Source organism: Oxyura jamaicensis, chromosome 3, assembly GCF_011077185.1.
Source record: "Oxyura jamaicensis isolate SHBP4307 breed ruddy duck chromosome 3, BPBGC_Ojam_1.0, whole genome shotgun sequence".
In the NCBI taxonomy this organism is placed as follows: Eukaryota; Metazoa; Chordata; class Aves; order Anseriformes; family Anatidae; genus Oxyura; species Oxyura jamaicensis.
In genome coordinates this window covers 108,339,273-108,408,924 of record NC_048895.1, presented here as the reverse complement: position 1 = coordinate 108,408,924, position 69,652 = coordinate 108,339,273, and the positions used below count along the sequence as shown (strand labels likewise).

At 43.6% G+C, this 69,652-nt stretch overlaps 2 protein-coding genes across 4 annotated transcripts in view; both read left to right on the top strand.

Moving 5' to 3' along the window:
• Positions 1-24,183: 24,183 nt before the first annotated feature.
• LOC118164770 (protein LYRIC-like) lies at positions 24,184-55,292 on the top strand. Of its 3 annotated transcripts, none has more exons than XM_035322504.1 (12): positions 24,184-25,126; positions 31,685-31,771; positions 34,406-34,465; positions 35,438-35,528; positions 37,000-37,068; positions 41,362-41,580; positions 42,341-42,415; positions 44,099-44,221; positions 50,270-50,376; positions 50,965-51,084; positions 52,524-52,653; positions 53,099-55,292. In XM_035322504.1, the coding sequence occupies exons 1-12, from the start codon at positions 24,899-24,901 to the stop codon at positions 53,149-53,151; spliced, it is 1,362 nt and encodes a 453-aa protein (XP_035178395.1). In that variant the 5' UTR covers positions 24,184-24,898; the 3' UTR covers positions 53,152-55,292. The 3 variants fall into 3 exon arrangements, with proteins under 3 accessions (XP_035178395.1, XP_035178399.1, XP_035178398.1); XM_035322508.1 differs by having other exon boundaries at positions 24,187-25,126; positions 52,530-52,653; positions 52,975-53,108; XM_035322507.1 differs by having other exon boundaries at positions 24,196-25,126; positions 52,530-52,653.
• Positions 55,293-62,483: 7,191 nt separating this feature from the next.
• The window catches only part of LAPTM4A (lysosomal protein transmembrane 4 alpha), a 12,850-nt gene continuing 5,681 nt past the window's right edge, over positions 62,484-69,652 (top strand). The window contains exons 1-2 of the mRNA XM_035321998.1: positions 62,484-62,690; positions 68,916-69,036. Of these exons, the coding sequence (XP_035177889.1) occupies positions 62,592-62,690; positions 68,916-69,036 (220 nt within the window). The 5' untranslated portion in view covers positions 62,484-62,591. The remainder of the gene's footprint in view (positions 62,691-68,915; positions 69,037-69,652) is intronic.

Genomic DNA, 69,652 nt, shown 5'->3' with positions numbered 1-69,652 from the left:
ATAAAAAAAAAAAAAAAAAAAAAAAAAAAAAAAAAAAAAAAAAACCTTCATAATGCTGGCTTAGCCACGTAGACTACACTTGCCTTTGGGACGAATGAGATACTTTCTGCCTATCAAGCTGAAATCCTTGCAGTAGTTCTCAGATTTTAATGAGCATAAAATCTTTGTTGGAAAGACAGGTTAGACTTGATTTATTTTTTTTTTCAAGATGAGAAAATACCGTCAGCAGCAGTAGGAAGGAGGCAACATGTGTTCACTGGTTACAGCAGTTACAAGATCTTGTGTATGAGAAAAGGATTAGAGCACCAAGGATTTTACCTTCTGTAGACGTGGAAAATCTAGTTATAGGTTCATATGGGGGAAGAAATGTTACAAGCTGATCCAACTCCTATTAGCATTAGAGGCAGTTTTGTCATTCATTCTATAGGAACAGCTTTTATTCTATTTTTTTCATTCCATGCCCAAGAATCTCACCTGAGCAGCTCAAGGATTAAACTTTGCAACATGCTCCTAGGACATTATAACACAGGCAGTGCAGAAAACCTGATTTTTAAGATATGTCTTAGTACAGCCAGCCCTGTAGGATGAGGGAATGGAGCCTGCTTTGTAGCTAGCATGTCACCCTGGAAATAACGACTGAAGACTGGATTTAAGGGCTGCAACATGAGCTCCTAGTGTAAAGCGAAAGGGGATAATGTGATTCATGGATGTATAAACAAGGAAGCAGTGAGTAGGAGTGGGGAACTGATCTTATCTCTCCCCACTGCTCTGGTAAGTCTAATATTGGCTTAGCGCAAAAAGTTCTGGTGCCTGTATTTTAAATGGGGAAAGTTGGAGACAGGTCAGAGAGAGGATGAGAGAAAATGTCTCTCTCTAGTGAAAGCCTGGAAGGGATCTCTCTGCTTAGCTTATCAAAAAGATGGAGACGTGACTTGATTAAAGTGTACAAGTACCACCACAACAAGATAATACCGTATGCAAAAGATCTCCTTCATCTGGTGGAGAAAGCATAGCAGGAATCAACGGCTAGAAGCTGAAGCCAAACAAATTCATACAAAGAAACCCAGGCATGCATTATTAATAGTAAGAGCAATTAATCCTGGGAACTACTTACCAAAAGAAGGGTTGGATTCTCTGTCTCTTGATGTTTTCAGATCAAGATTGGATGTCTTCCTAGTAGAGATGCTCTAGGCAAACCCCTATGAAAGGGAAGCAAGGTGAGACATAATAGCCCATGATAGACCATCAGATCAGTTGACTGGATGATCCTCTTGTTACTACTCACTGACTCTAGCTCTGCAATAAATTAGTGTCAGGAACCAGGCCCAGACTCCAGAACATGATCACCTACACTTAAATTCATAGGGTAGTCCCTTGCATGCTGTTTGCCTGGGTCAGCTAGCCCTCTCCCAGACACTTAGCACAGCTTGGAAATGAGCATAGTCCAGGGCTACAGGCACTTTGGGCATGGGCACCCAATTTTGGAGAGGAAGGGGGTGTAAATTATGTGCGAACCAGACAATGCCAGAAGGCCTCAAGGCCTCCAGGCCCTGGGACTGTTTTGGTCTTCGAAGCAAAGTAGCCCTTGAGCCTCTGGATATGCTGAAATGGCCTCCATGCTTCACGTCTCCTCCCACAGTTGGCAGGGCTGTCTGGCACTGAATGTTGTGCCGTGCTTAGCAGGATGTGAAAGGCAGCAAAACAGCCCAGGCCTTGTTACCTGCATAGGCTTTGGCAGAGGTCCGGAGGGGGGTTCTGGCTGCTCCTGTCACATGCAGGTTTGGTGGTCACTACTGAAAGCAGCAGCAGCAATTGTGGCCTCTAACCCTGTGTTCCACTGGAAGACACCAACCTTCTTCCACTGTCAGGGCTGCCTACTCACCCTTTCATTGGCAAAATCCATTTTTGCCTGAATTACTTGCAAAAGCCCCAGTCAGCTTTGGCTGCATAAGATTCAATGCCAAACAAGTGAAACGCCTGTGAATCAGATATTCCTGAGCACCTCCGAGTAGGTGGAATGATGTTGACACACTCACACCTTTGATGAGCCCTAAAAGGGAAAAGGGAAGAATGTTTTGACATATTTTGAATATTCAGAAAGGATAATTGTTTCCTCCAGTAACTGACATTCCACAGGGGTAGTGTATTCCTGCTGGTCGTGTCCGTACTAGACAGAGACACAGTGCTTCCCACACAGCCCTCGCAATTAGGCAACACGGAACCTAATAACTGGGATCTTTCAAATGTCAACATAGCTTCCTATTCCCGTGCTCACTCAGTGCTCATTAGCAACATGGAGTTAATCAGTTTTGTTGCTGATGGTGGTGATGTACAGGGACCCAACTACTACCCTCAACGTCTGCTGCAATAGGAAAATGAGGAGTGCAAGTCCGTTGCAAGATTTAGTATCTCATCTCAGGTATCCCAAAAGGGTGCTCTTTGCTGTTTCCAGGTGCTGGAAGCTTTTCTTGCCTCCTGAATGTTAAACAGATACTAACCCTCGGGCTCTTTATATCAGGAAAAAATCTAATATACTCTGACTAAGGCTTTAGCATTCTCTATACAATTTCTACAGTGAAACTGCATCTACATCGTTTGTTTTCCAGCACAGCTGAACCTGGGAGCACACTAAATATTGTACAGGTCATAAAGACAGATGGGAGCTGGACTACCACTATGTGCATCAGATGTCCCTAATGCATAATTATGTTTCTTGGGAGATATGGGACAAGAGACTGACATGAGAGGAAGCCTCTACCTAAACAGTTCCAGACTTCATCACCATTAATAAATCAACCAACACAGAATCCCCAAGAGAAAACAAAATAATATTATCTTATTATTATTATTATTATTATTATTATTATTATTATTATTATTGTAGTTGAAGAAATCAACACAAAAAGGCTAAGTGGTTTTGCTTCATGAGACGTCCAAAGGAAACAGCGAGCCAAAATGCAGGTCTCTGTTGCTGATCGCTGTGGACAGACACCATGTAGCTTTACAAGCTCTGCATACCTCAGAAGCAGATATTTTCCTCCACACTGAGTACCACAGTGTCAGGACTAATTTAGCAAAAAGGATCTGGATTGGGGAGTTCAACATAAATTCACATACCTCCACAAAACACCCAAGCTTGCCTTGTACTCTAAATTGTATATCACAAGACTCTTTTGCCCAGGGAGGCAAAAGATTTTGCTGAGGGATTCCCAGAGTCTGGCAAAAGAGCTCTACAGCTGCAGCAAGGCAATGCAAAAAGACCCTTTCCAGTCCTCTTCCGCAAGTCTAAAGATCATCCGCTGACAACAAGGTCATCTATCTCAGATTAAGGTTTATTATTTTTGTGAAACTCAGATCACTCAACACCTGGAGGCAATTTCCTAAGCATCTGCATTTTTACAATGTGAAGCCAAGGTGGGATGAAAGGGCAAAACCTAGTCAGCTCTCAGAAAACCTGGCACTCCTGGGCTTTGCGAGCTTGCTTTAGCAGAGTAATGTAATGTTGTCCTTTACGTGGTATCCATGAATAATTTCTCGTTTAAATGAAGCAACTCTGGGGTTGTGATTTTCCCCTCACTACACAGAACACATATATTTTAGAAATTTTCAGTCACATTTTATCCTGGCCTTTGAAATTCCTGTTGTCATAAAAAGTGGATGTAATACCGAGAAGCAGCAGTATGAACAGTGGATGCAATTATAATAGCAAAGTGTACAGAGCCCCACAGGCTGGCCATCGCTCATTCCTGACCTGGGCCCACTTACAGTTTTTTTTTTCCTTTAAATTCTACAAGTAACATGTAATTGGATTTTCCTTCCTCCCTACCACATCCCCACAGGTTACAGCAAGTTAAATGTCCTTGAAGAAATAAAAGCATTTCCTGAATTTAAATTTGCATTTCACAAATGTTTTAAATTTAAAACGACAGACAAAGAAAATGACACCCTAGAAAATGATATATGGGTTTTAATTAAGATGATTATAAAGGAACAATTAGAGTACTGCTCTGATTTGTTCTATTCAAAGCAGACAGAGTTACCAATATCAAGGGCTGCCACTGTTGATTTCCATGCTTTGTATTATTCTTCATTGTATCATTCTGGATGCTGAGACTCTGTCTGTGTGAGATGGTATGGCATTTTTAGGGATGGCCATGGATGGCTCATATCTACAAATAGGGACAGTGCTGGTCTCTAGTGTTTTTATTTGTTTTATAGAGCATAGAAAGCAAAGGTGGTAACAAAGCCCTGGGTCCTATTTGCCCTGTTACCAGCCCCTGCAGAGCAGTGACCATGAGATGGACGTGCCATGATGTGAGCACTTCCAGCAGAAGAAAGGAAGAGGCAACAGTGAGAAGAGACAAAGGCTTGGCAAGCAACTGGGGAAGAGATTTTACTGGGTGTATTCAGCTTGCCAAATGGAGCCCAAACACCTCACCTGGCATCTGCCAGGACATGTCTGTGCCCACTCTGTGCTCAGTCTCTCAAGGGATGTGTCAGGCAGGGGAGCCTGAATCAGATACCTCTCCTCTACCCTGCTGTGGACCACCTTCCTGATTCTGGGAGCAATCTTCACCACTTTGAACCTCTGCTGGCTTTTGTCCCATTTTTTGGTCTAATTTTGGTGCTATATGTATTACTTTTGATGTGTGCTGCTAAGCTGTGTCCAGTTTTGAGCTATGCCTCCTGAAAATGGGAGCAGCCCAGTCTCAGCCTCCCATTCAGAAACCTGGGAAGTTACATGGCACTGTTTGCATGCTCCGCTTTGAGCAGTGCTTTCCTGGTCACAGCAGCAAGCTTTAACAACGTGCTTGGGATGAGCAGAACTTTATTAGAGGGAAGGGCGTGAAACTAAAGGAAGCATTAGCCTGGGAAAGCTGAATTAACAGCCAGCGAGCCTCATCTGTGCTCCTCAGCGCGGTTATTAAGGATTTACCCTGGAGCCAGCCCTCTGCCCACAGCAGTGATGGTACCAAAGAGATGGCTGCCACCCTCCTCCTGGGTCAGGACCCCTTGCAGCATGCCCACCCTTGGGGTGCTTCCTTGGGGTGGCCAGCCAGGCTGCTTCCAGGGCTGTCCCATGGACTGACTATCCCATGGACAACAATCCCAGCTTCACTCTTGGCAAAGGAGGTCCCCACAGAGTCCCCAGGCTAGGCAGATGGTCTTGGTTGCCCCAGGACAGTGTCCAGCAACCCTCTCGTGTGCATCAGTTCTCAAACTACGTGCTTCCACTTCAGCAGGACCTAAAAAGTGTAAAGCTTCTAGCTGTTACTGGTGTAATTAACAATGGTGATGGCTTCAATACAATGCTGCATGGTTCCTGCACCATGGGACTGTACCTCTACCAAATGTCCAAAAGTGAATGGTGTGCAAACAGGAGGATGAGCTAAAAGAATCCTGTAGGTAGTGAACCCCCATGAAGGTGATGGAAAGGGGTGGTGGTGCAGCCCAAACTGGATGTTTAGATGTCTGAAATGTGGGCAGAGTTGCTCCCGTGAGTCTCTGATGCCTAAGAAAAGGGATATGTGCTGAGATACAGAGGGAGTCACGATACAGAAGAAGAAGATGGAAAGGAAACACAAAGAACAAGTGTTAAAAAGGATGAGAAGAGCACATGGCATGAGATCTCAGGTGCATTGCATTAGAGATGATGGATTTTAAAAAACAAAACAAAGCGAACACAAAAATCCCACCCTGGGTGTGTGGGTGACAAGGCCTCCCTCCTCCCTCAGGTGGGAATGAGGTTCTGGGACTTTGCAATATCAGGCTGGGTGTTTCAATGGAGCTTTGTGTAGGTTCTTCATAAAGTCCTCCTATTTAAATCTGTTTCTTTATCACCAGAGGAACCATTCTGGGCAAATCCTCTGCTGCTTCCTTGTGTAAATGAGTGTGATGAGCTCACTCGTGTGCATGGGTCCTGTATTGCTTAAAGATGAACAATGTAGGGGAATAAAAGTAGCACTCCAGCCCTATCTTTCTCAGATTCTCATTTCCTGATTTCTCTTTGCTATCTACGTGGGAGGAAAGCAAGTGAGAGCTTCATCCTTTCTGGCTGTGAGGCAACTAGTTCCTCCTTTTAACTGTGATGGTGTTTTTTTGTTGTTGTTTGTTTGTTTGTTTGTTTGTTTTTGCCATGAATGGTTTAACCCAGGTTGTCTTCAGCATCTCCCATGGCTTCTCAAAATCTTTGAGAAATGCAATGAATGTGTTAGTGCTGCAGTGGCTCCAGATCTCCCACACTGTGCTACCTCTGGAGAATACTCCCGTGGGATAACTGTGATATCAAGGGGTTTTGAAAATCACAGAGACTCTAGGCAAGCATGTTTGCTGCCAGTCCCCACCATGAGGACGGACAGAGACAGCCTGTTGCCCCTGCCAAAACTTTCCCATGGGATAAAGGTGTCAGTCCCCACTGCCCCAGCATGGCAGCTTTGTGGGAGCAGCTGATTCATTCACCACCTATGGGGCTGCTTCTTTCCTTGGTGGAATGTGAAAGAAAAAGAAATCACGCCCCACACCCTCACAGCGATTAGGGAGGGTTAAATGTTTCCCCCCAAAATCTTCTTTATCTGAAGATTTCAGTTAATCTGCACCAAAATGACTTGCTACAACATGTCTTTTGGCAGGGAAAAAAGGGGGAGATTTTTGCTTAATTTAGGAAATATTTATTCTGCCAAGGTAGCTTAGTAGGTCAGGGACAGGGACCTTGGACTAGAACAGAATTAACATAACATTTCCACAAAGAGCTGGACATCAGGACAGAGGCTCGACCTTTAGTCTGCCTTGTGGTGCTGAGTATAAAAAAAAAACATTTCCTGTTAGTTTGTGGTTGAATGAATAATTAGAGGGAAAATTTTTGGCTTGGGTTGAACCAGAAAAAGAGAAATTTGGGGTTTTCTGGAGAAATACTTTTATCAACATCTAAAATATATTTGATCTAAACCAAAATGTTTTAAGACTCTTGCAGGAGATAGAGCTTAACTATCTAAAAAGCTTTCTTTTGTAAGTTAAGGACAATTTCAAAATTCAAGATGCCTTTTTGTAATGAAATTGGAGAAGTTATGTTTAGAAAATGCCAGGAAGAAATACCAAAGTAAAATTAAAATTTAAAAATAAATTAAATCCTCCGATTTGAGGGCCAAGATTTTTGGCCAAACTCAACTCAAATCTGTAAATAGATTTGTTTTTTGTTTGTTTGTTTGTTTTTCCAAAGCTTTCTAAAAACAAACAAACAAACAAACAAAAAAAAACGGTAAAATGCTGCCATAAGGGAAAAAAAAAATACTATTTACAAAATTAATAGGAATGGTGCCACATTCCATTTCCACATCTGGATTTGGGACCTGGACTCTTTGGCTATCCCGGAGTAGGTAAGGGGATTCTCCCTCACTTTTTTTCCGTCTCTAAAATTTGTGTTTCCCTCCTGTGATGAAAGAAGAAATCAGTTTTTCAGTCAGAGCTCTAGCCAGCTGTGCCCTCTCTCCCAGGAGGAGTGAACTCGATTGCAAACCTGATTTGCCACTAAATTAATCTGACCAAGGCGAAGGAGCAGTTTATGAAGGGGAACACTGCCAGCAAACCCATGAGCACTTCCCAGTCCTCTGGCATCTCACCAGGTTGCTGAAAATGCCAATCTAAGACATGTGGCATGGTCTCTTGTGGACTAATTCCTGGGGAATTAAAGCCAAAATTATCTTCCAGATTTCAGTTTCTTGCTGTCCAAGTGAGAGAAAGAAAGAAAAAATAATAACAAAGAGAAGACTTTGGGTGAGCTAAACACCAGGGGAGGTACCTGTAGGCAAACATGTATTTAATTTCTTGAGCTGGAGATCAGTTACACTATCGTGAGTAATATCAACAGGTTTATTGCTGTTTCACCACTTCTGCAGACTCAGGACAGCAAGCCAAAATCATTGCCTTTATCTGTTCTGCCTGTTTGCTCTTCTGAAAAGCGAGGGACAGGTTTTCAAGTGGGACAGGTTTTTGAGGGCTCGTTGTCAAGAGCTGCAACTGCTTTCGGCACAGCTCACACCCAAAGGCAGGTCAGCGAACATTATTCTCATCTCCCTTGGAAATGTGCTGAGAAGCGATGGAGATGGGATTTTATGTAATGCAGAGATCTGGTACAGTGTTCTGCAGGCAATTTACTGGGTCTTGTGACTTAGACCTGCATGAAGAAGCAAGGTTACTTTATTAAAAGCATGCTCCTGCCTCTGCAGAATCACTGAAACAAAAAGTTTTGCATGACCTCTGCATCAGACACGCTGTTTTCAGTGGCAGCACAATGCACTGATACACATGGGAACCCAAGTTTCACAGCCAGTGCGTCTGTCATAAATTTAGACAAAAATCGGCTTTCCCTATGCTTACAGCTCTTACCATGCATAAGGTCATATTTTCAGGTTTTCTAATAATTCCTTTCTGTGGGCAGAAGCTTTATTGCCCACAAAATAAATACTATGAAACTGAAATAAATGTCAAGGGAACGCTGGCCTCAATACAAAGTACCTACGTTCTGGCTCCTTAGCTGGTACCTTGCTTGTATAATGACGACTGAGTCAGAGTGTGACCCCGAATGCTCGGTCATTACCTCCCGGGTGTCGTGGGGGAAGCTGAGGCTCGTCTCCCCAGCCGCTAATTCTCCCAAGTGCGTAGCGAAGTGTAGCACACAAAGGGCAGGACTAGGCTTTACATCATTTTTTTAATTCAACGACTCATTCATTCAAATAAGATTTACGAAGACATTATGCAACTTGGCTGCACGCAGTCATCAGGGGTGTGTAACAAATATCTCATTTGCAGGCGGAGAGATGTAATTGGATGTAGATCATCTTATGACCGTGGCCAGAAAGCAAACAGGGACTGTGCACCAAATGAGCTCGTAACAAAATGCGTTGAAGTTTCTGACTCAGTTGTTGTCTTATATAAAAGAGAAATGCTAGAGAATTATGAAACCTTGTGAATTATGCAACCAGAGATTTTAATTACTTTTATTGAATTTATAGATATATTTTTTTTTGCACTGCTAGTAGCTTCTAATTACTCATTATATTTTGAACACTTGAAAATCAGAAATAAGAACTACAGGTAAATTTGACCTTGATACTGCTTTAAGAATAATGGAAAATTGCACTTATCTGTACAGCTTATTTTACAGTGTTATTTTAATTAATATGTAACCTAATAAAGGAGAAAAACAGAAAAAAAATAGATAATCTCATTCTCTCATTTCTCCCTGAAAATTTGCCAAAGAGGTTAAATCGACATTTCTCAGCAATCACATAGCAGCATTTCTACTTTCACTGGAAAGGGTCTCCTATTCTGAGAAGCCCTAAACGCATGTGTTTATGTTAATAAAGAGCATTTCAGAAAGTTGTAACACACAGACACACGCTATTTTCCAGTCTGCAGTGTACTGAAAATGTGACATAGTTTATTGCAAATAGAGGATGGGGAAAAGAATGTATAAAAATCTAATAACGAAATTGACACATGGATTAAGAAAGAATCCATGAAAGAAAAACAAAAGAAAACAAAACTATTTTTTTCACATTTAAGAATTCTAAATGTATCATCAAGAGGGAAAAACAGAAACTTAAGTATGCCTCATTATCTTCCAAAGCTGTTGAGTGCTAATGGAGTGAAAGGCATGGTGATCTGAATTTTTCTACATGGGCATCTGCAGCCATTCATTTTATGGAAAATACCAGAAGAAAAACAAGTGAAAATGCAATTGATAATGACTCACACTTCCATTTGTAAACATAGCATAAACACTTGCCACAAGGAAATGAAAGTCAGATCTGGAGAGTTATGGGACGAAACAGAATGTGTTTTAGCCCATAAAATTGCTGATTGTCATTTCTGGTAACGCTGACCCCAGTCTATCAAGTTCCTTAATATAGTCACCTTGCTCATGGCAAAGACAGTCACCAGACTTAAGTGAATTCTTAATTACACTTGGGTAGCTCTAATTGGTTTTAATCTATTTATTCGGTTTATTGATTAATTAGTTGGCTGAAACTAAGAGTAGAATTCAGGCACCTGTGATTATCAGTAACGGTATTGTGCAATATTTGGGATTGCATCTCCATTGATTTTATTGATCAGCAGGGAACAAAGTTGGAATTGTTGTAACAGGGAAAAACATATTTGTGCTCCTGTATTGTCAGTGTTATCAATTTCCTCTTAATCTGCACGCTGCATATCACAGCTTTCAGTTTAGTAATTTTATTTCCCCAGTTCTCATACAGACACATACAAAGAAAGCATGACAATTTGATCTGAGTATTTTGACATCTCCTCTAAAAGCTTTACAGCATAAACACAACAATAAAAAAATCACTATCCTTATTTATTATTTCCTCCCAAAAGCCTTGACCATGATCAGGAGATGACTGTAGTAACTTCTTTCTGCATAAAAGGGATGGTTGGCTCTCTGCCTCAGAGGTGCAAGATGACTGAAAACATAATTAGAGAAACTTCAAGGCTCACTCCTTTATACTTATACAATTACTTACACCAAGAATCCTCTTTCATTAAAAAATAAAGAAATTAATATATACGTGAACGTATTAAAGATCATTTAGTTTTGCTGAAAGATGATGAAACAGTAATTAGTGCAGCTCTGCTCACCCATTTCAGCTGCTTTAATTGCAAGTACCACACACAATTTTGTACTGCTATAATTTCTGAGCTCAAGCTTCCCCTGGAATGGAAAAGACAAGGAAATAAAGAGTGAGAGCCTCCACACCTGAGGAGGCCAAGCTTTCTGTTCCGGGTACTCACCCCTGGTAGTTTACAGACTAAAGCCCAAATAGTGCAAAGCTCACTCATCCCCCTGCCGCATATTTGTACGGTCTGGACGCTCTTGAGCAAAGTTTTCAGCTGGGAAGACTTGGATGCTAAACACTGAAACAAAAGGGGAAAAAAAAAGGTACGGGCCAGTGGTGAAGAGCCACAAACCCTTGCAGTCTGCTGGGCCTCCTGCTCATCTGCCCCCTAGTTTTGGGTTGCCCCGTGGGTGACTCAGCCAGGGAGAGAAAGCCCCGGGAGGGACCAGAGATAAATACGTCGGGGGGAAGGAACCTGATGGAAGAAAAGTGTTTTCTGTAGTGGAATAGAAAGTTATTTAGGGCTGCATGGTAGAAATCTGATGTGAGCCTTGTGGAAGCCTAACTGCTCTGATCTCTAAAGACTGTCTGATCATTCCTTGTGGATTCAGCCAAGCCCAGCATCTAAGTTTGGGCTTTATTTTGTGCTGTTGTTAAGCACTTTGCTGAACAGGGACTTACAGCATCAATCTCATTGCATGAGATTTATCCCACCTGATTTTAGGCGTTTGCAGTGCAGGTATCTACACCAGAGCCAGTGACCCTAGGCTGCCCTTGTTACCACTGGGGAGACACAAGAATTTCCAGGGTGCTGTTCAACAGGGCTATTCTATGTTAGGATAAGAAATGCCACACAGTACAAGTGTTAAAAAGCAGAGCTAAAAGCAGACGAATCAGATGTAAACATCTACAATCCACATACCTACCTCCATACACCCAAACCACGACAGCCTCTGATGACAGATAAGTAGGAAAAAATCAGGAAGGGATCAGGCCAATGCAAACTGCATTTGCACAGAGTCAGATGGGTACATGAAGACATGAAATTGTCTTGAAGACATGGGGAATTTCTTTCTATTTGAGAAAGTTGCAGTTTTAATTGTTTTTAAGACAAACAGTGGAAGGAAAGAATGGGCCATTATGATTCCTGTTGAAGGCATTGTTTCTTTCATACTTTCCTTGTCTGAAATTGCCTCTCTGCCTCCGTCGGGTTCAAGATGTTTTTTCAGTGCCAGTCAGCTCAGCACTGGTGTTTCTCTGGGCGTTGTAGACCACTGCTCTTCCCATGCAGGGAGCTGGGAAGTAAACTTCTGGGAATGACTGCAAATACGGGAATGCCTGGAATCCTTGTGGAAAATAACTACAAGACCTTTAATCCTTGTTATCTCTGAGTACACATATTTTTGTTTGGTTGATTAGCAGTGGGGGAGGATGACGGATGAGCCGGACAGTCGAGCATCACACTGGCTCTCTGCAGGCCCTGGTGTGCCTCTGGGAAGGTGCTGGCTCCTGGAGAACCACTGCTGAACAGAGGAGCAACAGCAGTCCTCGGTGTGAGGTGGTGGAGGGGTCTGGGAACATGCAAAAACATCAGCAGCAAATGCGGTTTTTGAAAGCACAGCACAGTGCAAACACACTCCTGTTATACTTAACAAGTTGGTGCTTAATGGGGTCTAGCACCTAGGGCAGGAGTCAGGGATGCAGAGGAGCAATGTAGGAGCGTGGCATTGATTCACCATCCCCATTCAGGCACTGAACTGGGGCTATTCCTTGATATTTACATGTCTTGACGTTTCCTTTTACAAACAGTGGGGACAGATAGGCAGCTCCAGAAAATTATTCACCCTATCCCAAGAAAAAGATTTCAAGTCAGTATTTTAAATTGCCCCCTGAATACAGCAGCCTCCTTTAACTGCAAGGACTCACCCAGATTCTTAGCCAAGGGGGATAGTCCAGTCCTTAAGTGTTACTGATATAAAGGATGTGCTTCTCAGAACTGCAAAAGTCTTTTTCTCTGCACTTCTGCAAAGCTTACTGAAAGGTGGACCATGCTGAGATGGCTGCTTCTATGGGCAGCCACAGGGTAACTGGTAGCAGAGCTCTGGACTCTGTGAAACCCACAGGGGGACAAAATTCATGTGCAGGACCACAACCCAACTCTCTCTGTCGATGTTTAAAGCTCTCCAGCTCTAACACAAATTAGAGTTTCTACTGCAAGCAGGAGCCTGGGAGCTGGATGGGGATTAAATCTGGTAAAGGGTTTATTTTACTTGGGGACAGATTCTGTCTGGGTGTTTTGTGGGACCTGCAGAAGAGGAAATGATTCACTGACAAAGTGGGGAACAGACGCCTTGACTCATAGTTTCCTGATCTAACCACTAGACAGTTCCTCTAGCAATTCCTCAGCATATCACAAGAATGGATTAGCTTCTTCTTAAGTCCTTAAACCTCAAGAAATGGTTGTCCTGAATTACACATCCAGACTTCCCATACTGCCAATTAAGGGAAGATCTCTAGGTTTTATTCCACAAGTTTGTAGAATAAGTACTAAAATAAAAGCAGTTGCCCAACAATCTTGGTGATGCTACTGGAACCAAAATGCCAACTCTGCTGCACTCGTATGTACAGGGCTAGGGGCTAGGGGGCTGATATACTCCGTTCTCACTTAGGTCCTAAAATCCAAACATAAGGAACATTTTGTTCATGCCTAATTCTGTAAGATGCTGGATGATGGCTAAGAAACACAAAAGGATTAGCTCTGCACGGAAGCAAATTAAGTGTTCAGTTAAATAGTCCTGGAGCTTCACTTCCCTTCCATTAAATTGAATTTCTTTGTATCTATAACAACTATAAATTGTTTCTACATCATATAATGACAATTAAAAGAGTGTCCTATGGGGCATGCATGCACTTTTTTTTTTTTAATTGTAATTACATTTAAACTGACAGCTGTACTTGAAAGTCTTAAAATAAACTCAGCTTCTACTAAGTTGTCTCAAAAATGCGGCTTCTTTTATAAATTATTTCCCTTAGAGAGAAAATACACTATTTTCAGAATCAGTTTGCTTACTCTGACAAATCAGTAAACTTACTCCGTAGGATCCTTTCCAGGAGCTTTCGGATTTGTAGCTCAGGCAGTGTTTCCCCATGGCTGCACTGGAGGCTGATTTTAGTTTTAGGACTGTGCCATCTGCTGTTGGAATTGCAAATTTCCCTGAGTCTGCACTATGTGCAAGCCCTGTCTCCGACAGTGTGGCTGAGCAGTGACTGCAAGTTGTTCCCAAGTGAGAGACAGATGCTGTAGGGTGACTGTGCCTGCCATTCCCATCGGAGGCTTGAACCTTCCCAGGACCATTTAGTTCACTGTTTTCAAGGGTTCCACTTTGTCACAGACATTTAAAGGCCTCCATTTGTCCATCTTGCTCAGAAGTAATTTTATCAAATGCAGTAACATGCCAGACTGTGTTCTTCATTATCAATTTTTGTCAGAAGATTGCTCTTCGTGCATTCACAGGGGATCATGCTTTGAATGCATCATGTGCCTGATCCCTAAGGCCCATGCACCCTATGGTCAGCTGGTGGCTTCACATAGCACAAGGTACCTCTTTGGACTGTCCAGTGCAGAGGTCTCCATGCTAGCACCAAACAAACCATGTCTTGATCTGGAAACAGCACAGGGACATCATTACAGTACTACAGCCAAGCTAATTAGTCCTGCTGGGAGGCAGTCAGTCGGCGTGTGCAGAGCTGGCGCGGTCACACTACGGAGCAGCAGTGCACCATCTCTGGGCAGCATTTCGTCCTGCTACATAGACACCACATTTGTGCATCCGGAGCAAGCTGTGATAGCTTTATCATGGCAATTAATCATGTGGCAGGGACATAAACTGAATATTCTCCACTAGGAACTGGTGTTTTTATCAGGGCTGGGACACAGTGAGCATACAGCAGGATGGGACCATCAGGGCAAGTTGAATTCCTAGTCAAAAAGCATTAACGAAGTACAAAATACCATCAGCTTTCTGAAAAATTAGATCTTGGGATAAACACCCTGCTGGGGTGAGTATTACCTGAATTGGGGCTTAAGTGGTGCCATCACCACCTCATCCAAGCGCCCTCTCCTAAGTGCTAGCCTGGCAGTGGTGCTTTGGTCAGCAGCATGATAAACAAGCCTAAAACTTAAATGCTGGTGATCAAAATAAATAAAGTACTAGTTCCTGTTCCTGGAGCCTGATGCAGACTTGTGTCATTTGTAGATCAGTGTCCTAGAGGGGCTGCTCGTGTGTGAGAACACGAGGATCGAGAACGAACTCCCACCACTGGCTTATATTGTACTTCACTTCCCATTCTTTATAAGCTATGGGGACTACAGAGCTCCAAAATTGGTCTGAAGAACAGAGATATTTATTATTGAAAATACATTACACTCAACCACAAAACTCTCTTATCTGAAAACATGAAAGCCATGCCACTTCACTGGGGAAACAGAAAATGTGCAGTTGGGTAGCTGGCTTCCTCACAGGGGTAACCCACAGCCTCTGCAGGAGCATTTCTGAGCTCAGAAGGAGGACTGGCCGGGGAAATCATCCCAAACATACTTTCAATTTTAGAATTTCAATGAAAGAACAGAACAGAAGTGCTGCAGGCAGCTCAGGAAGTCAGGTGGCTGGTATACAGCCGAGCTCTTTAGAGGGCGAAAGTCGTATTTCAAGAGACACAACTGACCCGAAGCTTTTAAATCCCACCTTTGGTTCCTATTGTAATTACCTCTGAGTGCCTCGCATCACTAGCATATTTATCTGCTGACACTATCAGGAAATGAAATGTCTCGCATCTTACTCAGACACAGAATTACACTAATAGTTAATGTGAGGATTTAGTTACTGAGATTGTAGGACCTGGCATCCAGACTATGTAAGGAGGAGGTATAAATCTAGGCATCAAACCAAGAAAGGCCAGCACACCGTGCAAAAAGCTGTTTAAACAAGCTGGTTAGAAAACTAACAGATATATCCCTTCAGCCCTGGCCTGCTTCAGGACTTAGGCAGTTTTTAAGGCACGTTTTTCCCTCCACAGCATGAAGGACTCCCAGATCAATAAGCATTATTAGTACTCACAGTTGGCATGACACCCATGCTCATCCAAGTACCAGGACCCAAGGTTTTAGGGTCCAATCCTCGCATCAACACCTCCTGCAATGGTACGTCACTTTGCTGGGCACACTGTCCCCTGCCTCGGACTGAACAGTAAAGACATCTATTATTATAAATAATAATGATCACTACTGTTGGGAGCTTGCTCCGATCCTGCTCACAGGCACGGCAAGTTCAGAAATTAACACTGAGGCTCAAAGGAAGAACAAAGCTGGGTGCTGCCTGGAAAACTTGTTGTCTCTTGGCATTCATGGGCTGGTGGGGCTGGGGGAATGCTGACCTGAGGAGACGAGCAAATGAAGGGTGTGAAATCAAAACTATTAACTCCCGAGCCAAAATGGCTTGGCTGGAGTTGTCTGCCAGAACAAGGAGCACAGCCCTTGAGTGGCACATAAAACCAAGTGTCATGTTTTCTAGTTGATAAGGAAATGGAAAATATGAAGAACACACAACAAAAATTCCTTGTGCAGGCCGAAAAAGTGTTCAATACTGCTGTCCTTACTATGCTTCATTTAATCATCCTAGGACACGCTTATAACAACAAATTATTCATTTTCAGATAGAAACATGATTGTGTGCCAGCAGAGACCTGTGACACAATGATGGCCAGCATTTCCTCCAGTAATTTTGGTTTTCCCATAGGATAAAGCCCCTTTTTCTATGTGATATGCCTTCTTCCTTGCTGCCTGCAACCTGAGCCTAATTAGAAGAGAGCCAGTAAGAGATTATGTGATGCTGAAGATCTTTCCCAATTTCCCTGACTTCAGGAGGTTTCATAGCAGGTCTTGGATCAACGATGGGTCTACAAATGAAAGAGGAGAGTTGAAAATATGAGACAAAATTGGCTGTGACTTTTCGACTGTAAGGGCTCCAGTAAGAACAAGCTGTGATGGGAGGTGGGCTCCTGCTGGAGAGGGACCCCCCCAGTGAAAGGTAAAGGTGCTTAGAGACCAAGCCGAACTGGAGAATAGATTTTAAATAAAATCTATTTTATTTGGGCAAATTCCTGTTTTGCATGCATTGAATTTCATGTTTTGCATGGTATCTAATGACCAGAGTAAGTTATGGGCAACACAGTTACCGATGGTGAGAAAAGAGCCTTCCCATATCTGGAGATGCCTTGTACAGTGAATTGAAGCTAAATATTATAAGTTTAGGAAAATGTTAAGTGAGAGGAACCAGGGGTGTAGGGAATAGCTAAAGGACTTGAGCTTTGCTTGAACACACTCTCCTGCAGGGCTCGGAAAATTACAGATTATTTCCTCCTGAAAAATACCTTCCAAACTCAGCTCTCCCTTTTAAAATGTTCCATTAGCATGAATGGGAACAAAGGAGGAGGAACAAGTAACTCCACGCAGAGGAGACTCCAATGGTGCTGCTGCTACAACCCCTTGTTGTGTGGTGTGGCTGACAGGGTGGCATAAGAATCGGGTGGTGGGATGGCTTTGGATGCTAAATGCTAAATTCTGTCGTGTTTGAAGACAGACAAGCCCTGAAATTAAATGTTGCCAGTCTAAGTTCCAATATAGTTGCCATGGCAATTAGAAAATGAGAAACCATTGCTGTCATTGCTTGCATTGTCACATGCCCCAGGCCTGAGGTGGGTGTGCAGGAGAAGGGTAAGCCGGGAAAGCAGCGGCGTCAGAGCCTGCCCCAGTGGATGAATCCTGCAGGTCAAATCCTTAGAGCACAGCTCAAGACTCAGGAACATAAGCTTGGATCTACACAAGACAGCAGACTGCAAAACCTGAGGGGTTAGGATGAATGCAGTCATTCATTGAGGTTTCTTCTGCAGAGACAGATCCAGAAACTTCTCCATGATGACTCCAGGTCTTCAGCCTGGCTGTTCACAAAGCAGGGCCTGCTGTAAAACAAACCTGTGTGCTACCACTGCCACACAGACAAGTGCGGAGCACAGAGGACACCCGTTCCTTTGCTGTGATGTTTCCCCTGAAGGAACCAGGTCATGCATTTTGTCTTACACAAAGGCCACCAGGCTATGTGGGCATACAGGATTTGGTTATAAGACACTTAGGAACTTGACACTCATTTCTAGGGTCCAAGAGATCACAACTGTCTGTAACATCCGAATTTTTAGGGTTTGTCTTAACAGCTACACCCACAAAGAATGATCGCCATCAGGTATACATAGGCCTGAGATAAAAGGGTGAGAAGACAAAGCAATAAGCCATCTATGGCCACATTTCATGGCCACGGATTTGCCATGAAGAAGGAATTGTGCCCACTTTTTAATTCTTGCTGACTTCCAGCTCTGTCATGGGCAGCAGCTCTTTCACTGCCATCATGGGGACATGGGCTTGTGAATGGGAAACCCATCAGATGAGTTGAGGATGAGCAGGGTGGGTCAGGCCAACACAGCAAGGCAGGGTGAGAAAGACATTCACAGATGACAGACTCCCCAGACCACTGTTAACTTAACCTGTGCCTTCCCTCATGTGGCTCCTATCCCTGGCCTGGGATTTAACCTCATGGAAAGTCAGCACAGAGAGACCACAGGGGTTATAATTTATGAAAACAGCAAGATTTGTGAGCTTTCAAGTAGAAAAATCATTAGTGTTTGGGTAATGATGCTGAGCTCTCCTGGGGACAACCCAGACTGCTGCCATCTATGCTGCTGACAGTCCAGCTCTGGGTACTTTGCTGTGTTTTTGTTGTTGTTGTTGTTGTTGTTTGTTTGCCTTTTTTTTTTCTTTCTTTCTTTTTTTCTTTTTTTTTTTTTAGGCAAACTCATGATTTCTTTGCCTCCAATGTGAAAATACTGAACATAAGCCAGGTCTGATCAGCCAGCTGCAGGTAGAACAAATAGGCATGTACCTACAGAGCACCGTGCAAAGACAGACTCCATAAGCCACTTTTATTCTCAGGAGGTATGCCAAGAACACAAGAACTCAAATACATTTATAATAGTTCTTTTCACTGAATCTTTCATTACTGCTAATAGTACAGAAGCAGATTTTAACCTAGTGACCACACCTGATATATACATATACAATACCTGGAAGCAATGCTAGCAGATCACTGATTTTTCTGCTAATGTCACACTGACATGCCACCAGTCTATCCATAAATCTCCTCAGTAAATAATCATAAATAGTAATCATAAATCATAAACAGTAAATAGATCATAAATCTAACCATAAATCTCCTCAGTATCCTCAAAAAGATGGATCTTTAAGTGCTCCAGATCCTCTGTTAAACATGAAAATATCAAACAACTTCTCTCCAATGTTGTGATGAGATTTGTCCAAAGGGACTGGACAAAGGGCTGCAGAAACACCAATTCTCCTTTGTGGAGGAAGACAGCATGTCCTGCTGGTTGTGTATGTCATTTACTTCAGTAACCCAACAATTACTGAATTGAAATTAGTAAACTGACTAGGAAGCAGGAAAAACATGAGCTGGCAGCTCCACTGGAGCTTCTAATGTGTTGGTGTAGAAAAGAGAGCTGAAAAGATCCCAGAATGTGTATGCTAGGAACAAGTAAATAGGTTCAAGAAGCCGAGTATACATCTCCATACGATGATATAGAAAAGGATGTTTGGGAGATGTGCAAAATAAGAGCTTCCAAAACCAGCATGAGACCTGGTGGAAAGGCCTTTTGGGAAGAAGTATAAACAGATTAATATCCTTTGCTTATCAGAAGTGATTTGAAGAGGTAATGTACTTATGATATGGAAGCATGCTGTCAAGAAGAGTACAGCAACTACGAGAAGGGTACCTAATCTGTCAGTGAAAGTCACAGAAATTGTTAATAGGGAACTGAAATGAGGTAATATTGAGTTACCAACAAGATGTAGGGTTTTTCATGTCAAGGATGACTAAACACGAGAACAAAGTACAAAGATATGGTGGATGTGGTACCTTTTTCAGACCTGCATGTTTTCAGATCTAAAGAGCACTGTGGAAGATCCTCTCCAGATGCAGAGGTTATGTGAGCAGATCTAGATAAAACTTGGTGGCATCTGCTACCCAAATCACACAAGAATATGACTGCATTGTCTGAACACCGAAACATAAGCAACACGCTTAGCAGTGGCCATTAATTCATACATTTTTGACACTAAAGCCTTCCCGAGGATAGCAGTTACTTCCCTCCAGTGTACCAGTCACATCTCTCCAAGTGCTGCGTGTGATAGCAGTAAACTGTATGCCATCACTAATTTACTGTGCTCACTATGTCATATGTCAGTTTGGAATAAAGCAAGGACTGACACTTATCTTGATTTTAGGAGACTCCCTTGTCGTCACCATTATCTTGAAGAAACGCATACATGCTGCTGATCTCAGATTAAGGGATTCAGGAAGTTCCTAAAGCAAGAGCTTGAACTGCCCATCAAAGAAACAGAAAATTACCAGCTGGTTTGTCAGACAGCTGGATCAGAGACACAGACAGAACAGCAGTGAGACCAAAAATGCATGCAAAGAACATAATAACAGTCCTGTCTTCTGCTGCTAAACAAATCCATTTTTTAAATTGTATAAAATATTTATAATGATATGTGGTAGGTTGCACTCAGCTTCTTTTTTTCTTTTTTTTTTTTCTTTTTTTTTTTTAAGGGGAGGGGTATAAATTCTACTGCCCAATTCTCCAATCTCCTCCGCTGATGGGATGTAGAGGGAAGCCACCAGTACTGCTGCACGCTGCTGCAGGCTTTCAGCCAGGGGAAAACTGGATGCTAAGGGGGCAAGAGTGACCTGGGTCATGCAGCAGCTTCTTTCTGCATCATTTCACAGGGATGCAAACCTCCTCACCCTCAGGAAAGCCAGCCGTGCATATTTTTATGTCTACTTCTGCTTTGCTCTCAAGGCCTTTGATTTTATCTTTAAACCAGCAGTGTTTATAGTTCTCAAGATGATCGTGTTCTGCTAAACAAGTTCCTTTGTCCCATACTGTTGCTGACAAATCAACCAGTGAAACAATTTTATTATTCAGTAATTTCAGTTTTGCCTACAAGTTTTTCACTGTACCCTTTGAACTGAAATCATTGCATTAATCCTACTATGATTTTGCCTGCCACACATGTCATTGCTACATCCTATTAAAAGCAGTTGCAGCCGTGCTTACTGCTGGCTTCCTTCTCCCTTTTGAAGCCGTTTTCTTTGACTGGTCTTAATTAACGAATAAGCTGGGAAAATGCCTTCTTTCCGCCTTTTAAGATGTTTTTGTTCCTTTGTTTCAATTTCACTTGTATGGCTAAAGAGATGTTTCCAGTGTGTTCCTTATGAAACTGAAAGGGAAATGGAAGGTTATGCAATTTTTTATTGGTGAAAGAAACCCAGATCATGGTTCTGCTTTGACTGCATTACTACTGCACGCTTATTCGACTCCATTTCTTCTCTGTATTCCATATATTAACACGATGAAAGTCCTCTTCCAACTCAAAGACATTGACAGCCAACAAAGATGGATCACTTACCAGCTGAGGGAATCATGTAGAGGAAACCAAGGCGAGCGTTGAACAAATTTACCTGGGGAATTGGCTAAGAACAGTATGCTGAAGACCTGTAATTAATTAACTCCAGTTCCACGTACTAAAAAAAGAGGTTGAAAACCTATTAGATAATTAGTATAAATCTTAAAAGCTGCAATCCTCAGAGCAGCCTCAGATATCAAGAGGCTAGATAGCAACTTGTCAAGGGATTAATCATTGTATTTAATGGCTGTGTGGGCAGTACGCCAAAGGGAGCAGCTGGTGGGGAACACTTTGGTCATGTGCAGCCAGCACGTGCCTCAGTTTCCTCACCTAGAAGCTCAGCAAGCTTGGTGGTTCTTCAGCTTCACACGTGTCCACAGAAAGCTTCTAGTGTACCATGCCTTCAGAGAGGTGAAAAAACGGGGAAAAGTTGGTGATTCTGCTGGAAAACACAAAAATGTTATGAATTTTTCTCCTGCACGTTGGCAGGTGAACCTTACAATCTGGAGCCCCTTCGAGCCTATAAATAAGCCACAGGGTGCAAAATCATCTCAGCCTGTAAATGAGCTTCATTACAGAAGATCAGGGTGACAGCACAGATCGGGCCCCTGCTGCATGACTTGCTGCCCAGAGACACATCCTTGCTCTGCACTACATTACCCCAAAATGCCTGAAACGCAGACCTGAGCTTTGATCTCGGCCACATCACAACGTGCCCCAGGAAAACCTCCTGGCATGGAGCTCTGAAACAGCTATGGAAAGGAGAGCTGCTCCACATTGCTCAACATTGGTGCCAAACCCGCTGTTGTCCGTGAAGTTACTCGACATTCCCCCAGTCTCAGAGCAGGGAGGATGTGGAGGACAACTTTATGAGAACAGTCTGTTCTGAACAACCCAGCCACTGCTGGGGCTTTCTAACAATGAGGGAAAAACTCATTCTCTCCCTTTACTCAAGGCCTTCAGAGCAGCTGTTACAAATAAAATTGCCTGTCTTGCCACAGCTGCAGTTTTCTAAACTCTCAGCTCAGGGAAGCTGATAAAAATGTATTAAGTACTGCAAAGAGGTCTTCTTGCTGCCCCTCAGAAGGTGTTTTTGCTGAGTCAGTTTAAAAGCTTCCTCTGTACATCTCTGCCTTGTTTGAAATCACTCATTTTTCCATCTCATCTGGTGCTGTTGATTAAACATGAGCAAGGCTGCAGATGCTCAGGACACTTCTCTCAGCTACAATCCTTAAGACTATTGCAAATACACTAAAACCAACATCTTACAATTTCTGTGAAATGTTATTAAAATATTTTTCAGTTTTTTCATATTTTTTCATTTTTTTCAATATTCAATAAAAATTAAAAATAGAAGTAAGAGTATATGCTTTAATTTCAGCTAGAAAACTGCTTTAGTTGTAGAATGAAAACTCTTGCTCGAAACAACATTTTTGCTTCTTTTTTTTTTTTAGTGCAATTTCTTTTATCAAAATCAAACTGCTTTCATCAAACATTTAACCACCATAAGACTAGATAGACCCAGAAAAAATCCCAAAGCCTGCCTTCATCATTTCAACACCTCAAAAGACTAACTCCCCATGCACAACCAGGCAGATTCAAATGTGGTCCGTCAGGCACTGAGGAGTGCATCTATGTTACCGGTGTACGGAAGTGCTGTTTGATTTGTGACAAATAGGTGGTTCCAGCTCCTGATTATTGGGCTGCCTTTCTGAACCTGACAGGAGAACAACTTCCCATCAGACTTTTACCATTAGTTTCTGTCATGCCTAAATAAAAATATATTTTCTCAGGCTTGCAATAAAATTTCAGGCTTTCCATATAATGTGGCATCATGATAATTTGTGCTATTTTCATAGACCAATGCTGTAAGGGAGATGCTGTCAAATAAGCCCATATTAATATTTGAAAAAGATCTAATATGGTGATGGTTTTCTTTGAGGATAAATGCAATTGCAGGCCAGTCACAGTAATTGTCTTTATTTTGTTTATTTTTGGGAAAAAAAAAAAAATAAACAGTGCAAGGCAGTAATCTCACAGTCAATTAAGCAATGCTGAGTCCTGAAATGGTCTTTCAGCTTACGTTTCCCTGCCAAAAAGAAAAAATAATTACTTTACATGCACTGAAAGTAATGATATTTATTTATGATCTGAACTATAGATTATATGCTTTGTAATGGTTCAGATCTGAAGAGATACAGATTCATTTTAGGAACAGAAAGATCAAGACAGGGAAAAGTTAAGAAATAAATATCAGAATAAAATGTCATAAAAGTAATCATTTAATTCCCAGCTTTTCACTTCAGAGGAAGCCCTCATCTCGGGCAGCTTTGCACAGGACTGCTCTGCCATCATTTTATGGCTCCAGACAGGTACAAGACAGATATATTCCTGTAAGAAATCAGTATTGGGGCTAGAAATAGAAAAACTGACATTTTGGAGGCTTCAGATTTCAAGATCAGTCAGTGCTGAACACCAGACTTGAGATCAGCAGGACGAGAGAGGCAGACAGAGGACAGATAATCTGGGGGATCCGTGTTTAAACGGGGCCTTCCAATCCAACAGTAGTGCTCCAAGTACCACCATACCCCTGCGGTTCTTTCCTATGTATTTAGTATTTCTCCTTCCTTTCCAAAGCCTCCCTCTTACCGTAAAGCATTCTCCACCTTACAGTGGGAAGTGTCCCTGCCCATGGCAGGGGAGTTGGAACAGAAGATCTTTAAGGTCCCTTCCAACTCGAAGCATTGTATGATGCACTTTTAAAACCTAAACCTGCCCAGAACCAACAAGAATTAGACCCAGGACATGCAAATATTTAGACTTTATTTCCTGAAGCATCAATAATTCAATGGAAGGATCACTAATGAGCCTTCCCCTCTTGCTCCCTTGCACTGGTACGCGTCGGGCTGAGTGTTTGCCAGGATCTGAGTCTGAGCACATGGAGCAGCGCTCAGGTGACAGAAATCTGTGAAAAAACAAACAAACAAAAAAAAAAAAAAGTGAAATAAAGCTATGACAGATAAAAGCCATTCCTTTATCAACTGCTCCTCTGTGCTGGATGCTATGGATTCTGCTTTTTATGCTGCTCTAGGTAAATAAGATTTAACTACTGTCCTCATACTGTAGTGTAGGCCGGGCTCAGAGACATGCTTCGAGATAGGGGCTCATGGCATTCCCCTGGTGCTGTTCACTTCTTAGCCCTCGGGAGCTGTCCCTTTAGGTTGGCCAAGACAGAATACAACTTATCACTTTAAAAGAAGCTCTGCCACCTTGAAAAACACGACTTTCTGAGACCATTGCCCGCATTTAGGCATCAGGCGTGTGGAGAAATTTTCCTTGGAGCAAAGCAGAGAGGTGTGCGGTTTGAGGCACTCTGCGTAGCTGTAATAAACGTTTATTTCTCTGAGGATCGCTGCTAGATGAGAGCTCATCATCTCTTGTAACCATCACGGGGACGCTGCTTGATAACGAGACCAAGAGACACATCTGCCGGCACCGTCGCCTGCCATTTATTTACCTCAGAAGAGATTAATTCCGCGCAGCGACCTCCTTCCCCCACCCACCACCACCACCACAACCCCTCCAACACACTCTCCCCGGCTTCCAGGCCCTCCACCGCGGCCAGGGGCCGCAGCCCGGCTCCCCCTCAGCGAGCTGGGCTCCGGCTGCCCGGCGGGGAGCCGTGCCGGGAGCCATGCTGGGGCCGGCGCTGGGCGCGGAGGAGCCGGGGCCGGCGGAGAGCCGGGGCCCCATGCCCGCCCTGCTCTGGCCGCTGCTGGCCGTGGGGGCAGCGGCGGCGGCGGCGCTGCTGGTCCGCAGGGGGCTGCGCCGAGGCCCAGCCACCGAGGAGGAGGAGGAGGAAGAGGAAGAGGAGGAGGAAGAGCCCAGGCAGCAGCGGGAGGAAGCGAGGCGCTCGGCGCAGGTAAGGGAGGTGGAGGGGGCATGAAGCGTGCTGCCCGGCGGGACACCTCTCCAGCATCTTCTCTCCCGGCTCATCCCTTTGGGGGGCTGGGGGTCACTCAGCGAGCCCCCCAGGGCAGGAGAAGCCCCCCTGGGGAAAGAGAAGCCCCCCGGGGCAGGAGAAGCCCCCCTGGGGGGCACCGAGCTCCCCAGCGAGCTCCCCCTCAGCTCCAGGTGCAGCACCCCGGGGTGCTGCCTGCCTGTACAGCTCCACACGGGCTTCATCCCTCCTGCAAAGAATTAAGAAAACTCCGGTTAATGCCCACCATAGCACGACGGAGGACCTGGGCAGAGCCCCTCTGCCCTGCTGTTAATAAAGAATACTAATTATTTGCCTTTATTCTCAGTCAAAGCTTCATTACAACTGCATTGGTACCTGGTAGGAGCTGCAAGGTGCATTACTGACCGCTGGCCATTGATGGCTGCGGCCACCTTGCTGAGTGTACGTTGAAGGTTTGATGTGATGTGCTGTGATGAAGTTTCCGTATGACATTGTCACGGTTGGCTGTGTCTCTTTGACTTGCTGCAAGCTGTCTGCAGCAGAAAATCTCAGCAAAAAAATACAAAAAAAAAAAATAATCACACACTGGGATATTGTGGTACGGAAAGCAAAGTAAGCTCTCAGGAGAACACACTGAACAGAAGTAAGTCTATTTAAAATGAATACATCAAGCATTTCTAACACTTGTACCTGTTACTATATCTTCTATCTTTTTCTTATGAGATAGGCAAAACAAAATGAATTTGCAAGGCTTTTTTTTTTTTTTTTAGGTGGGCTATAAAATAAGTGGTTTTGTTCTTCGTGACTTCAAATGTGTCAGGCTTCTATAACACTCGTTTTGAGGGGTTTATTACTTTGCCATGGATTTTTATTTATTTATTTATTTTTATTTTTTTGGTCTGTCATCTCTGTGAGCAGAACCTCGGGCTGACAGCATATATATCCTTGAATTAGTGCAGAGCAATTAAATGAAACAGCAGTCCTCATAGACCTACTTGTGTCAAGGGATGAAGAGAGATTTGAGAAACAATTTAATTATGGTTTTATAATCATTTATACTACATAAATTGGCTGGAGAACAAGTTAACATTTTGCAGAGCCAGCCATTATCGGGGGCAGTAGGGGGGACAGTAGGTGTGGGCACCCACGTTAGTGTCAGGCAGGGCTGGTGCTGCAACAGTGGCAGGATCGATAGTTCAAGCAGAAGACATTGGTTCCAATAGGTATTTTCTGGTCAGAAATGCTGCACCTTGCAGGCCTGAGTAGCAGAAAACAAAGCAGAGGAGGAAGAGACAAACCAAGGGGATAAATTTGTTTACAGTCACTGCAATTTTTATTGTTAACCTCAACTTTTGCATCTGATTCCTGCTCTTCAGGGGCCAGGCTTTAGCAAGTCGCATCTCCACTGAGTATGACCATCCTTGTATGAGACCTACCAGAAGTGATGTAAGTGCAGAGGTAGCAAAATATGGTCCTAAGGAGGTATGATTAAGGAAAATAAGTTCCTAAAGAAAGATAACCTGGGTAAAACATCTCCCATGCTGAAATGAAAACGGCAGGCTTGTCCTCCCATGACAGTACCCCGTCCTTTCTTTCTCTTCTCTACTTTTTACTGTTTCCTTTTCCTCACCCCTCATCTTCACTGCTCCTTGTCATTTCCCATCACGTTATCTCTGTCTTTGGAACATCATATCCTCCAGGCAAAAACTTTATCTCCTTATGTAAGTGTAAAACACTGCATGCTGCTTTGGCACTTAGCTCATGCAAGAATGCCAGAAGAGCACAACACCTTTAAGATGCCAAGATTTGCATCTGAAAATCTCTACTGATACAGCATCAGAAAGGGTATTAATAGCAAAGTATTCCATTCAGAGATGTGGCCAATACCAAAACCCGGGGTGTGCAGGTACTGCAGGGTGGGAGCCCCTCGCTGCTGAGGTACGAAGCCAAGAGACAAATCGCCTCCAGTGCTCAGGTGTGTTGATACATCCCAGCAGCCAAACATCTGCATATCCTGGAGTGGTGGATAAGTCAAGATCTTAATTAAAAGAAACTAGGTGGTTAATTATTTTTTCAGTTTGGGAATGCGTTTTTGCCAGTGATTCCCAGCCGCTGCCCCATGGGTGGGCTGAGAGACTGCCTCTGCGGGGCATCTGCTCTTACAGGGCTTCAGGTCCCTCCAATGTTGATGTTGGGCTCATCTCCTGTCTTCTGCAGGCAGAGGATGTCCCCGTGGCAATGGGCAACAAACACTGGCCCAGGGTGCCTCTGCTGGAGGCTGCAGCCCTGCTCTCTGCAGAGCTCCTTCCCAGCCCAGCCTCACAGCCACCTCTGAACCCTTCCCAGGTCACAATCACAAAAGCAAAAATGCTGGCACTGTACAGGGCTGCACCAGCCTCTCCCAGCATCAGTGCTGGTAGAAGGCAGCTTTGTTTCATCGCGCTGTGTATAGCAGAGCAACACGATGGAACAATCACAGGTCTCAGAGCAAGCTGCGTGCTTCAAGACACAGTCTGGATTTCTTTCACAGCCCATGTGGAATAAGTATGGTGAACAAAGTTTGTTCAAACGTATGTGTGGCCTCAGCGCAGTCATACAAGCAGATTTTGAATACAATCTATTATGCATCACTCATACCAGTATACAGACACAAAAAAGTCTCTAGAAATGATGCTAGAGGCTGTAGTCCCTTTCAGCACACTCTTTTCCCTAACAAAGAGTCATTTAGGAAATTGTTGACAAGGTTTGACAGAAGACATCTGTTTGAACTGAATTGCCATTGGGTTTTTGGGGTTGTGTTTATTCAAAGTTTTGGGGGTTGTTCTTCACATCGGACGGTTCAAAAGAAGAGCTTTTTGCACAGATGTAGCGATATCTTCTTTAGGCGATGTGTAAAAATGTGTATTAGCAGATACATCCCCAAAGAAAGCTTTCTGCTTTTCCTGAGTTTCCTTTGTAAATTGGAGATCCTTTTTGTCTCTCAGAGGGGTAGCTTGGCAGCAGCAGATATAAAAATCAGTCCCCTCAGCTCCAGAGGTGTGCAAACAGACCTTTTCTCCTGCCTTTCATATTGGACGGTACTCTTTGTGCCAATGAAACACCACTGCTTGATTATTTTCACATATCTGTCCTGTAAGAAAATTGGTTTTGGAAGGTGCTGGAGTTTGGTAACTGCCACCTCAAACCGGAGTCCTGATCCCTTGTTGTGATGTTGCTCTAGTTAATTAGAATTGCTAATCTCAGGAAACTGATTTCTTCATCCCCAGATGCTGAGAGCAGCCAAGCTGAGGCAGGTACGTGTCAGCTCCCCGGGTTCAGGGCTGCTGCCTGTGGCCTCTTCTGTGCCCTGGGAAGGCTGGCCAGCAGGACGATACCTACCGTACACCTCATTGTCTCTGGGCTTCTCTGATTTTTCTCTTTCATTTGCCTTTGGATGTGAAAGGAGACAACCCCAGTTCTGGCTCCCTCTGTCTTCAGTCTGCTTTTATTACCTGTTATTCCTCAGGGGGTTCCTACAGGCAACTTCATCCCTGGGAACATGTGCAGAGGAACAGATTTTCCATGCTGATGGCCCAGTTCATTTCCCTGAGGTTCTTGGAGCACACGTGTGATGGGAGCACCACCTCTTCTCCCTGACAGAAGTGAAAAAATTCACCATTCCCAGCGCCTATTTCCCATGTAATTCAGTGTATTCACTGTGTGCATTTCCCATGTAACTTTCCCTTCCAACAGACAATTTTCTTTCCTACTGGGAGCACGTGTCTGAAGTGATTTTGTTATGGAAAACTTTGTATTAATGCACATTAATACTAAGATGATTTATATTTGTGCTACAGCTCACAGAGCAGGCTCCAGCCCACTTTTCAGATTTGTAGATATGCGCGTGTAGTGCTGCGACGGCCCAGCCCAAAGAAGTGTCTTTGTGCTCTGTCATGCGTGAAGAGCCTCTCTGTTTCCTTTGCTAATGAACACAATATGTTTCTGTGGCTTCCCATTGTCACCTTAGTGGAAATTGCCACTGGGTTGCCCTTTCTCTAGCTATTAAGGGCAACTGAGTAATTTTCTTTGATGCGGGTACCTTCCTGTTTCTCTGGTGGACTCTTGCTTTGCCCTAAACCCCATCCTTTCTCTTCTCAGAAATGCAGTTTCTCCTTCACCCAGTTCCCACTGATTTGGGAAATGTCTCCCACACTGCAGTCTGTCACTGGGACAGGACCACGTGGCAAAGCCAGACCGGCCAGGATGTCTGCTTCCATTTATGAAAATCTGATTCGGAGTTAATGAAACTCAGGGCTGCTTATTTCCCAACGCATTTGTCATGCGGATTGCTCATTGTCTGCTGATGGAGCAATGCAAGCTGCCGGCTGGCTGCAGCACAGCTCCTGTTTGCTGACCCCATGGTGGAGCCTGTGCTTCTGTGCACAGGAGAGGAGCACCCAGGGCAAATGCTGGACATCAAGTGGTGTGGTAGACATCCTGACCAGAGTGCCTGGTGTCAGCAGCAACGCCACATCTCCCGGAGGATGCTGAGGGAAATGAAGCTGACCTACTCGGTTTTCATCCCGTTGAAGGTATACTGAGAAAGCTGAAGAGCACAGTGGTATCTCGTTCGGCAGCAACAGCATGCTTCAGGGAGGTTCTTCAGAAAGTGCTTTTCTGTTTGCTCTTTTTTTTTTTCTTTTTTTTTTTTTTCTTTTCTTTTTAATTCAGTGCTTGTTGGTGTTGCTTTTGCTGGCCTACAGCCCCAACATTTATCTTTTCCTTAACATAAGGTGAGAAAAAATAGCATAGCTTTTGCACTGGGAACGAGCACTAGGAAACAATTTAATTGAATTATTTCTTAAATCTGGAAACGTTTTTCTGTTCACAGACTCCCTTGCCAGCATGGGGTAATTTTGCTTTCTTTTATTCCCAGTGTCCAACCCACTTAATTCAAGTGTTTGGAAAGTGGTAGCCTACAACAAATTTCTGAATCTTTATTCATGTTCTTAAATGAATTCCCCGATTCCCAGTGTGTGAAGCATATAATAGCTCCCCTTGGGTTTCCTACGCTGAGTTTATTTTGTGCTGGTATCCCTCTGCTGGGGAAGCCTCTGCATGCCTTCCTGGGGCAGGCAATGTTCAGCACTTCCCCGCGTGGGACGGACGAAGTGCATGAAGCGGCGGATAACATTCATGCCATTTTTAATTAAACCTGTGGCCAGCTGATGGCACTGAGAGTTGAAAGCAGACTTCCTGATTTGATAAGATGCTTATAAAAAGGTGCTTGGCTTTGTAAAAAAGGATTGCTCTAATGAAACAATTGAAATGTGTAAAGGTAAGCGTATAGGGGTATGGTTTTATGGCTTTGAACACGTCTTCTTTCATATATAAGAACACGTCTTCTTTCATATATAAGACTAAAGCTGATATTTTTTAACATTTGAACCCATGTCTGTGCCTTCTTTCTTTGTGACTTTATGTTGAACTACATGAAGAGCATCAAATAAACACAAAAGCGTAAAGGTTTCAGCGCAGGCATCAGAAATGCAACCTTAGGTTATGTGAAAAGGAAAGAAAGGCAGGGTGTGTGTGGGGGAAATCCTGTTCCACTGGGTCACAAACCAAATGGCCATGAACTAAAAATAATCTTTCTATTGTTGCGCAGAATGCGAGCACAAATTAATATGCTAAGTCTGATACCACTAAACGTCTGCATATATTTAATGTATTTGGGTTTGCACTGGTGACTTTATACGGTCACTAAATTCAGCAGGCATAGATGTGTTTGCCCTGTACTAAACTTCATTTTTCTTAAAGGAAAAGTTACCCCGAGAAATTTCATTTCTCCTTAATGAGTCCATTAAGTTAAGTGAAATAAATAATGAAAATTCCTTTTTTTTTTTTTCTTTTCAGAATGGCCAAATGCCCGTGATAAAGAGGCGTGACTAATTCAGTACCCTCAGGGCTTCCAAAGGGAAGAATAGGGTAGGGTGGGGCTCCTCAGCCCTACAGCCAGCTTACAGCAAGAAAAGGGGCTGGATAAAGACGGGATTTAATACAAAGGTCAGGCTGGAATAGTACCTTTCCACACTGAAAGCAAGCTGAACCCGGTAGAAGTCCCTGGTGATAAAAGGAAGGGAGGTGCTGTTACTGCCGAAGGACGGTGGAGGAGCAGCAGACATCACAAGTCTGGGAGAAGACCATCACCTCAGTGGTGGGCTATTTGGGATCTTTGGTCAGTCGTCAGATTTGGTGTTGTCCTTGCACTCAGCAGCCTGTGAGGAAGGATGTAATTAGGTTCTGGAGCCCTACGTGGGTATTTGGGGCTGAAGAGCCGGTCCGTGTGAAGACCCCTGGGATGCAGTAAATGCCTGTCAGCAGCGTATTTTTAACCTCTTAGACATGGATGGAGAGGAAGAGGGATCCTTGGCTAGCAGATGAAATATCATTTAAGTAGGAAATGTTGTGCTCTTCTGCTAAAAGCATACAGCAGTCAGGCTGGCAAAACATTAAAAGAAAGTCCTGTATTTTTTCCAGCTTGTTGCTTGCTCTCATTTATGTGGAGAAAAGAGCCAGGAACGTGATCCTGCCCTAGCCGAGACTATGCTGTCAGAGCAAGTAGAGGTTGCATCTTCCCTAATTCTCTCTTGCACTCAAAATTTTCCCTCTGGAGTTTTCCGTGCCTGTGCCAGGGCTCTGTACAGCCTCGGGCTGTGCTGGCTTATGGCAGTCTGGGGGAGGGAGACGGTGCATTTCCTTCATCTTGACACCTCCTCGTCTCTCTGTGTGTACTCTCTCAAGCTTGCAGAAATATCTTGATGTAAAGAGGGGTTAAGAGGAGGTGGGATGTCTCCCATCATCTGTGTTTGTCTGAAAAGTGGCAAAAAAGCCTCCTTCTTCTTGTCTCCTAAGTTGGTACTGCAATTTCTGTTTTTGATGGTGGCAGTGTTGCTGAAAACAGCTTTATTTGGGAGGTTCTTTGGCAAAGCCTTTACAAAACAGTGAATATTTTGTTAGGAGTGCTGGGAAATTACCAGGGTTTGTTAAGATACCTGGAGCCCTGCGTTCAGCTTTGGGGGCCCCAGCGCAAGAAGGACATGGACCTTCTAAAGTGAGTCCAGAGGAGGCCACAAAGATGATCAGAGGGCTGGAGCACCTGATAAATAATATCATCTCCTTCAAAGACAGGCTGAGGGAGTTGGGGTTGTTCAGCCTGGAGAACAGAAGGCTCTGGGGACACCTTACAGTGGCCTTCCAGTGCCTAAAGGGGGCTACAGGAAAGCTGGGGAGGGACTCTGTCAGGGGGTGCAGTGATAGGACAGGGAATAATGGCTTTAAACTGAAAGAGAGTAGGTCTAGATTAGATAAAAGGAAGAAAATCTTTGCTGTGAGGGTGGTGAGGCACTGGCACAGGCTGCCCAGAGAAGCTGTGGATGCCCCATCCCTGCAGGTGTTCAAGGCCAGGCTGGATGGGGCTTTGGGCAACCTGGGCTGGTGGGAGGTGTTCCTGCCCATGGCAGGGGGGGTGGAACTGGATGGTCAAGCATTCTGTGATTATATGATTCTATGAAATTGGAAAGGAATATTGTATTTACATGTTCTGTAGCTTCCCTCAGTTGTTTGTTTCTGTACTCATCCTATAAAACTCAGCTTCCCTCTAGTTCTGTGTCATACAGTAGGTTTTCACATCAGAGACTCCCCCACCCCCCTGAAAAAATATATTGCACATGACTTGTTCATAAAGACATGATCTATGTGTATTTTCAAACATTTCACTGGACAGATGCATATGCTCAAAAAGAATGAGTAGTATAAGATCAAGATCTTCCATATTTAAATCCATTTTTTCACCAAAATTCTCCAGAATATACATTTTATGTTCCTCATCCTGCGTGAGAACCTGATTCCCTCCCTGCTGCAGGCAGAGTGGGATTTTTTCCTTGAGTGGAGCAGGATATGGAAGGTGGTCCATGTTGTGGTAGGGTTTGTGGAACACCTCTAGTAGATGAATATGAGGGTCTCAGAAGGGAGATGTCTGCTCATGGGAAAAAAAAATAAGGATGGCCTTGCTAACTATTATGAAACAGAGCAGGGTTTTAACACAGAGGTCATTATTTCGCTAGTGACTGTTCAGAAGAATATAACAATAAACCTACCAAATGATAGCTCAGGGAGACAAAAGAGATGTGCACCACTTGCTTTAAGCTTATAATTTGAAAGCTGGTGGAATTGGTGAGGTAATGGGGCAGGTATTTTGGCTCCTGTAATATTTTCCCAGAAAACCCAGAAATATGCCTGTGTGTTCAGAGAGTGGGATGTTGTAAAGTACAGAATTTGGGGGAGATTATTCATGAATTCGGCAGAGAAGAAATGATACTGGTTCATCTCTCAGAATAATTAGCTTTAAGTCCTAATGACGTTTCAGAGAGCCTATGAAAACTTGTTGCTCAGTGGAAGGAGTTTCTGTACGTCCCCGTGGCCATGCAGGAGCTGTAATCTCATCCGTCGCAAGGTGGCTCCGAGTCTTTGCCTGTCACATCTGGGGTTGTGTCCCCGTAGCCCGAAGGGACACGGCCACCCAGTGAGCCTTTATTTTTTCTTAGGAACAAATTTTAGCTTTCCTCGCTCGCCATGCAGTGTTCTGCAGAGTGTGCTGGTTTCCCTCTCTTTCATGAACTGCAAGCATCATTCTTTGGTCCTGCAATCACATCCGCGACAGCGCAGTGCGCGTACCGCTCCTCTGCGGCTCCATCTGCCAGCTGGCACCGGCTCTCTGAAGAGGAAACAAATTTCCCTGATACTTGGGAGCACACCTCTCCTGAGTAATGCTTTCTGACCAGGGCAACCTGGGCCAGGGAGGGGGGTGCTGTGCAGTGAGCTCCTGTTAATTAAAAAGAATCAAAATAAGCCTTCTTCTGTCTGTGCTGCTTTTTTAAGGCAGGCTTACCCTATCTGAAAAACAGCTTTGATCCTAGACAAATCTTAGGATAAACCACAAATATGTCTGCTTTGGAATAAATCTACCTGGTGTTCCTGGATTTACATTCATAAAGACTTAGCTAACACTAATTAATTCGGAATAAATTAACTCAAGTTGGAACAAGGCCATAAATTCTAGTCCAGATTTGTACTGGCTGTTATTTAGCTATGTCTTTCAGCATATCATGCGTATTAACATAATTTTATGCACATACATATTTATTACATACACATGCACATACATATTCCATAATGCTTTTTTTGCTGTCTGTCTTCTAGGTTCCAGTGAACGGGCAGCTTGTAACATCAGCCAATATCAGAGAGAAAAAGCTTCTCAAGGTACCAGTAATAGCTTTAGAGTTTATGTAACATCTTTCAAGAGAAACTTGTTTTAAGAATGTTGCTTATTTTATATTTTAAGGACAATTTATTGTTCCTGTTGATGGAGAAGTTAAGAGGTGAGTGAGGAAGATAACACCGAGTAACACTCTGGCATGGTCACGCTGTGGTACTTGTTACTACGACCACAAGTGGGATGATCTCTTGGTTTGCACCCCAAGCCAGGAGCTAGAATCTCCTGTATTTCAGCTCCAGCTCCGATACGGGACATTTCCTTGTGTCTGGGCAAAGGTCTTACCTGGGCACTTGTACTGGTAGGGAAGAAAGTATTCGTGCTTTACAGCCACTCTGCCTTAGCAAGGAGCAGCCCTCAGCCTGGGCGTGAGGCATGGTGATGGCAGGGAGTATCCCCCCTTACAAAAGTCAAGAACCAGTGTATTACATCTAAAACATTCACATTTGAAGATTTAAAGGTAACTCTGCTGTTTCATCAAGCCGTATGAAACTGGCCTGAGCCACTGCTGTGTCCTTCTAGATCAGTGTAAACTACAGATACCTTTGTTAAAAGTATTGTATGTCTTTTTTTTTTTCTGTTAATCATAAGCAGGGGCCTAACTGTTGATTTCAGAGTTGCTGATTGGAAAGGAGGGGAAATAATTGTACATTTCCTTCCTTTATAGTCTTCAGAACGATAAATATTACTATGTTACTGTAGAGCAGGTGGCTGAAGTACAATGTGGGCTTTCTAACCTGGCAGGTAAGTCTGACTTTGTAGGACAAAAGTTGTTTCATTAATGAGTTTGGAGTAGGCACTCTCGTACCTCCTTAGAGAATCCAGCAACCTCGCGCTCTCTCTCGGAGTAGCACTGTGTGGTCTGCATTTTAAAACTATTGCCCTGACTCCTTTGTTCAAGATGAAATGTAACAAATACCTGTTTGATCTTTCTGCTGTGCATCTCCTGGATGCTGTAGCCTAAGAAGAAGAAGAAAGCCCAGTGCTCAGACAAGGAGGCATTGAAAGATCTGCTTTCTGTGGAAAAAGACAAGCTGCAAGAGGACGAAGGTAAGAAAAGTTGTGGTTGTTCTGTTATCTGATTGATATTACCAGAAAATAACATGGGATGAAATATTTCAAAAGGGAGGCCTTCTCTGCTGTTTTTGTTCTCTGTGTCATTGGGAAAAATAGCCAGTTTGAGAAAGTCTTTTATCATCTGCTCATTTCTACATGTAATTACACAGATGGGGGCTGTGTACTTTCCTGCCACTCTTCTCCGGTCCTTTCTGCATTCACAGAGATGGCAAATCTATGGATGAGAAAGAATATCTGAAGTGGCCAGAGGTCCACTCGGGAGCAGGATCCTGTCTTTCTGCTCTTGCTCCAATCCTGTGGCTTTTGCTGTGCTGATCCATAGCTGGAGCTGTGCTCTTTACAGGCAGCTTTTTGCTGGGCCCGCGGACGAGGCTGGAAAAGGCAGATGGATAACATACAGCCAATTCCTTACGCCCATGAACACAGCCAAGATCTTTGGTTACAAGCAAAGCTGTAAAGAAACCTGGCAGAGGCTAGCATGGATCAGGCAGCTATAATTTCACTGGAAAATACGTGACACTCCATTCTTGCCTGTCTGTCTCCCCCCACCAGGGGCCATACTGAAAACAACCAAATCTAAGCTTTTCTGGGCTTAAAAGATTATAATGTGATTAGTGTGCTGGTGAGAGCAGAAGCCCTCGCTGCTGCTGGGCTGGAGTCCTCCCTGCGGGCGCTTGCGTCAGGAGCAATGAGTGCCTGCAAGGGCACAGGAGAACGATGGGAAACAGCAGAGGCTTTCTTCAAAGGGCTGTTTAGTTTTTTGGACAGATGAACCAGCTGAACTGTTTCATGTGTTCAGGGATGTTTAGAGAAAGAAGATGTTTGTCTCAGTGAAATCAGGGGACTGTGTTTTTTTCTTTGTTAACCGTTTCTGGCAGTCCCTCCTGTCGTGTTGTAGATTGTGGAGAGCAGAGGTGAAGGCAGAGCATGGCCTGACTGGTATGAATGAGTGCACGTGGAAGTCAGCTGGATGGCAGCGGGTCTTCACATCATACACCAGGTCTGAGGGTGTGCTCAGGGCTAGAGAAGGTCAGGAAATCGAAGCCATGTTTGATGGCTAAGCTTTTCATGAACTTCCCTGTGCTGTCAGACGTATGAGGCAGTTGATGCTCTGTTGTGACATCTCCCCCGAGGGAAAGGGGTGTCGCATTATCAGGCTGACACAAAGGACAGAAGAATATGTGCAGTTACATGAGTCAGGACACATGACAGACAGGTTTGCTACGGGGATTTCTTATGTAACATGGCCCGTGTTTCTGCAGAGACAGCAAGCACTGTGCAGGGGAGATGCTGCATGCAACCAGGCAGCACCGCTGCAGGGGCACTTTTACAGCCAGCATGGAAAACGAGCAGAGAGCACTTTACTTCGTAAGCAGCACAGGCAGTAAAGGAAGTTTCTTGTTAACTTAAGATGAGTCACGGTGACCTTTGCTCTGTGTTGTAGGTGTCTGGCAGACCAAGATCAGCAGCCGAGAAAAGAGACATTTAAGGAAGGAAAGGCTGAAACAAAAAGGTAAATTTACAGGCTATGGAGCATTTGCACACCTGATCTGGCTTCTTACTCCTAACTTCCCAGAGTCTTTCTATTTGCTCCGTTCATCATTAGACAGCAAAATATTTACACACATTTAGACTGCTTACTTATAATCATAGAACAGAATCATTCAGGTTGGAAAAGACCTCTAAGATCACCTAGTCCAACCTTTGTTAGCACTGACAAGCCCACCACTAAACCACGCTACTAAGTTCTACATCTACATGTTTCTTGAAGACCTCCAGGGATGGTGACTCAGCCACTTCCCTGGGCAGCCTGTTCTAACACTGCACAACACTTTCCATAAAGAAATTTCTCCTAATATCCAACCTAAACCACCCTGGCACAACTTGAGGCCATTTCCCCTCATCACTGGGTGCCTGCGAGAAGAGCCTGATCTCCACCTTGCTACAGCCTCCTTTAAGGTCATTGTAAAGTACAAGAAAGTCTCCCCCGAGCCTTCTCCTTCTACTTAGGAAAAGACAGGTTGGCGAGCCTTGTGTTTTATTCCAGGCTTTCATTACAACACATATTATTAACCACAGAACTTTGAAAACAAATGTCCATTAGATATGAGATCTGCTAGAGGTGTGGTGTGATGGGATTAGTTCATTCTGTGCTACTTGACAAAAGATGTTTTCTAACAATTATTGTATAGAAACCTGCATTATATGCCCAGTTCCAAACAGATTCTTTAATTCAGGCCTGCCCAGAATAAACAGCTATAAAAGGGAAATGTACTGTTATCTTAATGAGATAAAACAGAGCAGCATTATGTACTCATACCACACTCTTCCTATGGGGATTTCAAAGTGTCCGCCATGCACTTATGCCTATATACATTTCTACTGATTATGTTATTATAACTGCTGTATAAAAGCAGGTCATGGAATTAACATATTTGGAAATGTCTCAATAATTTAATTATCTTTGTTAAAACCATTAGTATAATGGAGAAACCTATGAAGTTAAGCATATTAGAGCAATTTAGAAGCTAAGAAATTTGGAATTGGGACACAGCTGGGTAAATACGGATGTTTGTGCACTGTCAGCAATAAGACATTATCTTAAAGTACCTTAGAAGCCCTACTAAAATTGAAGATCAGGGCAAGTAAACAGCAAATTTTGATCTAAAAATACACAGACATTTTGGGACCATTTTATCATCTAGATTATAGAAGCCAAGGGTTAGATATCTGCATGACATTCTCTAAGGGCTTAAAGTGCTGAGGCCTCTACATGGCCTCCAGCAAAGCGTAAGGGCTCACATTTGGCTTTGTTCATGTCAGTTGGCCTGTTGTCACCAGTGGTGCTGGCTGCCTGTGCAGAAGGAAGTGTGCGTTAACCCTAAACCCACGCAGGTGTACATGCTTTGCTGGCCCAGGGCGAGGGAGCTCAGAGGACCAAGCTGCAGTTGAAGTCACTGGTGAAGCCCAGGAGCCTGTGTTGTGCAATGGATTAAATCAGCTGATGGTGCTGGTCCTTCTTAGTGATAACATCTACAGAGCAATGAAATGTGCTCTTCCCACTTCCAGGAAGAAGCCCTAACCCTGCTGAGTGCTGACGGCTGTTTCCCAGCAGGGAATAAGCAGCAGCAGCATTAAGCTGTGTGAAGGTGGGGCTGATGTCAGCACTGGTCCCCTGCCCACCAGAGCACCAGGAAAAGGCTTTGCTATTCTGAAGGCTGGAGTCATAAAGTGCTTTGGGAGTCCTTTGGAACAAAAGATGTTGGAGATAATTGTCATAATTTCTACTGTGTGTATGCCTAGCACTGATTTCTCAGCAGCAGCCTTGGACTACCAACATCCAAGAGGTTTGCTTCCCTTTCCCTTGAAAATCTTGCTGTCCTCTTTCTCTCCCTTTACTGTTCTGGGTACCAGCTGGACCTTTGAGGCCTTCAGCCTCGATGTCCACCAGTGCTGGTCACTCTTTAAGCGATGCCTCCTAGAAGCACAAGATAAGGCAATTCCAAAATATCGCAAGTCAGGCAGGTGGGGCAGGAAGCCGGCGTGGCTGACCAGGAACATTCTAATGGAGATTAGGCGGAAACAGAGAGTGTTTCGCTACTGGAAGGAGGGCCAGGCGTCATGGAAAGAATACAGGGATGCTGTTCGTGTTTGTAGGGAGAAAGTTCGAGTGGCCAAAGCACAGCTAGAGTTGAAGCTGGCTGTGTCTGTGAGAGAAAATAAAAAGGGTTTTTTTAGATATGTGAATGGAAAAAGGAGAACTAAAGAAAACATAGGGCCGCTCCTTGATAGGGAAGGTCTCCTCACAGACGATGACGTAGGCAAAGCAGAGACGCTTAACGCCTTCTTTGCCTCTGTCTTCAATGCCAATGACGGGCTTTGGGACCCAGGGTGCCCTGAGCTGGAGGACCGGGACGGTGGGGATGACAAACTCCCAACTGACCCTGAACGTGTGCGGGATTTGCTACTCCACCTGGATCCCTACAAGTCCATGGGTCCGGATGGGATTCATCCCCGGGTGCTGAAAGAGCTGGCGGATGTCATCGCGGAACCTCTATCAATTATTTTTCAACGATCCTGGGAATTTGGAGAGGTCCCAGTAGACTGGAAGCTGGCAAATGTTGTGCCAATTTTCAAGAAGGGTCAGAAAGAAGACCCTAGCAATTACAGGCCTGTCAGTCTCACGTCAGTGCCTGGTAAAATCATGGAGAAGTTGGTTCTCGGACTTATTGAGGCGCACCTGGGGGACAAAGCAGTCATTGGTCCCAGCCAGCATGGGTTTGTGAAGGGTAGGTCCTGCCTAACTAACCTGATTTCCTTTTATGATAAGATCACCCGTATGGTGGACCAAGGGAAACCAGCTGATGTGATTTTTTTGGACTTCAGCAAGGCTTTTGACACGGTTTCCCATAGGATCCTACTGGACAAAATGTCCACCATACAGCTAAATAAAAACATCATACGATGGGTGAGCAATTGGCTAACGGGCAGGGCCCAAAGGGTTATGGTAAATGGAGCTGCGTCAGGCTGGTGGGTGGTCACCAGTGGGGTCCCTCAAGGCTCCATTTTAGGGCCGGTACTTTTCAATATTTTTATAAATGATCTGGATGTAGGAATAGAGGGTATTTTGAGCAAGTTTGCTGATGACACCAAACTTGGAGGAGTTGTGGACTCAAATGAGGGCGTAAAGGCCTTGCAGAGGGATCTGGACAGGTTGGAGAGCTGGGCGATCACCAACCGCATGAAGTTCAATAAGAGCAAGTGCCGGGTCCTGCACCTGGGACGGGGAAACCCTGGCTGCACGTACAGACTGGGCGATGAGACGCTGGAGAGCAGCCTAGAAGAGAGGGATCTGGGGGTCGTGGTAGACAGCAAGTTGAATATGAGCCAGCAGTGTGCCCTGGCAGCCAGGAGGGCCAATCGTATCCTGGGGTGCATCAAGAACGGCATCGCTAGTAGGTCAAGGGAGGTGATTGTCCCGCTCTACTCTGCGCTGGTGCGGCCTCACCTCGAGTACTGTGTGCAGTTCTGGGCACCACAGTATAAAAAGGACATGAAACTGTTGGAGAGTGTCCAGAGGAGGGCTACGAAGATGGTGAAAGGCCTGGAGGGGAAGACGTACGAGGAACGGCTGAGGTCACTGGGCCTGTTCAGCCTGGAGAAGAGGAGGCTGAGGGGAGACCTCATCGCAGTCTACAACTTCCTCGTAAGGGGTTGTCAAGAGGCAGGAGACCTTTTCTCCATTAACACTAGTGACAGGACCCGCGGGAACGGGGTTAAGCTGAGGCAGGGGAAATTTAGGCTGGACGTCAGGAGGGGGTTCTTCACAGAGAGGGTGGTTGCACACTGGAACAGGCTCCCCAGGGAAGTGGTCACTGCACCGAGCCTGTCTGAATTTAAGAAGAGATTGGACTGTGCACTTAGTCACATGGTCTGAACTTTTGGGTAGACCTGTGCGGTGTCAAGAGTTGGACTTGATGATCCTTAAGGGTCCCTTCCAACTCAGGATATTCTATGATTCTATGATTCAGCCACCCTTGCAGTCAGGGAGCGATGCCCAAGGCCTCTGTACTCCTGCGTCATCTCCTGCAGGGCTCATTGCCTTCCTTCTCATATGGCCTTCGTGTTTGCTGCTTCAGCGTTCCCTTCCCAGGGGCAGGCTTTACTGCTGCTGTACCTGTAAATAATTTCATCGTGAACCTGGACATTATGTCTGATGAGTTTGGATCAGGCTTTCTTTCCCCTGTATAAACTCTCTGTAGTAATAAAAAACACTCATAACCCTGTGATAATGTTTATTCCCGAGAAGACGCCAGCAGAGCATCACCAGGCAGCTCGGTGGCTGAGCCAGCCTTTGACTGGGATGAGAAGGGAACGGGGTGGCCACTCGCAGAGGACACTGGTGGCCGTGGAAAAGGTGCTCTCATCACCAGGGCAGAGCGTGGGACTGTGCTAAAGGCCTCAAAAGCTACAAGAGAGGAATCTGTGCCCTCCCAGTCACAAGAGGATGTGTTTTTCAATGTAGGTGAGTGTCTATGATCCTAGAGGGAGCATCGTAGAGGGAAAGTTTCATGAATTATGGTGTCCAGCAGCATACGTTGCCTCAGAGAGTACTGCCCGCTGGCATTCATCCTGCACACATGGTGTTGTCAAGTTAAAACAGTTAATACTATGGGTTACAAGTTAAAATAGTTAATACTGCTTTCTGGTTAATTTCCAAAAGCATTTGGTTTTCATTAAGATCTCACTGATTGATCAAGCTTAATGACTGGACTGATTGGTGTATAAGGCCACATGACAGCTCACCTTCAGTAGCAGTAATCCAGGACTCTGGTGGTTCAGAAAGCGGTCTTAGATTGCCCTTAGATTGGTTCCTTTCTTTTGCAGAGTACAGGGTCTATGTCAGAAGGTCATTGGTACCATTTTTCACTCTCTTGCCTTCAGAAGGCCAAACTCCAAGCTGATGTATGACAACGACCTCGGCCAGTTGTGCAATGAAGGGCAAACCAGTCCAAAAGAGTGAGGAATTTGACTAAGTTCAAAGACATGTGCTGGTGTTACATGCCCTTTGAAGGGATGAGAGGGTGTAAATAGCAACTGGGCTGGACTCTTTGTCCCTGAAGATCATTTCTCCTTGCTTGATCCTTTAGCAACAAAAGTGGCTGCAGGCTTGGGATGGTGAGAACATGGAAAGAGACGGGGAGTGTCAGGCCGAAACTGCATTTGCCAGCTGTGAACATGACACCACATTTTGTGTTACTGTTTGTTTGCTTTTCGAAATGCAGGAACATGGGATATTGCAGAAGTAAAATCCTGTCCTGTGACCTTTGGGACATCAATAGAGCTGTCAAAGGAGTTAGGTGAGTGGTCTCTCTTTGGTCTTTTTTTATTGTTTCCTTCAGAGTTCTTCTAGTGCTCTGTTAGATGCTCGGCTTAAAAGTACTCTTGTTGGTCATATATGGGTCTTCTTCCTTACAGCCACGTTTTATTAGTCACTCTCTCTTTTAGAGTTTGCTCACATCTGCAGCCCAGTGCACCAGCCTTTTGGGGAGTGACGTCAGAATGTATTACTGAATGCTTTCCAAACCGTTGTTTATTGGAATAAATAAATAAATAAAAGACTTTCCTTTACTTCCCCCCCACACCCCTCAGCAAATTCCTTCTCAGTTAGATTTACTCACTCAGAAGATTTCCAATAAGTTTTGATGACCAGCAAATTCAGAGAATTTCAAACCGAGGGAGGGAGCAAATGCTGAGGCCAGAGGGGCCCTGTGAGAGGTTGCTTAGCCAGCAGTTTCCTCTCCTGTACAGCAAGCGATTTTCAGCTCGAGCCTCTCCATGCACGGTTTGGAGAAGGAAGAAGTGTCTCCTGGGCTTCGCATTAATCTCGGGCCCTGTTTTTAGTTTTCCCTTTGCCTCTCTGTAACTGTCGGTACCTCTCACTGCCCAGTTCCAAGTGCTGCTGTTGTGATGTGATGCACACACATGCTCTGTATACTCTGATGGCTATTTCTGAAAGATTCCTTCATATGCCATCAGCCTGCCTGAAACTCCAATTCTTCTGGAAGCCTGAGTGGCTGATGAGTGCAGAATCTGATTCTGAATGGTTCTGAGATGCTAAGTGCAAGCATAGATACACAGAGATGGACATCCATGCACAAAACGTAGTTTGTATGAAGTAAGCCAGCACAATGGAATTCAATTTTAAAGCCAAACATTATAGTCAATGTAATACTCGTCATATTTGATCATCTATTTTCCAACACTGCATCAGCAGAATGAAGCAGTTCCTAATGTAACAAGTACAAGTATTTACTAATATCTGCATTTATGAAGCAAGAAATCAAGCTGATACTTGAGAAAAACTGCATAAACAAGGGCATTCTTTAGGTGAATATAAGAAAGAAAAAATCACAAAGAAAAATTGGTTGTGTATGAAAGAAATTAAGAAAATGCTAGTCTGTTATGTACTGGTGTTAGAATGGGACTAAAGGAATTCATTCAGGGAAACGTGTGAATCCTAGTGGTTGCTTTAGTTGCTGAAAATAATTATCCAAAAAACATTAAACTTTTTTTTTTTTTTCCTCCACCAGCTCTCTTTTATCCGTGCTCGTTCTCTGAGTCATTCATTTGGTATTTATGGCTTTATCTGAATTACTGTTAAGAGTGAGCAGAAGTTTTCTCACTAAAGTCTGTGGGAGTTGGAGCTGGCTTCACTTCATGTGGCTTTTGTGCTGTTGGAACTGTAACTCCCTTTTCACATGCTCAACAGAGATTTGCTGGAATTTATATCTCTGAATAGTATTAGCGTAGCCACTCCTGAGCGGGTTGTTTTTAATAACTTGTGTGTAGTGTCCTCGTCCAGCCTTCTTTAATAAATCCGCTGTGATGAGCAGCATAGATTAATGTATGGATTAAATTACATAACATCCAGGCATCGTGGCATAACATGCAGATAAAGACATGACTAATTGGTTTCAATAACAGAAATATAGCTATGTGATTATCTTTTAGGGTTTTTTTCTTATTTTTTTATTTTTTAAAAAGCGCACTTTTCCTGCATGCAGATAACGTAAAGAGTAAATCATCTGAGGACAGTCCTTCGAGATGCTGCTGGAGCACCAGCTTGACTTTCCTCCCAGCAGACGATGCATGGCAGGAGCAGGGTATGTCTGCTTGCTCATTTTCTATTGAGAGAGAATGTTGATGCCCTTTTCAGGCTGTTTTGTAAGATGCAAAAATCAGGGCCCACATTCCACAGTGGCTCGTTTACATGAGTCTGGCAGAGGTGAGGGTGAAACTCAGGTTGGGTCTGGTTATGGGCAGGTGCCCAGAACTGCTCTGAGCTCAGACAGAGCTGCAGGCACCCTGTGTGGCACCATTGAAAATGATGAGAATGTGCACTTTATTTGTGTTTTTACTTAGATGGAGACAAAAAAAGGGAGGAAGTAGGTAGAGTCTTGTTTTGTGCATGTATACTGCTGTGCAAAGTGTAATTAGAGCTTCTGGGCAGCGAGACCAGCTGCAGTGAGACTGAGGGCTTCCATAGACTGGTGTCCTCTCTCCTACAGTTGTACGTAGCAGCTGCTGGCAGACAGGCTCAGGAACAGGTCAAGCATAGAGAAATCACTCCCTGTGTCCCTCTCCACACCCAGCAGAGAGTGGTTCAGGGACATCCTGAGCCAGAGGCAACAATATGGGCTCTGCGTTTCAAAAAAAAAAAAAAAAAAAAAAATCCAAAACACGTGTTAGCAATCATCTCAGATTACTAAATTTTCAAAACAAATTCAGAGTTAGGTTTGGTTCTCATAACTGAAGCATTGCGTCTCTCCCTCTCCCATGGTGCAGCTGGGAAGGTGGAGCTGAGCAGCCTCCATCCAGGCAGCTGCCAGCCCAGTGGGGTTGCTGGTGTTGTGTTGTGCAGTGTGTAGGACATGTCTCTGGGGAGACCAGGGAACTGCTGGAGCACAGAGTGCTTTTGTCAAAACTTAGATCTCCTTCCCAGAGCCCACATGGGGCACCTTGAAGCACAGGACAAAACACCGGTGTACAGTGGCAGCTGGGATTTCAGTCTTTTTATGACTGGTAATTTATTATTTTTTTAACTTTTCTATATGTTGGAAAGGCCAGGGTAGGTCCTGAGTGCTGGAATGATTTGGCATGAACAGCATGAGCATTAGGTGCCCTTTTCTGTTGACCTTTTGGTCAGGATCGAGTGCGGCATCTATTTATACCCCTGTTGTTGGGAGACCTTACCCTGCTCTTGCAGGAATGGTGGCTGCTGAGTGCAGTAAACCCTTCTTGCTCTTGCGGCCCTGATTAGGTTAATTAAAGGAGCACCCAAAGTGGCTGAATGCAGGGAGGAGACAAAACTGCAGTCTTCTTGCTTCTCTGCCCAGCAGTAACTGAGATCCTGCAGCAGACATGTGAGCTTGGCCATCAGAGGGTTTTATAAATAACATTATTTGCTTTAAAACAAACAAACAAACAAACAAACAAATAAATAACAGTTTTCTCCTCCCTTGGTGCAGTGTTTGTTGACCCCTGTGAGGCTGCTGGGGCGTGCCAGGCTCTTTGTAACTCTTGAGCCCAGGCTCTCTGGCACAGGCAGGAGGAAGGCAATACCGGCAGCTCTTCAGCAGTGTGTCCTTGGATTGCGTTTGGCACACATCACCCCTGGCGAGCCCTGGGTTTGCCCTGCAGAGCTGTGCAGAGCTCCCCTTTTTCAGCAGAGCGATGCCACGTCTCTCCGAGAGCAGACTGTACAGGAGCAAATTCAGCAGCTTGCTCCTGCAAACGTCTAAGCAGATGCATTTTGATTGAAAGCAGGACTGGGAGGTTTTCTGCCTGCCTTACAGCTTTCTCCTAAGTAGTAGGAGGTTTTTCCCTTTGAATCATCAGCCTTGATACTGATGTGGAGGGGAGTGTCGCAAACGTGTATTCCCTGAATTTGGATGAGGTAATGGTTGGCAGTAAGGCCTGCGCTGCAGGCAAAATGAGCTCTTTGACAGTCAAGCAAGGCCTGTTAGCTCTTGCAGGCCTGTGAACTAAAAAAAATGCCATTCATAACCTGAATATGAGCCGGGGTCATTTTATCAAACCCAGATCAAAACATTTAATGAGTCTCTTTGTTTGATGGCAGGGCCGAGCAGAGCTGGGGGAGCAGGAGGCTGGGTGCCATCTTGTGAGGTGCCTGTGACAGCAACGGCCTAATTCACTCATATTTTTTTTTTTTTTTTTTTGTGAGAGTGATCAGGCAACAGAATGGGTTGACCAGAGAGGTTGTGGAGACTCCATCCGTGGAGGTATTCAGAACCTGCCTGGATAAGGCCCCAAGCAGCCTGCCTACCTGACCCAGCTGTGAGCAGCAGGGTAGGACTAGTCAACGTCCATAGGTCCCTTCCAAACTCAGTGGTTCTGTAATTCTCATTCTATCAGTAGTCATCAGCTCTACATACTCAAACAATTAGTCCTTAACAATCTTACCTTTAATTAGCTAGAGGTATTCAGTATCTTGGAGCTGGAGGAGCCACCTGGTTAACACTGATGGCTCCAGTCCCTGGTGGTCACAGAGGTCGAGGTGGCCAGGCTCACAGGATCTTTGATGAGGGAACGGGGTGCTGAAAGGGCAACATATTTCTTTCTCATTTTTTCCTTGCTCATCATTAGTGTTTGCATGTTTTTCATCTGTGCGTGTGAAAGAGGAGAAAGGGGTGAAAATCTCTTGCGCTCTTGGCATAGTTTCCAGGCCCAGGAGTTGTTCCAGTTTTGCCAGGCATCTTTCCTGCTTGCTCTGCAGGGTTGTCCTGGTTCCACCAGACATCTCTTTTGCCTGCCCTGCCTCCTCCACTTTACCTCGTGGGCTTTACTGCTTGCATGTCTTTCCCAATGCTGTCTCTACCACCAGTCTCTCTCTGCCCCTTTGGTGACGTATTTTGTACTTCTGCTTAGTTGTCTCTCAAAACACACATATGTTGTGGCTCGATGCTGTTACAAAATGTGTAAGTTGCACAATGCTGCTGGTGGGGTTGTGTTAGAGCTCTTGATGTCTGGTTTCAAGGCAAAAAAAATGTGAATTTTATTGCATGTTTCTGCTACCAAGTGCAGAGGGCTTGTGCTTTGGTGACAGCCTGCAAGGCTACTGCTCTGTCAGGGCAGTTTCTAAGAACTGGCATCGTTCTTCAGAAATGCAGCATGTCCATCTCATTACCATGAGGGCTGTCTTTTTACCTGTGACTTAGCATTTTCCCAACAAATTTGTCTTGTTTGCTGAGGCGCATTTTCCCTGGGATCTTCAGAAAGCTTCTGTGTCTCATGACTTCCTTCCTCCTGTCTTGGGGTTAAACTGAATTTTAATATCTTGGTTTCATGCGAATAAGCAGCTTCTTTGGATTAAAAGTCTTCAGTCTGGTATTCACTTGATACTTTTGCATCTTCTGAATTATACTAGAGGAAGGTGCCAAATGAGGAACTCTACACCCAGCTGGTAGCAATAATTTCCACCTGTAAAATTTCTACCATAAATGTAAGCTTTCAACTGGAAATTGCCTATCCATGTGCACTGAATGGTTTCCATGCGCAAGGGCTCAGCAAAGATTTGGGTAAGGACCATGCACATTACACAGCCACCTGTCCTTTACAACACCAGCCACAGGAGACAGCACCATAGACAATAAACAGTCCATAGAGGATTTTGCTCTGCCAGATGAAGAGCTGCTCTCCCTTAGGTTTCTGCGGACCCTAAAAGAATGGAGAATGCCCAAGAGAGATCCTGACAGCTTATAGTCCCAATGCTACAACTTTGGACTAAAAAAAAAAATTAATCCTCTTCTTGGTGACACAAACTGACTTTTGCAGAAGTACTTTCTAGCTTCACTTTCCAGACCAGATAATAAGGTTCAGCCTGTAGGATGCTCTACTCTACCCTCTCTATCCATTGGCACAGGGAACCTGCTGACTCTTCCCTTTCACCAGACCCCACTGCTGGAAGGGAAGTACACTACAGAACAAGAGAGGTTTTTAAACAGAGCTCTGGGATAAACATGTTTAATCCTATTTTCGCACCAAATTAAACAAATGGTAAAGAGTCTTATATTGCATTTAATTTTACTCTGAGTTAAGATTAAACACCTCCAGGACATAACACTTTGGGAAGAGCAGTTCTGATACAAGACAGAGTCACCGCTGAGCTTCATGCCTACCCACACGGTGAGGGCAAAGCATGAACACAAGGCCATTGCAGGAAGTTGGCTGTTAAAACTATTTAATGCTTAAAAATAAGAACATAAACAAACCAAAAAATCAGAACTTAAATAAGCAATAGTGCCAGCTGTGGCCTCCAGCATGTGTGTTCCTCTAGTTACAGCCCAGTTTACTTGCACACCCACGAGAGCATCGCTGGCAGAGCTGCTGCCAGCAGCTTGGGAGGGACTGTGATTCCTGAAGACTCAGGGCCATTGTGCTGGTCTGTGTGTAATGCCGTGCACCTCCCTGTTAGCCAGAATTTGCCTCCTCTCTGGCAGTAGCAGCATGATTTTGCCTGTTGTTTTGCTGCCATGGCTTGGAAGTGGTATATTAGTGCAGAGGCAGAGCGTGAGCAACACAGAGTCTGCAGAACTGGGACTTGCTGTGTCCTCATCCCCACTCGCTCTTGGGGCTGGAGATACTGGGTTGAGCGTGCCCGCTGGTATTGCTTTCAACCACTACAGCTAAATCCTCCAGAATTTGAGCCCAAACCTCATGTAACCTGGATAGAAGGAGCAGAAGGTTTTTGGTGGTGGTATCCCCTACTGCAGCTTGCACAAAGTGTTCTTGACACGTACAACTCATTCATGTATGTTGTGTCTCTCTCTAATCTAGATGCATTCATTTGCCTAAAATACTGGTATTTTATTGGAAAATAAATTAGAAAGTACGTGTTCCTGTCCCTTTTGAAGGAGGAGGGAAATGCTGTCTGTGTATAGGGGATGGTTTTTAAACTGAGAAGCTTGAGCAATGTTTATAATCATGTTTATAAAATTTGGCAGCAAACTGGACAGAGCAGCATTTTGGAAACAGTTGTCTTTTATCATCCCCAGCATGCTTTTGGTTTTGGCCCTGCTTCAACTAGAAGTTTTTCCATCCAGCTTGGGATTTTTTTATATTTGTTTTTATTTTAAGAGACGTGATCAGCTAAGAGTTATTATTATATGTTGTGTTCTCAAAGTCTTTCTCCCTGTTAGGATAAGACTTAAGATTGTTAGACACGACCCATTAAAAAATAATCAAGTGGTCCTTTCAACATCTCAGGCTGATTTATCTGCTTTTTTGCAACTCATTCAGTTTGGGCAAAGAAATTAGACTGCTCTGTTTTGCTTTCTTGTCTGAGAATCGTTTGCCAGTGCTTTGTGGAGAGGCAGCTGAAGGCTCGAGGCCAATTTTTTAAAGTAACAGATGCCTGCAGATACAGAAACCTAAAAGGTTGTCAAAAGTTTTCTGCCTTCCCCCCCTGAAATGATCAGAAACAAAGCAGGGTAGGTGTTATCTACTTAGTGCATGCTCAGAGTTGCATGTCAGGGAGCTCTGGAAACCTCTACCATGATGGTGCCTTTCTGGCTTACATTCAAGAAAAAAAAAAAATGGAAAAGGAAGCTGAAGTCAAGAATACACTTGGTACTGTTTTTTATAGGAAAGAAAACACCAACAAGAGCATTAACAAATGCACAAATCCTTTACTAATAGCACTCTTCCATACAAGTAATTGCCCTGAGGACAGTGTGTTGCAGCCAGTGGAAGAGGAGATGGCCTGAGAACCAGTCCTGCTAATAAAATGTAGCACTGAGCCTGCAGTCTCTGCCAGCATTTCTGGATATTCCTGAATCCTTCTTCCTGAAATTAAAAGAAAATGTTTGACAAGCCATGCTACTATCATTTTGGTAAAGCTTGTTTTACCGAAGCACAGGTTGAAAGGGCTTTTGTTGTCGCTGTATTTTGTTTTTCTTCCCTTCCTTAATTTGACTCCCGTCCTGAAGAATGCAATCACTTATTGTGAATTAGCAGTTGGTACTTACTTTCTAAAAATGCAGTTAAGATTCATGTGCATGCATGCACACCCAACCATCCCATCAGCAGGCAGAAAAGATGACAGATATTCTTTGCATTGTTTCTGTTACTGGTGTGAATCTGGGAAGTTGTATGGATTTGAATGTAACTCATGCATGTATTTGCTTTAACAGATGATCCTTCAGTGGTTGACCTGGACTCTGACTGGAAGGCTCCCACAGAAGAGTGGGGAAACTGGACAGGAGATGAGGAGCATCAGACAGGAGATGAGAAAGAAAAGGTGAGGTGGTGGTATTGGTGACCGAGGGAGACCTGCTGTCTTCAGGATCATTTTCCTGATCCCTTTGTGGCAACCAGAACTCACAGGGCAAGTGGGATGGGGTGGCTGGTTCTGGGAGTTTATCATCCAGGTGGCACTGCTGTTCTAAGCAGTAAATACTGCAAAAATGAACTGTTTCTCCTGCAGTTGACTTTCCTGAATACCTGGGTCTTAACAGGTTTAGAGTCCACTGCTAACATCAGCCTTCACACCATCCCAGGGGGCTCAGATGTATTTATTTCAGTGAGAGGATTTGTTGATAATGATACGGTCATAGCTTGAGTGGAGAGATGGAAGCACAAGGCTTCCCATCTAGCCACTTTCTAGAAACCCAGGGAAACAGCCCTCTTTGGCAGCAGTGGGAAGAGTGTGCAGAGCTCTTTGGAAACAGCTGTTTAAAGCCAAGGTGTGTAGTTTATCTGAGAGAGATGGAAGCTTGTACGCCATCAGCACACACCCCTAGAGGTAATCAGTGTTACTGAAAAAAAATATGTAGCCAGTTAATCAGCTCTCCCAGGCCTCCTCTTACAAAATCTCTGATGCTTTCAGGATTTGCCAAAAGGCAAAGAAGGCATTAATTTCTGTCTTTCTGGGCTCAAAAGCAAAATGCAGCGGAAGAAGAAGAAAAATGAAGTGAAAGAAGCAAGGGGTGCAGCTGGACTAATGCATGTGAGTCTTTTGTATTCTCGGAGTAGCATTTGGCTTTCCATGAGCAGAGGGGGGTGTCTTTTTCATTTGGATGATGTGACCAGGGCAGATCTGTCTTCCCCTCCAACTTAACGTCTTTCTCTTCTTTCTCCCTGCCCTCCCATAAGAGAAGGGTAAGCACAATGACCGATGGGCCTTTGCAACATGGTATTCCCTAACATATTTACAAAACACTTCAATTTTGCAATGCAGACAGGAGCAGATGGCTTTAATCATGGAAGAAAAATGCTTTCTCAGGCAAATGTATTCCAAGTTTACTGTACAACTCGGCTGTGTTTTATCTGTGCTGAAAGGTCACCTGGAGGTATTTTTAACAATATGCAAAGGTGGATCCTGAAAGGCAGTGAAGATAAAACGAGACCATTGTTATGCTAGTGAAAAGCTTATTGAGAGAAAAAAGTCTCAGAGTGCAACAGAGGAAGGCTGTGGAAAATGTCAGCTCATTTGGGATGGGAAGTACAAAAGAACAGAATGTTAAGTGGATTTTGGACCCATTTATGTGGCTGTAATGTCCTCGCTGCTCAGTGAAATGAGACATAGAGGGGACCCCCCATAGTGTCCTAATTGTTTTTCATTCATTTGTCACTGAATATGTTGCTCTGGACTCATGGTTATGTAGTATCATTTGTCTTCCCTCGCACCCACTGTGGTCTCTTTTGATCCTTGAGACAGTTTTGTTCCCTGAACTCCTGATGTCCCGGTTTAAGGGAAAAACATAGGTAACTCATGGCCTGCAGTCCTTCCAATGATCCTTAGGATGGCCTGTGAGTCACCAGAGTGCTGCCAGGCCACTCCCTCTCTTGCACATCCAATTAGTTGCTCTAGCTTTGTACGTACCTTAGTGACTAATCTTAACGGTGCTGGTCAAGCTGTTCAGTACAGCATTGTTCCTACTGGCATGTTTATGATGAGCCAGGAGGAGTTTGTTTAGCATGCAAGTGCCAAATGCTGCTGTCTGCTGCCGTGCAAGCTCATCCTCTGGAGATGTACATAAAAGAATAAAAGAAATTATGAAATCAGATACAGAGATAAAGTTGTTCATCGCTCTCAGTGCTACATCTAGTATTTCTATAGACTGGTCATTTAGTGGTCACGGGGCACATCTCAGTCTTCGGTCTCACTATACAGTTACAGTGCTTTCCCCTTGCTGTTCCATTCACTAGAGAAACCAGAGAAGAGATGTTAATGAAAGACAATTTCAACACTTCAGTCCTAAAACAAATATACAGGAGGCAGTTAGATGACATGCCAGAATAGTCTAATCATTTGAAACCTGATTTGTCCTGCAGTTTCTTTAAATATTCCAATTCCCTACAATAATTACATTTTCTGACATATTTTGTGCTTGCATATGCTTCGTTTAACTCATATGCTTAGTGAAGCATATTGTTTCAATTAAGCCCCAGCAAGGTTTGGAAACAAAAGAGGAAGAAGGCCCAAGGGACTTGATATCTACAAAACATAGCAGTGATGCAGTCTGTGCTTCCTTCAGAAAATCCTTGGATGTTCCCAATAATCCACACACTAACAGTAAGTGATGGGTTTTGTACATCTCATGAATTTTGGATTCAGAATAATGCATAACCTGAAAAGTGTTCATAAATGCATTTTTAAGTGAATATGCTAAATGTTTCTCCTTTAGCTGTATATCTTACTTCCTGCAGAGGCTCTGTAATACTTTTTTTTTCTGTGACAAATACCTTCCTGCTCCAATTGGAGCTAATGAGCAAAACTGTATTAAATTTAGCGGGAGTAATTTTTGCACAGCACAGAAGTGAAACAGAAGCAAATGCGTCAGAGCCCACTAAAACATTCAGGGCTCTCCCGAAGACTTTGTATTATCCTTGTAAGTAGGTGGCTGTTGTAAAGCACATCTAAGAATCACAAAGTAGCCTGCTTCAGGTGGAAAGCAAACAGTTCCCAGGGCTGTGATCTGCAGTGGATGTTTGTGCAATGTCCCCTGTTTGTATGGCAGATGTACACGGAAAAAAGGAGAGGAGGAAGAGGAAGAAGATGAAAGAGACTTGAGGGAGCTGTGTAGTTGCCGGAGTGACAACCAAATGGGGGCAGGCATGCTGATGAGCTGCAAGAATTCTGCTTTCTGTGATGCCGTGCTGAGCCCAAAGTAAAGAGAGGATCTAGAAGACTTTCAAGCGAGAGGAAGAGGAGAACAGGAACAGTGAGCAACAGAGTGTGAGTGTGTGAGAGAGAGGAGAGAAGGAGCACACTGTGCTCCAGAGGTGGTGTTGAAACAGAATGGGTGTTAATAACAAATTGCTGCCCTTGATTAAAAACTGTTGAATGGGTTTTGACTGGTGGCATTAAGACCTTTCAGTTTTTCACTGTCACATTGTTTGTCAACTTGTAATGTTATACACCATTGTAGAACTGGCTGGGACATGGCCAACCATGATTGCAACTGGAGTTCCATAGAGGATCCACCAGCTAGTCTGGTCTCCCCTGACATTTTTGCAGATGTGCTCATCCACAGGCTCGTAATGTACAGAAGAAAGCATTGTTCAGAGACAAAAGGAGAATCATACAGATCATTCTCAAAGCTCCCATCTTTTAAGTCCTTGTTGGCTGCCACAGTCAGACTTTTGCCTTTAACATATTTACGCTTTTCACCCCATGTCAGGCTAGGTTGCTCCACAAGGGAAAATTTCTCAAGGACGTTTTAAACTTACTTAAAAAGACATTATAAACCCTTTTGTCTTCCCAGGTTTTGTGGTGGGCTGAAGTGTAAAGCCTGTTATGTCCAAAGCATGTTGCATTTGTATTTAGAGTAGACTGAAGTGACTTTTTGAAATAATTTTTCTAATCTGATGTCTGGAAGTTTTTAGCATTTTGTTATTTGAATATTCTAATATAAACTGAATTTGTGAATGAAACTTTTAGAAATGTCATTTAGTATTTACCGAGGAGCGTGCACTTTTTATTGTCAGAGGGTTTATGGCATGGTGGAGGGAATGTGTTACAAGCGAGTTCTGTGGTGTGTAAGTAGCACCAACGTGATGCCACTGAGAGCTGAAGCCCCTTATCTCTGCAGAGCTGCAGCTTTGGCAGGAGCAGTGAGGGTTCTTCAGGCTGTCCCAAGACGGTGCCTCACCCTGACCCATCTTAGAAGTGCTACCTCAAAGGATGAGGTAATGATTGTCAAATCTCCACCTGCACTGGACTTTGTGCCTTTGGAGGTTGTGTGAGAAGGTGGCAGTTGCTATTGCATGTTAAACTGTGCTTCGTCATAGGCATTGGGCTGATGACGCTCATTTTACATAGGATACTGAGTAACCGTGGATGTTATTGGCTTTAAACTGCTACAGCAGCACTCCCGTTTGCATTACTGAGCCAGAGGAGAGCTTTGTGCTTCTGCCATCTCAGCCATCCAGACCCTGATGCCAGCTTGTTTGAGCCTTACCCACAGCTCAGACTTTTTATCCCATAGTCTTCATCTTTTGCGCAGATATCAGAGCAGCTGTTCCCTTCAGAAGAGCAATTAATCACAGCAATGTGTTTGGAATTGTAAGTAAAAGGACAGCTCTTTTCTGCTGTGATTTTGGGGCACAGCTAGCTGTACAGTGTGCCCTGAAGTTTAGCAAAACAGGCTTGTTTCAGACAGGTGAGGGATAATCTTAACTAATGCCACTTAGCAGCTCACTGTCTAAAATCTGCCCATCTTGATGTCTGTATATCGGTGTAGGGGAAATATAGGCAATTTATGAATGTATGAATGGACCAAATAGCTTTTATGTGGAAAGTAACTGTTTTGGAACAAATGCATAAGAAGAAAAATACGTGGCCTCGCTGGAGAAACAAGTATAGCAAGTTCAAGGATTTAGAAGATGTGTTAATGAGTATGTAGGTAATGAGTAAAGTTTGAACTCTGAGGCCAATGGAAAACATTCATTGACCTACTTGGAGCCAGGATGTTGCCCAAGGCCCTTGTTTAGCATTGAAGATAACCTCTGCCATCAAAAAAAAATCAAAAGATTAATGAAGGAGGTAAAGAGAAACTTACAGTATCGGTAGACTCCTATTTCTTCTGTTTTTTTCTCTATATCTGTTTGCAAGCTTTTTGATGCCAGCGTAGTCATGTTTTATTTCAATATGTTACAGTATTTCAAGTGTTCATTGATTTTGTAATAAAAAATTCAAAAATTTTGCCCAAAGCACAGCATTCATGAGCAGTTTTATTTAATTACTTTGTATGTATACGAGTAAGAGCAAGTGTTTTTTGCTAAAAACATTTTATTTCAAGCTTCTAAGGAGATACAGTAAATGGTTTTTAAGAGATTTCCTTCGTCTCGATCCTGTTTATGCTTACAAAAAAACTCTTAACTTTCTTCTGTTGCTGGAATAAAAGAACATTCAAATCCTGTAACACTGATGAGTTGACTGTGATTCTGATGACAAGAAGCAGCAAATTGTATTACCCAGTTTTCCTGTCAAACTGATCAGTACCGCTCTTACTGACATCAGCGGTATTGGCAATGCTTATTTTACTTCTGGCTCCACTGTTTCACAGATGGGAAGACATCACTGTCATACAGAAGGGCTCAGTAGTTTACATCAGCACATTATTTAGTACTACATTCTAACATAGAAAACAGCTCAGCAAAGAAAAGACATCTCTACAACTAGATATTGATGATTATAGGCTTTCCTAAATAATTGCAAAGCTGTACTGAGGATAAATCTGGTGGCAACGTACTGTTTGTGCAATTCATCTGCTGTACCCTTGCTGCAAGGAGCAGAAAGGGTATTACGTTTGGTTAACGTGTCTGGAGCCTTCCTCTGCTGCATCGCCCAGTACTGCTGCTACATGGGCTCCCAAGGATGGCCTAGAGATCCAAAGAAAGTGTGCTGAGAGTGGTTTCTCCGTGAGAGGACCGAGTTGAAAACAAAACAAAGCAAAAAACACAAAGCATTCAGCAGCTGTTAACTTCCATTCTTTCACTTCCTTGTCCTCGGGGGCTGCGGAACCATCACTCAGTTTAACAAATGGCCTTTGCAGATGGCCAGTGCCTTTGAAAAGCAGACGTTTGAGTCCCTTATGAAATTCCCTTTCCTTTCATCACTGCGTGCTCAGGCTACTGCCTGGTTTCTGTGCTTTTAAGACATCTCTCACCTTCTCTTCTGTGGTATCGTACTGCTCAGATCATCAGCCTGCTATGCTGCTGCTGGCACTGGGAGTGTTAAATGAATGCGGTCGGTATTCCCATCTTTGTAGGCTCTGTCTGATCTTTACTAACAGGAGACTGGCTAAGTCCTCAGACAGGAGATTCAACGTCCCTCTAACACGTTCTGGCATCGGTTGTGCTGTAGCTGGATGCTTTTATCCTACAGGTAACCTCTCTTAGAGGGGTAAATCTAGAGTACCTTCTTTAGTTGTTCATTAACCCAGTGTATTCCAATCACCAGTTCGTGGGCCAGATCCAGCTGGCTCCCCCTGCCTTTTCCCCGAGTGATTGATCAGGTGCTCGAGTGGCACATGCTGCAGTAACAGCCAAATACTCCCTGCACCAGCAGCTGGAAATCCAGCCTCTGGGGCAGCCACAGCATGGGAAGCGGGGTGAAGTGTGGCTGGGAGAGTATTTGTGATCTGGTTAGGAGCAATTAATTGTTACAGCAGCAGCTGATGAAATTCACTGCTTTAAGTTTCAGCTTTCTCTTAAACTCAGTGTGCTCTATTTTTGTAATGATGCTCTTTCTTGTGGGAAACCTTTTGAAGATGGAAGGTTGGCTGTGTCCCTGATGATAGGGCTGTAGCATTAAGTGCCAGGTCCACAAGACAGAATCTCAAGCATTAGGATCTAGTTGATGCCGTAACTGATGAACTCCTGACCTACAAAGCTGTGTTTACTCAATGGCAGGCTGCAGATGCAGATTTCTGAAGCTTTGCTTCATACTCAACCCATGGTGTTACAAAGTCAGGGTTATGTAGAGCAACCACAGAGATAAATTTGGCCTACTGCTCTATAATTATCTGTAATTGATAATTGTAGTTAACTGTAATTATCAAGGTTCCACCCAATCCGCACATCAGAGGCACAGCTGACACATCTGCATGAGCTGAGTATCAGGTAGACACACTAATTGCTTGGCAGAAAATAATTTATTTGCTTTTTATAAGCTGTGCTTACAACAAAGGCCTGCTGCATAATGCCGAAATAGCTGACTCCTGGTGAGGAGAGAGGGTTTTTCAAGTTATGGGCTACAAAGGTTAGATAAGGGAAATCTTGTCCTTCTTCCGTGATAGTGCTGACCCAGACCCAGGGGTCCTTTCAAGGCAAATCGAACTTTCCAGTGTGTGCCATCCCTGACATTCTGCTCCGCAGATGTTCTGATCTGTGAAGGAAGCGTCCTCCCTTACTGAAGGACACTAGTGCATTGGGCTCTGAAATAAACTCCCCGTGTCTTCTCAGGAAAACATCACTGTAACATAAACTGACCCCTCTATTGTCCCATTAAGAAACTACTAGAAAATTGGTAAACTTCATTTTATGCCAAACTTTGATTTCTGTACACTTGTACAGTCTTCCTTTGGCAGTGGTTCTGAGCTCTCCAAGCTACAGAGACGAATGACAAATGACTTTATCAAGCACTTCTGACAGCATCATCTGCTTGCCACTGTGCTCCTTCTGGAACTCCTTTCCCATGTCCCAGAATGCAAACTGATTCAAAAAGCCAATGTTTAAAGAAATAACAAATCACCAGAAGGTAACTCTTCCTACTTCCCTGAGCAGGCAGCATTCGGGTTCCCAGGCTCCTCTCTAAATCCTGCCAAAATTTGTGGAGAGGCACCTCTGGGCTTAGGGCTGGAAGGGGGACACTGCCAGCAAGTAAAGGAAATTTCCCGTCTCCAGAGGAAGCCAGCACTCACTTTCAGATACGTGAAATTACGGAGATATCTGAACTTGCAAGTACCATTTTGGATTGAGGAAGATGCTGTATGTTATTTTTAGACGATTTTATTGCTCCTCAGCTGTACAATGTAAATGAACTGTGGCTCTTCTGGGTTAGCAGACTTTGATTCTGTAAATGAATATGAGAATTTTTCTTCAGTGTTTGATACTGAGAAAACCTGAGAGTACAACAAGTAACCCAGTAACAGACTCCTGTGTTAATAAAAGTTTTACATCATGCTGCTTTTCTAACCCTGACTTTCTTATCCATCTGTTACAAGTTAAAAGTTTGGAACTGAGTTAAATTGACTCTTGCTGGTAAAACATAATTCATATTGTTAACAGCAATCAACCAGAACAAAAAATAGAGATGATTGGAACATTACATTAGGGATCCCAAAGTGACGTTGATTAATTCAGTAAACAAAAGTAAAATCCAGTAACCAAAAAACTAATTGTGATACATTCTTACCTCTTTTACAATCAATCACTGAATCTTTGGATTAGCTTGTATTCTTCTAGCAGAATCCATCTTGGAGAAAAACAGTGGGAAAATTTGTTAATGCTGACTTCAGGGTATCTAGGATTTCACTGTGTGAGTCACCAACAGGAAAGCTTTCCTCCTGACTAATTTGTTTTTTCTTATTTATTTTTTTCCCATTGATATGTTAAGGCCCTGCATTTACTCCAATACATTCTTAGCATTTTTAAAGAAGCAAAAAGCCAATCCATGCTCTCAGCCCAGGTATTTTCACATCTTCTGCACTAGCTCTATCGATTTTTCTGAATTCTGTGAAAGGGATCCATTGTTTTATGCTGCAGCATCTACGTAAAGATGTGAGTTATGTTAGTAAAACCGTCTCAGAAGCACCTTTCCTGTTTTGTTTGTTTGTTTTGTTTCTTTGTTTGTTTTGTTTCTTTGTTTTTGATAAGGTAGAGTAGCAGACACAAGCATAGAGTCAAGATATGGAAAAAAAAAAATAAAGTTAGGCTGTTACTGCCCTTGTAATGAAGTGCCTTCCTTTGGGGAACGAAGTCTTACGACGTCCTTCACTGCAATGTTTTTCCTTGGTAAAGAAGCCACTGGAAAAGAGATTTGCTTGATGCTCCTATCACTTTCACCAGCCGTTGTGTTATTGGTGGCATCAGCTCATCTCACTGTTCCTCAGTTTCCCCAGCCCCAAGTAGCACAATATGTTCATTATAAAGAGATATGAACAGTGCCCATAGAGGCTGCTTAATTATCAGATCATGGTCTGCAGGTTTTCCCTCACACAAACATTAACAGAAAATGTTGAAGCAGAATAGCACATCATCAGAATAGCACATCATCTTTCATAAGCAACTGGACAATAATCCAGCCATTCAGTGCATGCAGATGAAAAATAATGATTACAACATAACTCTAGACTAACATCTTTTAGCCAGGGATAGACTGAAGAATGGAACAGAAGGGAGAAGCCTTAGATTCACAAAGATCTGTGTAAAACAGGCTTAGTGATGTTTTGGCAGCTTACAGGTGTTGGATTTACTTTTTTGAAGAAGCTGAATCACAGAGAAGATTGAAGGAGAATGAAACCTGGCGTCTCATTTACATGATCCTAGCTATGCTGTTGTCATGTTTTTATACTATTTTTAATATGATTATATCCAAATATATGTACATAAATATGATTATTCAAAAATAATACTTTACATTTAGTAAAACATTGCCATGCACTCTCAATGTAGAAGTTAAAATCTCCTGTCTAGACACAGATTTTGAAACACCTTACTAGTCTGGCTAATGAGCCACGCTGTGATCTCAAAACTCCTTCCCTCCATTCCTGCTGAGAAAGGAGTGTCATGCTGCTAAAGGAATCAGAATCCTTTTGCAGCAGCTTCTGACTAGCTAGCACGTGTAATGCTTATTGCTCTTACCCTTGTGGAAGTGGATAATTTGCTCTCACAATGTCAAGGTCTTTTTGCTAATTAGGCAGAAAAAATTATTACCAATTCCTTCAGTCTCTCTGAGTTTTTCCTCTGGCTGCCATGGCTATAAGCTGAGCCTTCAGAATTATTAATACATTTAGCCTCACAAATCCTTTCTGAACTAGCGAAAGAAGAGAATTAAGGCTCAAAGAGAAGGAAGCGTCTTGCCTGAGGTCATCTGGGCTGCCTGTGGCATGGAAGAACCGGTATCTTTCACAGAGAGTAGGACTAAAGTCATTAACCTATCCTCTCTTCCTCCATTTACAGAAAATAATGCAATCATTATCATTCTCAAAATAGTCTTTTAATCTTTTTTTTTCTTTTTTCTTTTTTTTTTTTTTTTGAGGGGAGGAGCTATTACAGAGATATTTTTTGCCCACTCAATAGTTCCACATCAGTCTATCCAGCTGTGGAAAGCTGCTTTGTGATGTTAAATGACATTCACATTATTCTTTCCAGTATCTCTGTTGTCTGCAGGGTATAACAAGCAGGGAAGCTCATGGGAATAGCATCAGTTTTTATTCCAAGCCTGGCTGACAAAGATATGAACACTTAATTAAGATTTCTTTCATCTCATGAAAATAGCCCTGAAGATCCGAGCCTGACATCAGAGCTGCCAGTGATACTGGTGAAGGCAAAGTGTCCATCTGGAAGATCTTTGTCCAAGAACTTGCCCTCACAAACCGCAATACCTCTTTAAACAGAATGGGATCTTGGTGCTTCCAAGTGAATGTCCTAACCCAAGCAAGAAACTCCTGCTTTCTCTTGTGACTCTAGTCCTGTGAATTCGCCTTTCACACAGGCAGAGACCGACAGGAAGCAAAGTCTCTCAGCTCCGCAGCAACGATGTAATCAGTTCAGACGTGAATGCTGCAGAAATAGTAGGCTTAGGCTTCCCAACATGCCATCTGTGGGGAAAATGACTGATTCCAATAAAATGCACATTCTTTTTATATTTATTTACAGATGTACATGTTTATTGATTAAAATTAGTCCGGTTTTGTTACATTAAATCAGTCTGTTGATTACTAAGCATCTGTGCACAGGGAACATTAGGAGCACTAAAGAAACAAACAATAGCTTGTAATAGGACCATTAGAGCAGTCTTAGCAGCACTTACAATATGTTTATTCAAAAATGAAATATGCCCTCAGGAAGAAAAACACCAATTATGGAACACAGGGGATTTAAAATAAAAAGGTCAGTTTTAAAGCCCTTAAGTAAATCATTTCAAACGACTCAGCAACAGTTCATGTTTAAAAATAGACTAAGTAGCTAAAACAATAACATGCGTTAATTGTAGGGTCTGGAATATATCAATAGGATGAGTACAGTCACCCTCGTTACCTTTTCATTGTTCAGAGTGAAAAAACAGTATTAATACTGGCAGATAACATACATCTTGGTATATACACACACAGCAAATATTTATGTTCTATGAGTGTCTCGAATCAGTTGTATGCAGCCAAGAAGGAAATACTCGCAGCTGCACCAGGGTTAAAATAAACTGTGTGCGTATCTGTATCAACAGTGCAAGGCTGCAGAACGCACTGATGTCACTGGGTCAGGGGAAGTTTATGGGTCCCTCTCTGCATGTGAACAGGAGCTTTTGCTCCTAAATGCTGGAGCAGCCTCTTACTGCACGTACGGAGGCAGCACTCAGATTTATACACATTATTTCTAATTAACACGTGTATCTGGTAGCACCTGCAATTTTCAGTAAGACTAATGAAGTATTATTGGAATGGGTTGCACGGGGAGGTGGTGGAGTCACCGTCCCTGGGGGTGTTCAAGGGAAGGTTGGACGTGGTGCTTGGGGACATGGTTTGGAGATGACATTGGTGCATTGGACCTGATGGTTGGACCAGGTGATCCCAGAGGGCTTTTCCAATCTTAATGATTCTGTGATTAATATTATACACTGAGGAACAAGGACTTTTAACTCACACACAAAAAAAAAAAAAAAAAAAAAAAGTAAACCACAATTTCTTTGAACATGTGCATCTTCTGTTTACACCCTGATCACACACCCTCTTAGCACGTAATGCAAAACATCAGTAATTTAATCCGAGGATTTCCTGTAAAAAAAGAATAGCAAAAAAAAAGGTTCAAGCGAATTAAATTCTCTACAATTCTGTCTGTATTTCAGGGGAAGCTGAGGAACCTGCCCGGTACCGCGAGCAGCCTGGGCGCTGAGGTGAGCCCAGGGGGCGGGGGGTCCCGCCCCAAAATGGCGGCCGGGGTCTCCCGGCCCGCCCCAAAATGGCGGACGAGGGGTGGGGAGGGCGGTGCACACCGTGCCTCAGGTAAGCCCCGCCCCGCCCCTCCGCAGGTGAACGCCAGGGCGTCGCACCCTGCGCGCGCCGATTGGCTCAGAGCGCCGCCAATCTCCTGTCGCCGAGACAACGCGTATGCCCTCCCGCAGGCCCCGCCCCCCGCACCGCCTCTGCCGACTCGTGATTGGCCGGAGCGGCGGTGACGCAGGAGCGGGGGTTTTCCGGCCCCCAGCAGAGGGGAAGCGCCCGGCCAGAGCGAGCGGCGGTGGCGGCGGGACCGGTAGGCGGGAGGGAGGCCGGCGGCGTCGCTGCTACCATGACGTTCAAGCGGAGCCGGGACCGCTTCTACAGCACCCGCTGCTGCGGCTGCTGCCATGTGCGGACCGGCACCATCATCCTGGGCACCTGGTACATGGTGAGAGGCTGCGCCCGGCGCGGGGGGCAGCGGCGGAGCGAGTGCGCATGCGCGGCGCCTCGGGTCCGGTGTGGGAGGGGGAGTGTGAGGAGGGGGCAGCGGGCATGCGCACTTGGGGGCGGGCTCCTGAGGGGACGGGGCCCTGGGGGGGCGGGAGGGGGGCTCGGCCCGGGACGAGTGGCTGGGGAAAGGGAAGGGAAGCAGAGCCCTGGGGCGTCGTGCTTCGGTTCCTGTTGCTGGTTTTGGCTCCTGTCCCCTTCCTGAGGCTGGAGGGGTAGCGCCTTGGCGCGTTTCAGGCAGTGCTGAGGGTGTCCTTGGCAGGAGAGCTGATAAAGTGCTCGGGGAGGCTGGAATGTGGGGTATGTGGGCAGTAACGCGATAAGAAACGTCCTTCCTGACCTGAATATAACCCCTGAGAGGGAGGTGAGGGTCTTAAGCCGGCCGGTACCGACTTTGTCCCGAGCAGCTTTGTGGCAAAGGGGAGCTCTCTGTCCTGTAGCACGGCTGTTGGGGAGCTATAGAAACAGGTCTGTTTTTTCCAAAACACTTCCTGTTTTCTGACTCTTTTTCTCTGAGAGAGCTCAGCTATTAAAGATGGCTTTGAACTACAGTGAAATAAAAACGTGAAATGGGTAACATTGAGTTAAGATGTGGAGCGAGCAAGTTCCCCTTTACTGAAGTCCTTTCCTCATCTTTCCTTCCTGTAACCCCTATGGGCAGTAAAAATTAAAGGATGATTCAAACATGTTGCATCATAGTTTTTCTATCCTCCAAAACTGTAACTGAAGCCTGTATTTTCCTTTACCCTTCCCCAGATGGTAAAATTAGTGAATGTTGCATTCTTATGCCTTGGTGTGGAGGAACCATGCACAGAAACTGCTGTTACAGTAGGAGAAATAAGTGAGGATTTCCTTTTAGAGGGCTTATGGTCTCTCTTCAGCAAATACTGTAAAATTATCTTTTTAATTTTTACCTCTTTTTTTCTGCCCCCCTCTCAGTTTTTCCAGTGACAGAAAGTGGTTCTGGCAAGTGATAAAATGGCAGGAGAAAGCAATGTGAGGAAAGCCACAGCAGGGTGCGAAAAGTATAACAAAACTCAAGGAAAGGGATATCTTAATATTTTTAAGTGAAAAATCAAGTTTGAAAAACTGGAAAGCTGACCTAGTGTTGATTAACTTCTATCTTACACGAACCTAATATCAGAATCTAGTCCTTAGCCATATAGAACATCTGACTTGGTCTGGAATCTTGTAAAACTTAGGAATTCAATCCCCGTGCTGATGGAAGGAGATCAACTGTATGCTTCTGGTACCTCAAGGAAAGGTAGAAATCCTTAACAGTCAGGAGACACTCGTGCTTGTTATGAAACAAACGCACCTTGCTGCATTCCCCACTTTCGTTTCCTGTTAGCAGGATCATGTGGAAACCCAGGAACTTGGAAGGGGCATGGCTGTGCTTTCTGTCGGAACAGGCCCTGTAGTACTTGGAGCTTTTATCTTGTTCTTCTGGGAAGCCAGCTGTGGAAAGGTGACAGACACCTGTCTGCCACCTGTTAGCTGTCTGAGCTGAAAGAAGGTTCCAGTTCTTAAGTGGTCTTTTCTTGCCTGTTGCTTTAAATCAAAACTTAATTATAATTTATCCCTTTTGAACGATGCCTACAATTCAGACGGTGAAAATGAAACTAATGTTTCTGCTGATAAACTTTTCCTAAATAAATTAAATGGGTTGTGGTGTGTCAGTTTGTTCAGAGGTGTTAATTAGCAAACCATATATGCATATCATTTTTCACAAGCTAGTGTCTGAAAGACTGGAATTAATGTTTCTAAGTCAATTTAATAATCTGGACTTGTAAATTACGGTGGCAGGAGAGAATAACATTTCTCATTTTTGAGGGAGGGAGTTCTTTGTGGAGGAGAACGCTTAGCTCCACAATAGTTTTATGTTAGTGAGGATCTTGGTCAGCCTCTATTTACTGAATACACTGTTCTCATGCTCTGCAGTCCTGAAGGAATTTGATACCAAGCATAAAATGGAGTCTTGTAGCAATCTACTCCAGATGTTTCAGTAAGATAAGAGTTCTGGCTATTATATGTGTGCGTTATTCTTATGTAACTGTTTCTTTAGGCATTTTCCTGTTCTTCGCTATGCGTATACTTTTAAATCTTGCATCAAATGAACTTACCTCCTCTTTAAAAGTTCTGTATCGCCGTCTTTTCTGTGTACTTCTGTGAGTCTAGAGAGAACAACAGCGTTACCTTCTAAAATGTCTGTGCTCTGTGATCAAACCGCTTTTTTTTTAAGCATGTTTCCATCCTAATCTGCCATTGTTTCTGGTAAATAGATAAACTTTTTGAAAAAATGAGTTCAGAGTGTTCCTAGAGGGCTCATACTTAAGTTTCAGGAATTGTATAGTTGGTTTACCCTGTAATGCTCGCTGCTGGCCTGTGTAGGAAGGAAAGGAAACCTCCTATTCCCAGTTTCGTAATTGCAAACATGTGGCTTTGAAGTTTTCTTCCTGTAAACTTTCTTATTAGGCAGAGTGCTTTCCAGAAACCGGAAACGTGAACACATTGGCAAAATCAGATCAGAGTTCAATAAACAGTCTGAAAGTATGAGCATTGTTTTGGAGGGAGTGGCTGTTGCGTTCTGGCAGCAAGCATCAGTGATGGAATCAAAGTGATGCAATTGCTACTGGTTACGGGGAGGGTCAGGATGATCTCTGGAGACGTTTGTTCACTGAACAAAACTTACAAAAGAAAATAAATATAATTGGTTTCTATTAGATCCTGACAGTGCCAGAAGCTCTGGAATGCCCTGTTTTCAGTATACCAGCAAGAAAAACTAAACGAAGCCACCTTGGCTTGCTTCTACAAGACTGCATTTAAAGAAAAGCATTGCAAAAGTGAGAGGTGAGAAAGTGTAGTTGTGCAAGGTAATTTCCCGTTCTTGCTCATAAAAGCAGGAATGTCAGTAGGAATTCTTCTTTCTATTCAAGACTTCCAGGCACTTGGACTTCTAGTGTGCTTGGGAAAACTCAGGTTTCATGTTCAGGCCTCCAGAGATAGGAAGCACTTGCACGAGTAGCAAGTATACATGATGATTAGTATATATACCATGGAGATAAGAGCTTGCTGATTAAAAAGCTAGTTGCTCTTTATAGTTCTGTGGTCTTTTGAGTTCCGATTGTATGGAGAGCTAGTATTTCTGTTACTTGTTTGTAGTAAGTGTTGACTATTTACTTTAATAGCAGCTATTGTATTTTTTTTTTTAATTTTGCTATAAGCTACACCAGCCTCCTGTTAGCTCAGTTATCCAGGTTTTAAAAGCAAAATACACTTCTCCAACAGTTCAGTGTAGCACTCACTACAAAACTGAATTCATTTTTTTCATCTTCATAGAGCCATCTTTTAATTAAGAATTTGAACTCTCTTTTTTGTTTGACTTCCTAACTAAAAAGCCTAGCAAGGAGGCTGCTGGGATTTCTGATGTGTTGCCTCCAAATGGGGCGCCATCCATTGAGGGCTGGCTTGTCAGGGCTGGTGGCTTGCTTTTTTTTTTTTTTAAATTTATTAATATTTAGATTGCTCTCAGGTTTATCTGTGGTGTGTGTGTTTTCAGACGACATCTTCTTCTCTGTGCGGACTGCTTGTGAATGTATATTTTATTCACAGTGAGTAAATTCAGTTAAAAACCCTGTAGATGCCTTGCAATCCAAACCATACTCTTGCAGTTGTTCGTGCTGACTGCGGAGTGGAAACAGGCCTTGTGGTCTTGCTGTTATCAAGCTTCTGTGAAAGAGGAATGGTTGCAGTTAAATACAAGCTCTGGCTTCTTGCTTGAAAGCACTGCTAATTTGGAGTTGTTGGTAACTCCTAATTGTGCTCCATATGTTGTACATGATGAATTGCTCAGCACTGTGATATGATTCACAAAGAGCAGCAATGGCGTCCTGGAACCCCAGGGCGTTAATTGGCAGAGGTGTTTGTTTATTTCAAGTTAGGATCAATGAGACAGTAAAAATACTATTCACGTAGGCTGGATTTCAAATGACTCTAATTTTGTATTTTTCCTTGCACACCATTTCCGGATGAGAAAACAAAGCTTTGATGCTCTGAACTGTGCTCATTAACTAGTGAAATTACTAAGAATTATGTACGCTAAATTGGGACTGTGGGTAGGATGAAAATAAAAACCAGTGACAGTTGTAGGATGACAGAGACACGATTCTAAGGCACTAAAGCTTACAATTTTAAAGATAGAGCTAGCAGCTAAAGTTTCTGAACTGTTTCGCTATTTAAGTTAAAATGGTGACTATGTAATTGAATTGGCAATAACTTAACGAGTCTTTTTGTGTTTTACAAAGTAGAAATTCATGTTTCAACAGCCAGATATCTGGACCTCAACATAAGCTTCTTAAAATAAGTAGAGACAAAAGTAATTTTCCAAAGTATAGGTTGATACCTCTGATTCATTTGCAAAGAGGAGGAAATAAAAAGCTTGAAAAGGCATTGAAAGCCAGAGTGGAGAAGCAGGAAACAAGTGGTGAGAGATCATATTCTATACATTTGAACAATGGTGAAACAAAATAAGATTTAAGCAAAGGGCAGGTGAGCAGCTTTACAGTTTGCCCTGTGGGAAGCGTCTTGTGAGGAGAAAAATAGGTGTGTCTCAAGACTGAAGATATTGGTGGCTAAATGTGATTATTTACTGCTGGCTGTACTACTTTTGTGCTATATTTGGCCTTCCACGGCACAAAATTGAGGATACAAGTAGCTGGAACTTCTGACAAGTTTGTCTAATACATGATGACATGGTGCTATTTCTACAAAGCTGTCAGCTTTCAATGAAGGGTTCTTTTTGGAGAAAGTGTAAGTAAACTTATCTCTAGGATATCTCTAAAACTTAAAAAGGGCGGGGGAACAATAACGAAAGTAGTACAAACTGTGAGTCTTAAAAGCTAAAACTCCTTTAAAACATTCAAAAACTATTTTACTGTGCATGGAGTTGCCACTGTTAGTGTCGTAGACCCATGGAACCATGGCAGTAAAAGAAGAAATGTCTGGCAAATATTCTTACATCATGAGAAACTGCAAACCAGTTTGTGGTGGTTTGGTGTTTTTGTTGTTTTCTTTTTTTGTTTGTTTTTCTCCTTGGAGGCTAATTGTAAAAGATCCTGCTGCTGGTGGTAACTGTGCTGAATACCGATTGGAGAAATGACTGTGGCTTGAAAATACCATTGTGAAGGTTTTTTTTTATTATGAAACCTTTTTCTTTGGCCTGTCTCTCCAGATACTAGTAACAGAAACTATGCCCCTGTAAGTCCTGAATAGGCTCTAAATGCTCTGAAGGCAATTTTCCAGAGGTTTCAACAGCTTTTGACTCTTTGAGCTCTTACTGTTACTGAAAGCATTTCTGGTATGTACCACAATGGAGAAACAGAAATAGTCTTCAGCAGCAGGGTAAGGAAGGGGACTGGTGTGTGTATAACCAGTGTTGGATGCTTACGTGTTTTGGAGCTCAGTCTTTGTGTGAAATGTCTTTAATTTCACCTGTGTTTGCTTAGGCAGTTTGAGGAGGTTTTAATAAATGATCTAGGTAGGGGAGAGCCAGTTCTCCACTGCTTCTATTAAATCTAACATGGGGAGAAACAGGAAGCAAGCTACAGCTGAGGATTCAAGCTGTAACCTAAGTTTTCTCTCATGGTCCGTATTTATTGTGTTGTGTTTGCACATCCCCTAGCACTGCTTGCCCCAAGGAGTAGGGTGCAGTACCTTAGTTGTGCATTAATTCAACTCCGCCTTTCAAATGGTTGGAGGAAGCAGAAACTCTTTGCAGATGTTCTTTGTTCATCATTGTACCTTTCCCTTCCTACTTCTTTTAACTGTTCCCAGTTTTCCAGTCCACGTGGCTGTATATTGATCGTGCAGTATCAGCTCGTGGCACTTGAATCCCTACAAACCCTATCTGCCCTCTTCATTTGCAGCATTACTTAATTGCGATTCATTAAAACTAGCATCCTTGTAGTGCATTTTTTTGGTAGGGTTTTAACTAAATCAGCTTGAAATTTTAAAAATTTGAAATCTTAAATGGTTCTGTTGTCTGCCTCCCCCCCCCAGCCAATCAAAGAGATTATTTCTAATTGAAATGGAAGATTTAATAGTGTCCTTAAAACAATCATAGCTGTTGCAGTGTGAAGAACTTCCAGGTAACTGTGATCTTTCTCAGGTGGTGAATTTGCTGATGGGCATCTTGTTGACTGTGGAAGTGACTCATCCGAACATAGTGCCAACTGTTGATATCCAGTATGAAGTCATCGGGAACTACTATGCTTCCGAGAGAATGGCTGGTAGGTGCACGGCTCGTTTGTCCCATTAAAAAACAAACTATGCAGTATCATAGTGTATGTGCCTTAGCATGGTTTGTAATGCATGCATGCAGCTTTTAAATATGGTTTTACTGTTTTCTGAATGTCTTTCCAATTACTGTGGAGTTCTACTATGAATATAAAAAGAAATTTTTAATGTGATACTACTTTTACTTCATATTACTAAGCATCTTGAATGATAAGATTGCTAAAAATTTCTTGGCCTTTATCAACACTCAGTACATGTGGAACATCAACAATTTGCATTATCTATGAACATTTAGTATTCTTGCTGGGTCAATAAAACCAAAAATAGAGCTTATTTTTCAGAAGTGTCTAGACTTTATAAGTGGTTGTCACAGATCTAAGGAAAGAGCTTTACAGCTGTTGTGTGCAAGCCTGCTAAGAGAAAAGCATGCCATCTTTCTGAGTGGAAAAATTAGAATGCCAAGTACTTGAAGAGAAGGCATTATGAGCGAAATTGAACTTACTTCCTGGTGTATTGTTACAGATGAAGTGTATGATATCTACAAGTGTAGCTGGTGTCAAACCCTTGTCCTTAATGACCAAGGTTTATAAGTGTAGTATGGGTGTGTAA

Bases quoted from the DNA above. Each gene is read 5' to 3' on its own strand.
- LOC118164770 (XM_035322504.1), top strand. From the start codon at position 24,899: ATGCTGGGGCCGGCGCTGGGCGCGGAGGAGCCGGGGCCGGCGGAGAGC. The intron at 34,466-35,437 runs GTACCAGTAATA...TGGATGCTGTAG, and splicing joins GAGAGAAAAAGCTTCTCAAG to CCTAAGAAGAAGAAGAAAGC. The intron at 35,529-36,999 runs GTAAGAAAAGTT...TCTGTGTTGTAG, and splicing joins CAAGCTGCAAGAGGACGAAG to GTGTCTGGCAGACCAAGATC.